The sequence below is a fragment of the Ursus arctos genome, unplaced genomic scaffold (assembly GCF_023065955.2).
Source record: "Ursus arctos isolate Adak ecotype North America unplaced genomic scaffold, UrsArc2.0 scaffold_33, whole genome shotgun sequence".
NCBI classification, from domain to species: domain Eukaryota; kingdom Metazoa; phylum Chordata; class Mammalia; order Carnivora; family Ursidae; genus Ursus; species Ursus arctos.
Genome location: NW_026623019.1, coordinates 15702839 through 15774927, shown reverse-complemented (window position 1 = coordinate 15774927; position 72089 = coordinate 15702839). Strand labels below are relative to the sequence as shown.

The 72089-nt window shown below is 41.9% G+C and overlaps 1 long non-coding RNA gene across 1 annotated transcript; it reads right to left on the bottom strand.

Annotated features, from left to right (window-relative positions):
• Positions 1–15207: 15207 nt before the first annotated feature.
• On the bottom strand, positions 15208–45603 carry LOC130542364 (uncharacterized). The gene is made up of 3 exons (XR_008956859.1): positions 45527–45603; positions 31982–32103; positions 15208–15293 (listed from the first exon to the last, which is right to left on the bottom strand). It is a non-coding gene; the product is annotated as an uncharacterized LOC130542364 (long non-coding RNA).
• Between the last annotated feature and the right edge of the window lie 26486 nt (positions 45604–72089).

Sequence of the window (72089 nt, the reverse complement as noted above, 5' to 3'; positions counted from 1 at the left end):
TCCAGCACCAAAGCCCTCACTCGGCTTGCCTCTTTTATTTCTGTGACCTGCTTGGCCCTTAGGACACATTATATTTTGCAATCCCTGCTTTAAATTTATGAGATTACTGTCTTTAGTTACCACTCCCCACAGATTATATTGGGCATCTCAATCTTCCCGGTGGTTTTGCAAGGCAACCATCAACACAAAATATCAACAAGGTGGGCCCCAAGCCAGGCCGTGATGATACCTCAAGGAAACTCAAGCAGCAACCAGAGACATCTCTGGCCACCCTCAAAGCTACAGGACATGAATGATTTTTTTTTTTAATTTTTTATTTTTTTATTTATTTGACAGAGAGAGAGACAGCCAGCGAGAGAGGGAACACAAGCAGGGGGAGTGGGAGAGGAAGAAGCAGGCTCCCAGCGGAGGAACCCGATGTGGGGCTCAATCCCAGGACTCCAGGATCACACCCCAAGCCAAAGGCAGACGCCTAACGACTGAGCCACCCAGGCGCCCCTGGACATGAATCATTTTATATAAATAAATGCTTAGGGCACTGCTCTTCTGTTTTGATTCATAAATTAATTTAAAAAATTTGGATTTTACTTGCATTTTCAATTCAAGGGCCTGTATAGCAAGAGGTGACTTCTATTTCCCCCTTTTGGCCACTTTTTTCTGGCTTTGTGTTAGAATTCAATCTGGTTCCATAAATCTGCATTACAAGGCAGCCATAAGCACTGAAAGGTGCCAGCAAGTCAATGTGACTCTCAGGAACCAGGCTCTTCCTTTAAATCATTGTCAAGCAAATCTGTCCAGGCTTTCTCATGTGTTTACAAAAGGATAAAGTGGATTGTGCTTTAGAGTCGATGTGCCCAGTCTGAATACCTGGATAATCTTAGTGAGCTTTAAACCCCATTACTGCAACTGAATCGAGTTGCTGCAGCCCCATACCAAAATATGGCCCCACAGCGCATGCGACGAATGCCTTTCTGGAAAAGGCACAGCTGAAAAGTCAGAGCAAGTTGAATGCCTAACACGGCATTTAATAGCAGCGACCCAGAGGGTCAGTGTGCAAATCCAACTTCTGTGTCCACTCCTGGCCACAGACTCAGTGGAGTTTTCAGTCTTGGGGGGGGGGGCTCTGGGTGAAGGGAAAGGATGTGCTTGTTGAATGGTATAAAACCGTGTAGTGTGTCTCTAAATCCGATTATTGTTGTCCTTATAAGAGCAGATACACAGGGGCGCCTGGGTAGCGCAGTCGTTAAGCGTCTGCCGTCGGCTCAGGGCGTGATCCTGGCGTTCCGTGATCGAGTCCCACATCAGGCTCCTGGGCTGGGAGCCTGCTTCTTCCTCTCCCTCTCCCCTGCTGTGTTCCCTCTCTCGCTGGCTGTCTGTCACATAAATAAATAAAATCTTTAAAAAAAAAAAAAAAAAAAGAGCAGATACACAGACGGGACGCAGGGGTGGCTCAGTCAGTTAAACATCCACGTCTTGATGTCAGCTCAGGTCATGATCTCAGGGTTCTAAGTTCAAGCCTTGGGTCGGGCTCTGTGTTCAGTGTGGAATCTGCTTGTCCCTCTCCCTCTGCGCCTCCCCCAGCTCATACTCTCCCTTTCTCTCAAATAAATAAATGAAATCTTAAAAAAAAAAAAAATAAGTGAAGAGCAGCTACACAGAGATTAAGGAGAGATGCACACAGAGGGAAGAAATTGGAGTGACAAGGAACACCAAGCATTGTAGCACTGACCAGAAGCTGGGAGGCGGTAGGAAGGATTCTTCCCCAAAGCCTTCAGAGGGAGCATGGCCCTGCTGACTCCTTGTTTGGACTGCTTGCCTCCAGAACTGTGAAAGAATAAATCTCTGTTGTTTTCATCCACCTGTTTTGTGGTGATTTTTAAGGCAGCTCTAGGAAATGAATACAAACTGTAACACAAGCATGCCGTCTAAAGGAGAAGGGCTGCCATTGCTGTCCAGTCCTGGGCTTGGGCTAGAAACAAGTTCAGGACGAGATAAGGCCCTTGGAGTATGTGGGTTCATAGAGGAGAGAACGAGGTAGAATCAGGACAAACTTAGCAAAATTCATCAGCACTGTGATACACAGCACACGGTAGATGGCAGATAATATTCAAAAGCCAAGAATTTAGGACCAGGTACCTGAGAGAATGCCTTTGTTTCATCACCATTGTCTAAATTTGTGGGTAGAATAATATCCCAGTGTCTAGAGTCTATAAATCCATAAAAACTGCTTAAAAAACAAAAACAAAAAACCCTTGATGAATTGGGTAGGAAGAAGGGGAGAAGTCAGAGGAGGAACGAAGTGAGGAGGCTATCTTTTCAAGAAGAGATAGGAATGCTTACGTGATGTGATTCATGTGGTTTAGTCTCAGAGTCAAGTTGCAGTTAAAAGAGCACCGTCCATATAATCAAAAGCAATTTAGAAATAACTCATAACCTTTATATGTTTCTCTTAACACCAAAAAAAGGCACAATTTCCAGCAATACTTATTTAAAGCTCCCATTTTTTTCCTGCTCTGAACACTGCCTTTACATGTCACGGCTGCTTTCCTCAACTTGGGATTCCTCCCAAATCCCTCCAAATCTTCCTTTTATGTGCCTCTTTCCAGTCTCTTCTTTTCTCCTTTTTCTCTAGATTCTCTGCTACTATAGTTTAAGGATCAGTCTGGCCAGGCAGGACCTTCCTGCGGGCAAGTATGTAGATTGAGCAGATGAAACCATCATCCTCTTGACTAACTAGGGGTTCAGGGTAAGACGAGGCACATCCAGAAATGAGTGATGAGTATATATAGTTATCATCGGGGAGAGATGCAGATTGTATTTAAACATTAGCCCATGCTTCTTCTGCTTCCATGTTCCGCTACTTCAGCCCTTCTTTCTCCATATCCCCCAGTTCAGGGTAGAGTTGTTATAACAGAAATACAAGATGAAATAAAGAGATAACTTTCAGCTTCTGAGTTTCAAAATATATGTTTTTTGTGCTGGAGACACTAGCTTGAAAGAAAAGGTTTTGATATTTGACACTAAACAAGTAGATCTCTAAATGCGTGAAATAACGGTGTATTTAATCCCATCTCCAAAGTGATACAAGTCTTCTGGATTTGTTGGGATGGGGGTGGGAGAGTCAAAGGGAAAGCAAAATGGTAAGCTTCTGGGGAATGTTGTCGGAGTGTTTCTCCACCTAGGGCTTGGCTTGGAAAGTGGGTAGTCTTGACCATGGGTAATGTCCCTTCAGCCCACCTCTGTTTTCAAAAGCAGGTCTTGAAAGAAAGTACAGAATCAGCTTATAACGGTGACATCCTATGACAAATGACAAGCTTCCTCTGTCAATCTTCTCACAGCCCGCTTCGCGTCTGTATCTAATGATGTAAAAGAACCAGAATTACAGGGAAATATGCTCTCTGTGGACTGAGCCAGTGGTTACCTGGGACAAGTAGACATAGCAGAGATATACCCAAGACAGAGCTCTAGAATAGAAGAAACCTAAATTCCAACTACAGTCTCTTGTTTTTGACTTAGGAGTATACAAATTGGAGGTTACAGAAAAAAAATAAACAGCTCCAGGGGCAATGGCAATCCAGTTAGTTGGAGCGGGGGGAGGGGGAGCAAGGGCCAGGAAAGGGACACTAAGAGTATCTCCCTAAATTTTGCACCTTAAGCTTCCCACTTGCCCCACCCTGATCCTACTTAGCTCGCTTTTTCTTCCCATTATTGGGTCCCCATCGTTTCACACCTAGCAGTGGTAAAGGTCCACTGTTACTAGCTTCAAGGTATTGTACTCTCTCCATTTCCCTGACATTTACTCCCAGCTATGTAAATACTTCCATTTTGGAGGAAGTCATCAAGAAGATGTGATCGCCAGTTGACCCAAAAGTTGGATCTGGGCAATCATCCCTTCCTCTGTCTTTGGAATGTGGGTTCCATTTGGCTTCCCCGCTTCCAGAAGTTTCTGCAAGGACATTGTCTTGAGATAGTAATTTGGTACCGACACCACCTGCATGGTACACTTGGCTGAACCTAGTTAAGACTGCTACAAAGACTTTAAAGATTTGGTGGGCAGATGTAGATATCTACTCATCTTATGGCCGCCCAAGACAAGCCTCATATTTAAGTTCTCTCTCTCTCTCTCTTTTTTTTTAACCCTGCCATTTACCAGTCTGGAGCACCCTTCCTCTTTCTTCAGTCTTTCCTGCCTTCTGCATATTGGAGCCAATTTCAAATTATATCTGGGAAGTTACCACAGAGGTTGTGAACCAACATCCTATTATTAAATTTTGTTTAAATTACTCAGTTGGAGTTTTTCTTCTTATATTCTGATTCATATACATATTTTAAATGCTCAGGGAGTAATCTTCAGTATTATTTGGGTGGGATACATAGAAAATCCAGGAGTTCCAGCCATTTTTAAATAGTGCTATTTAAATGGATGAACTTCCCCAGCATCTGCTTTGGTCAGGGGAGGTCCAAGACTACTGCTCACCCTCCTGATGGAAAGCTGATACTTTCCACTCCTTCTGAGTTGTAACTTGAAGGATTTGTATCCTACTATAGGACAAACAAACACAAAGGCGGCTGAGCCCAGCATCATTTCAACAAATTAAGGAATGTTACAGCTCCCCAAATCAATGTCTTCCCTCCACCACAGGGTGTCAACTTCTGTCCTAATCTTAGACAGATACTTTTAAGAGCAAGCTGTATTTGACTGGAATGAGAAAAGAAAGAAAAAAAAATTAACATTATCCACCATGGGATCCACGTTCCATACTTGCTCTGATTAGTAATCATTTTGAATAATGCCTTCCAAGGATGATTGATTTTAATTTTATTCGTAAAGTTTGGGCTTTTAGTCTGTGATTGCTTCTGAAGCTTTCCATATAAAGAAATAGCACTGTCAAGTTCATGGTCCCTGAATGAGACATCACTCCAAATATGAAACAAGATTAAACTTGACAAGCTTCTCCCTCAAAGTGGTTTGTTCTTGTTTTCATACATATGTAAAAATTGTATCATGGGACTTACACACAAACATCAATACAGCAAGCTCCATGATACGATGATTATAATAAAGTTACGGAAAACCATTTGCTTTCAATCTTAAATATATTGTAAACAACTTAGAGGGGCCCGATTAGCTTTATGTGTTTGACTCTGCTGCAAAAAGAAATCTAAATAATGAATGGATTATAAACTGAAGTAGCATAAAGATGATAACACTTTATTGGAAAAGAGACAGTTTCTCTGGGTGACCACTAATCACGTGCACAGGGCTGGGTGGGTTCTCCAGTCCTTGCAGGTGCATAAAGGACAAGGATGGAGTCCAGATCCATCAATCCTACCTCTTTCCCCTGTGTCTTTTCCTTAATGATCTCCTTAACAATTGGCTTTCTCAGCTTTCCACAGTTGGCTCTAGCAGTCATGGAATTAGTAGGTTAATTTTGATCAGACATATATTAGAACACCAGTCTCTCTAATAACAGGACCAGAAATTGTCTTGTATTATCAGACTGCAAGCTAGCCAGGGGCTGAAATTCTAAGTGTTGACAACCATCCTCAAAGGGAGATAGTAGAGCGGGTGTGAGAGGCGATGAGCAAGAGCCTGGTGACATGATGCCTTGGGTCTCTGTATCAACAATGACATAAACTCCAAACCTCGCCGTTATGAGAACCAACAATTCTCCTGTTGATCTAAACCTTTTTAGGGCCCTTTCTGTAACTTTCCACTTGTAGAATCCTGACTAATCCAAAGGTAGTTGGAGCTTAGGTTTATTCATTCAGTTATGAAGCTATGTCTCAGAGATGTCTCAAGTATGTTGTCCGCTTGTCTTCGGTATGCTACTGGGGCCATAGGATATAATTTCTTTCTTTTTTTTTTTTTTAAGATTTTATTTTATTTATTTGACAGAGACAGCCAGCGAGAGAGGGAACACAAGCAGGGGGGTGTGGGAGAGGAAGAAGCAGGCTCCCAGCGGAGGAGCCCGATGTGGGGCTCAATCCCAGAACGTGCTGGGATCACACCCTGAGCCGAAGGCAGACGCCTAATGACTGTGCCACCCAGGCGCCCCTATGGGATATAATTTCAAGCCCAGTTTTCAGAGAGCTTGTTTCTCTGGATGCAACAGTTGAAAAACCTCCAAAATCAGAAATGAAAATACTCTTTTGAGACCTAAGATATAAATTCAAAACATAATGGGCCAGTGTAGAGAAGAGATCGTACCTGAGATTAACTTCAATATTAAATTAAACCCAACTATAAAGGCAAAGGTAGAAAGAGAGATGGAAGGAGAGGTGGGGAGGGAGGGCAAGAAGTAGGAAGGGGCATCCTAAGCTTTCATGTGCACCCAAGTCCTGGAAGAGCTTATTAAAATGTACAATCTGATTCAGTAGGTCTGGGTGAAGCCCAAGATTCTGCATTTCCAACAAGCTTCCAAGTGCCACCAGTGCGGCCGGTCCCCAAACCACACTTTGAGCAGCGAGGTGCTTTAGGATTCTTCAAAGAAATGTAAATAGTCTGAAGAACAAACTAACAATGACAACAACAACAACAACAATACCTAACTGACCTTATTGTGATATCTAAAGAAAGAATACATCAAATAAAAAGACAGGGAAGGAAGTCATCAAAAATTATAAAAGAGAGTCAGAAAAGAAAAAAAAAAAAAAGAGATAAGTAATGTCCAAAAAGCGCAGTGTCTTAGCAAGGAGACACCCACGTTTGCAGGTAGTTACCCACTGGATACAGTAGGCTCTCAATCTCTAATGACAGTAAACGTCCATAGTCCATAATTAACTTTCCATGTTGAGGAAACAACCTGGTGAATTTTATTTGCCTCTTCATATGGTTTTTCACTAGGAAGAGCATGGGCCCTCCAGGTTAAAAGGAATAATCTGCCCCTTGTGGGAGTTACGCTAGTCCATGTAAATTATTCAACTGCCATTATGTTTCTAAGGAACAGTCTCTACGAGATTAGTGTGTGTGGCTCAGCACCCCTGGAGTTTCTGACACTCAAACTGAATAAAATAAAATACATAAAACTGAGAGTGGGTTTAAATCACCACATTTCAATGCTGTCAAGTGGGGTCTATTGGCAACAACCAGACAACCGCCTCCCCAGTCCAGCTGCATCTGACGCTGCCAGGAACTTTCTTAGAAATTGAACATGTCCTACACAGTTTTCAGGCCACTGATCTTCAATTTGTGAACTGGTGTCATTTTATAATTTTCTTTGTTTTTAAGATTTTTTTTTTTACACGGGTCAACTAGATCCAAGTAGACTAGAAATACCCTTCCCCATCTTCCCCGTTCTCTCTTGATGGACTTGGACGGGCTGTTGCCTTATTTTCAATGTGTTTTCCTTTACAGTTTCAGGACATTTTATCATTTGCTCTCCCATCAGGCCCATCCCCCCTTTTCTATTTCTAGTCCTTTTCTATTCTTGGTAAAAATGGGAGTATTGTTGAAATAGGCTTCTGTATAATTGATTGTGTGTGTGGTATTAGAAGGAGGTCAGTCAGATTCACCGTTTCCATTTATAAACCTCATATCGACATGTCACATACAATTCGGGACTGTTAGAAATGGATGCGTTTGCTGTGTGGGAGGCGGACACACTTGGGGCTAATAGTCATCACGGGGCTTCCTGCTTTCGTGTCCACACTAATACCAGTCTCTTAAACGGGACGCTTTGGGGGCATCTGGTCAAATAATTCACCGGGGAATACAGAAAGGGGGCGGGATGGCCTTCAAATCCCTCTTGTTGGTTGGCTATGTATCTTCTGTGCAACCGTAAGGTCAGATTAGTTTAGATGCCGCTGATATGGTCCTCTATTAATTTGTGAAAATAATGAGGAACAAAAATTGGGAAGACGGGATGAAGAAAAATCATGGCTTATTAGAGAGTCTCTGGGAGAAAATAAGAAAGGACAAACAATTTATTTTCACCTTTGCAGGTTTATTGTTTCTGACGTGGATGTGGTGTGGCGGTTTGATTTCAGACGTGTATACCCAACCGTCATGTGAAAACGTGCCTCCACTTTCATCGCATGTACACCATTGAGACGTTTGCTGTTGACTTCGTTCCTCTCTAAACACTGGGGAAGCTAAAGATAAGTGATCTGGGTTTTCTGCACCTCTCGTGAACCAAGCCAAATTTGTCTAAAAAGTTTCAGACATAGCTGACTTTTTGTCAGGGAACCAAACTTTTAGGCTGCATATTACATATGTCATTCTACCCTATTACAAATCTCTTTCTCATTTCCTTTTTTCTATATGCATACATAAGCCCTTTCAAGATAAGATTTATGTTCTGGTTTGTGGCAGTTTTAATTTAACAGGATATTAATTGGTAAGCCTGACTGTCTACTAACTGTATCTTTTAAAAGGACATTGAGAAATATTTTATCAAATGGCTAAATACATTCCTCATGCTTGTTAAGATCTCCTTAGATCAAACCTTTTTCGGGGCAGGTCTTTGGAGAACTATTTTGCTGGCTGAATTTCCAACACAACAGCATATATGATTGTCAAGTGCCCAAGACCAATGACTCCAAATGGAGGGTTCTGGAACACCAGTTCCTATTTCTCATAGGGGGCAAATACAGAAATCAAAACCGCCATGAAATTTCTTCCTATAAGCTTCCTGCTGATTCTTCCTACTTTAGGTAGGAAGTTAACCTGACTTTCGGGTCACAAACATGAACATGCATGGAGAATACCAGTAGAAGAGGAAAAAGACATGAGCCAGACTGTATTTCGATGGTGTGAGAAGGGGAACACTAACTGGGTGTGTGGGCCAGCACAGAGGGCAGAGAATTCATGGGATATGGGAGGAATTCTATGCTCCATACACATTGCACCATATGCAATCCCCAGCTGAATAAGGATGATGGAGTCACAGGGACATCCAACTCATTGGCTCATTGAAAAATAGTTCTGACGACCACGGGGCCAGATGGAGGGAGGTCTCTTTTGGGTAGACCAAAGAGTATTTCCCATTCAGTTGGGAATGACTTCTTAATTCTTTTTCCCCTTCCTTTAAAAAAGGTACTAGTTAGTATTGCATGGAGCACCGGGTGTTATATGCAAACAATGAATCATGGAACACTACATCAAAAACTAAGGATGTACTGTACGGCGACTAACATATCATAATAAAAATAATTAATTAATTAATTTTTAAAAAAGGTACTAGTTAGATCCAAAGGCAGGATACTTTAGTAGACAATGGAAAGCATGCATCATTTGAACAACAGAACAATATTTGTCACTATTAAAAGATGTCAATTTCTTTAAAAACCACATGTAGACATATGTACCATGATTGTTCCATATCAGGAAATAATCTACATTTCGAAGACTGATAATTGCTCCCCCAAATCCGTTCTGACCTTCTTCCTTGGTAATGAGAACCTTAACATTCAGCAGTCATTAGACCCAACCCGATAAAAAACCACATTCTCCACGTATCATGCGACTTAATTCAAGTCACTGACATGAAAAGCTCAGTGTTCTATGGATATGAGAGGAAATACACTGGGTATGCTCTGTTCACCCCTCCAAATCAATTTTACACACTTCTCCATCATGCTTTCTGCCCTGGAAAATGGAATTTTATAAAGCCCCCTTGATCTCTGACTTCTGTTTGGGCTTGGCCAAGGAGGCACCAAGAGGAGACTCTAAAGGGGAGAGAGTTTGGGATACTACAAACTCTAAGATTATCAAATGCATTGATGATGTATTTGCAGTTCTTTTTGTCCCCAGGATTTATCCAAAGAGGGATTTACATTCAAAGTAGTTTGATTTAAAGTCATTAAAAAAAAAATTCTGTGCCAGGCTGTAAGTTGGCATATTCCTTCACTAAGAGCCAAGCCTCCTTTATGATAGCCTATCATGACAGCTACAGCTCTCTCTGTACATTCAGATGACTACTCCTCCCTCTCCTTGTCCCTTCAAGCCTACTGGTGGTAATGACTCCCCCTGTTGATAGTCCTGGGTAGCTAGTTACTTTCCTCCTAGTTCTGCTCACTCTTGTCAACAATCCTTTTATAAAAACGGCTCACTTACCTCATTTGAGTATATCATTTGGGCTGCACAATTCCCCTCCTCAATTTGTCTTCCCACTGGCTGGAATGCAGACATGATGAGTAAGACTGGAGCGACCATCTTGGACCATGCGGAAGAAAGCAATGGATGGTCAAGCAGAAAGGTAAAAAGGACCCTTAGTCTTTGATGACCATTGACTGACACATCAGCTCTTGACTACTTACATCTCTAGTTGTTAATTTTACATGCCAGTCCTGTCCCTGAATGCCCTCTTAGTCACTAAAGCTCATGAACCTCAAGGTCTATTTCCTCCATACTAGACATCTCCACTTACTTAGTGGAAGCCTCTTTAGCCCAGGAGTGGTAGGTCCCCATTTGGTCTCTGATCCTGCAGGGCAAAGTGGCCTTGTGGTCTTTCGTGCTTCCATAGTCACAAATGGTAAGTGAAATAAAAGCCTCTCTGCTCTTAGATTTCCCCTTGATTTATCTAAAATACCTTCCTGCTCCAGGACCTGTTTCTCTATTTCCAATTTCTTCTTCCCATAATCCATTGACACTGGAAGGGACTGGTAGAGTTCCTTTACCTTTCATGGTACCTGGAATTCTCTCTACCCCTTAGCTTATAATAGGGTTCCATGATTACGCTAGCTAGCCTCATGTACCATTGGGAATGTAAAGGAATTTAGAAAATTGAACCAATCACCTTGCAATGCACTCTAAAAATATACAGCCACTTTGGAAAACAGTGTGGGGATCCTCAAACAGTTAAAAATAGAGCTACCTTATGACCCAGCAATTGCACTACTGGGTATTTACCCCGAAGATACAAATGTAGTAAAAAGAAAGGCCACATGGACCCCAATGTTCATAGCAGCAATGTCCACAACAGCCAAACTGTGGAAGGAGCCAAGATGCCCTTCAACAGACGAATGGATAAAAAAGATGTGGTCCATATATACAATGGAATATTACTCAGCCATCAGAAAGGATGATTACCCAACATTTGCAGCAACATGGATGCAACTGGAGGAGATTATGCTAAGTGAAATAAGTCAAGCAGAGAAAGACAATTATCATATGGTTTCACTTATTTGTGGAACATAAGGAATAGCAGGGAGGACATTAGGAGAACGAAGGGAAAAATGAAGGGGGAGGGACAGAGGGGGAGGTGAACCATGAGAGACTATGGACTCCGGGAAACAAAAAACTGAGGGTTTTAGAGGGGAGGGGGTGGGGGATGGGTTAGCCTGGTGATGGGTATTAAGGAGGGCACGTATTGAGCAGAGCACTGCGTGTTATACACAAACAATGAATCATGGAACACTACATCAAAAACTAATGATGTGCTGTATGGTGACATAACATAACATAACATAACAAACAAACAAACAAATAAATAAATAAATAAAATAGTCCAATCTTCCAGTCAAAGAGCAATCCCCTTTCTTTGAAAGCACCAAAGCTCGATCGGTGTAGAGACCCGAGGGCAACAGAATTTAGGTAGGAAGATGCATCTGAAAACATTTAAAAGAATGTGATCCAGTTGTGTTAATATCCCCGGAGGCAAACTCAGTGCCTAGCTGTACTTTATTGAGTGACTACGTGACCACCAACCATCAGACTGTGAGCATGGCACTGGGGAGACAAAGAGCTAGAACCAAGGGTCACTCTCTTCAGAAGCTTAGCATCTATTTGGGAAGACAGCTGCTAAATGCCAAATGAACTAGGCAGCACGTGCTTTAAAACAATGCCTCTCAAAGTCAATGTCCGTAGCAGTCATCTGGGTATCTTGTAAAACTGCGGTCTGATTCCGTAGAGCGAGGGTGGAGGCAGAGGGTTTGCAATTCCAGCTAGCTTTCACAGGACGCCGATGCCGTGAGAACGTGGACCTTGTTCCGGACCAAAGTTAAGGGGAGCCAGGGAAAGCAAGGCTTGGCACAGAAAGAGAGCATTGATGTGAGCTCTAAAAAAAATGAATAGACTAGAGAGAAGCCGAGGACATACAGAGAAAGAGAGAGAAACAAAGAGAATGAAAGAGGCAGTCCGGATGGGAGTGGTGGTGTGAGCAAATGTTTGGAGACAGGAGTTTCTCTGACATGCCTGAGGGTTGGTAAGCAGACCAGTGGGAAGAGAGCAGGTGCAGAGACCAGAGGGAAGGGGGAATGAGAGATGGAAACCAGATTTGGAATAAAATGTGAATTGAGTGAATCCCACACGTAGGCTCTGCCAGCAATGTCATCAGATTAAAGGCCATCAGTAGGTTTTGAAGTCTTAGCAACACCCAGACAAAGGACGTATTGACCTGGTATGTTCAGAATCCATACCACGAAGCCCAGTTAGTCGTGGACTTCCTCCTCAGCCACGCTAAGGGAGAGGGCTGCTAACGTCCCGTGGGAGAAAGGGAAATCAAGTCCTGCTGTGGCTCTTTTGCACCCGTCCTTTCCCCTCCCACGTGACCACAGGGCTTTAGTAAGTTACTTACATTTGAAGTCATAGTGACAGCCATCCCCATAAACCCACTCCGGGTGCTTCTATTCTGTTCACTTGAAACACCTAGAAGACAGCCAGGAGGAGAGGAGAGAGCTTAGAGTTCTCTGTAAGGAAGCACAATACTCAGCTTGAAAATCTAAATCCAGGCCATTTTGATCAAAAACACAGGAGGCCCTAGTCACTATTGCTACCCAGTCTTTCCCACTAATAGATGGCAGGCAGTTGGCCACCGGTGCTTGGAGGAAGTCAGGTAGTTTTATTTTTAGCTCAGTATAGAAGGGGGGAACGATCCAACCTGTTTACACAAGAGAGTCTGTCCTTGCAAAGCCCTAAGCACCGCTGCCCTGTATTGGAGGCATTTGCTACCTGTCACACACAGACAAGATGACAGAGGTTTTCACCTGCTCTCGGCTGGACCACTGATAAGGACTGGAGAGTATGTTGTTTCCATTTGCTACAGCTGAAAGTCAACGTTACTTACCAGCCTAAAATTCAGCTGCCAAGGTTTGCTCTCCAAAAGAATGCTGATTACTGGTCTGTTGAAAAATCTGAATGTCCAAGAGGTTCTTCTGTTTACGTCCCCTTCCTGCTTTTCCAAGAACCTCCCCAGTCTCATTCTCTTTGGGTATCGTCTCCCCTTACCCCTTTTCCTTTTTGTACAGAAAATAAACCAATAATATAGAAAAACAGATGTGCTGCTACTATGACGATTGTAGTTGGCAATCTACAGATTTAACCTTGAATCCGAGCTCTGCCCCTACCCGCCTGTTGGAGGTGGTCACTGTGAGGACATGACAGCTAGGTGACCCTTGAACTAGGCCCCGGCAATTGGAGGCTCCTTTTTCCCTCCCCTGTCCTTGGAATATATGTTCTGCCTGCCATTCCCCCAGCGGGAACCATTTCCAAGGATGCAGCCTTGAGAGAGTAATGTGGTAACGAGACCACCTGGACTGTGTAGGTGACTGAATCCTAGTAAGGCCTCCATAGAAACTCTGAAGATTCTGGTGGGTCATTGTGGAGATCTGCCCATCCCGCTGCCTCCCAAGAAAAGTCTCACATGTAAATTCCCTCGCTTATTAAAACCATCACCTTCCAGTCTGGAGTGGGCTCCCTCTTTTTTTTTTTTTTTTTTTTTGGTGATCTCTCCCTGTCCTTCTCCTAAGGGGCCAGTTTCAGATTTCACCCCCGGGAAATTCTCAAGTTTGCAAACCAACACCAGCTCTGTAACTTCAGACCTGCACTTTGCAGGGCTCGGGACTCCCACATGGTTCACGGATCGCTTCTGCCACAGCACCTGCTGTCAATCCCACTCTGAAGAGGGCACCCCTGGCATGTCACATCTTCCCCTTGCCCTTCCAGCTGCTGTACTGGGTGGTCATGTTACTTGGGAGAGGACAAAAGAAGCAGAGGTGGGAGGAGGAGCTGTCCTCACACTGACGCCTAAAAGTAGGCAGGATGGGCAACCGCTTCCCTGATATAATCAAGAGTCATGAGAGAGCTTCCAGATGAATCCTTCAATGGCCTGCCCTCCTGGAAGACCCCTTCTTGGGTGCAACACACCACCTGAAGAAGGATGACACATTTACCATACACAATCTTTGCGAGGATTAGTTTGTCATGGTAGCTAACACCAGAAGTAAGGCTTCCAAGCGAGCAGGACATAAGAGACCTAAGTTTCCATGGTGAATGAAACTCACACCAGGAAGCAGCGCAAGAACTCTAAGTGTCAGTAAAACGGAGAAAAGATCGAAGCGTGGAAGAAAACCTTGCAGGAGACAGACTGCTAGCACGCAAGAGATAGATTCCTCCGTTCCACTGCTTACTGGCGTGTGGGTACAAGGTCCTGGTGTCCCCTTTACAGCCTTTCTGCTACCACTTTCCTTACTCAATATATTTCAAAGGTAAAAGAGGCCACTTTTATTTACTGCTTACTGCTTCCGTCCCTTGCTTCCTGCTGCTTCTGCTAATCGTGTCTGGATTCGCCTGCCTACCACAGGGCCAGCGCAGGAACACAAAAGCACTAGGGAGGAGTAAGGGACAGATGACCAAATGTCCCTGGGACAGAGCCCACCAGACATGAAGAGCAGAAGCGTTTGGAGAGGAGAACATGGAAGGCGATGGGGAAATACTCATTCATACTGTGAAAGCGAAAACCCCACATTAGAGTCAGAGAAACTTGGAATTAACGATCATCTCACTTGAGAATGTGAACGCACCCCCAGAGTCACTGAGATCTCAAATCCTACCACCTGTTCTCATACCCTTGGCAGCTGATGGATCGTAACAGGGTCCACATTCGGATATCTCTCCTCCTAAAGATATGCTTCCTGATGCTGCCTCCGTCTAATATAGCACCACGCACCTGCCGTTTCAACTTTACATCTAATATCAAATGTAAAATCCAAAAATAAACTACAGTATATCAAAAAGTCACTTGCTCAAACCCAAACGGTGGGGCTTTAGTTACTAAATAAAGACACTCACTCTGTCTTGCTCATGCTGATGTCCAAGAGGGTTGTTCAGGCGTATATTTAGAACCTTTTAAATCTAGGATGTAAAGACAGGAAAGCTCTGCTTTGCCCCAAACGACTTTATCAGCTCAAAATATTAGCTATTTATCCAACTCTATTCCCCTCAAGTAAAACTAAAAATGTATGGGTAACAAAGAAATACCTTTAGTCCCACGTTTCAATCAATTCGGCTGGAGAGGAAGCTTTACCAGAAAACCGTGCTTAATAAATATACTCGGTAGATTCTGGACAAACATCTAAAATAAAACAAAATTAAATGAACTTATTGAAGGATCTCACCCAAATTATTAATAAACAAGTATTCTTTGGTTTCCAAGGCATTTGATATTGCGCTCCATTTTTAGGAAATTTTAACACATATTTTTCCTTTGAAACCAATAGCTGGTTATGAGAAAGAAGGAAGCTGCAAGAAACGTGGGATGAGACTCTTGCCAACTGAAACAACACGGGCAGACCTTGATGGCACTGATAAATGGGATTACTTGAATTATTTTAAAAATCCATTTTAACTTATTGGCATTGTAACTCTACACTTTTTTGGTGGTTTTTCTGGGCATACTAGTATACGTCCCTCAATTGCACAGTCTACAGAAAGTTAGCATTAAACTACTTCGCATAAAACATAGAAACCTTGAAATCACATAGGCTTTTTTTTTAAGCCCTGCAAACTTCGTGCTACAGTGGTTATACATATAATATTAAATACATTTTAAAACCACAAGCAATGTTATGTTTTATTTTAAATAGTCCTATTTATTTAAAAATTAAATAAAAAAAATAATATTTTATGTTTACTAAGACGTGGCCATCTGATATTCTTTATTCCTTCCCAAAGACCAATGTTTTCTTCTTATATCCTTTCCCTTCAGACTAAAGAAATTCTGTTAGCATTTCTTGCATTGAAGTTCTGTCAGCAATGAACTCTCTTAGCGGTCTCTAATCTGAAAGTGTTTTTATTTTACCTTCCTTATTGACAGATCACTTTCTGTTGGATACTGAGCTCTGGATTGCCATGTTTTGTGTGTTTTGTTTTGTTTTGTTTCCTTTTAGCCCTTTGATGATGTCATTCCACTGTCTTCTAGGCCTTATATATTCTGATGAGTAGTCTGAGCTCATTAGAATTGCTGTTCTGCCATATATGTCATTTTTACTCCGCCTGTTTTCAAGATTTTCTCTTTATGTTTTTAAAATCCACTTACTGGGGCGCCTCGGCACCTCGGTGGCTCAGTTGGTTAAGCATCTGCCTTCGGCTCAGGTCATGATCTCAGGGTCCTGGGATCGAGCCCCACGTTGGGCTCCCTGCTCAGCGGGGAGTCAGCTTCTCCCTCTGACCCTCCCCTGCCTTGTGCCTTCTCTCTCTCTTTCTCTCAAATAAGTAAAATCTTTTTAAAAACTCCATTTATTATGATGTGACTAGACGTCGTTGAACTTCTTGAATGTATAAATTTTGTCTTTCACCAAATTTGGGGATTTTGGCTAGTTTCTATTTATATTGTTCAAGTTCTCCATTCTGCCAATTAAGTCCATTATTTTAAAAAATCTCTATTATTTCAGTTCTTGTATTTTTATTTGGTTCTTTTTATATTTTCTATTTCTATGCTGAGAATTTTTGTCTTTTTACTTATTATGAAAATATTTTCCATTGCTTCATTGGACATAATTGTAAGAGCTCACTTAAAGTCTTCCCTGACAAATCCAACATCTGGGGTATCTTGTGGTTTGTCAAATTACCTTTTACGAGTAAATTACGTTTTACGGGTAACATATCCTTGGTTTGGTCGTTTGTTTGTTGAATCATTTTGATTCATATCCTGGACGTGCTGGATGTGATATCGCGGAGTCTCTGGATTTGGTCATGTTTTTCTGAATAATGTTAATTATTTTGTTTCAGTGGGCAGACTTGGTTATAGTCCAACTAAAAGCAGTCTCACCTCAGCTCCCCTGCACCAAGTCACAGCTGCAGCCTGCCTGCAGGCTAAGACTCTAAAATCAGAAAATTCAGCCGTGCCTTTTTCCAAGTCTTAACTCCTCTTCAAGGTCTGCCTGCTTTTTTTCATTTTCCAGAGCCTTTGTTGTTGTTGTTGTTGTTGCTGTATTTTGCCCACGTTTGTAGTCTGTGGGTCTGTTCTCTTAGGACCTCCCTTCATCATACTGGACGTAGAAACCCTTGGGGGCTTGCTCTTCAAGTTCCAAAAATCCCTAGAAATAGGGTAGAAATGTGCGGTAGGGAAGGGAGTAAGATGTTATGTCATAACCGTATCAATAATGTGTGAGTCTTCCCAGAGAGTGGTAAAAAAAATGTTAAGATCAGGGAGGAAATAAGAATGCTTTTCAAGGATGTGTAATAAATATTAGCCTTGCAGATCCATTTCACTTCCATGCACGAGCCATGTGATCCCTTCTAGAATAATTCACTAATTGCTTTCAGTAGAAAGAAAAAAAAAAAGTAGCAGTTGTTGGTGCCCTATTCAACTTGCAAAAGCCAACACCTACATTTCTTTGCCTACTGTGCCCACACACACAGCAGACTGGAAAAGGTGAGTCATTAAAGCTGTCAGGAGCATCACTAAAAGACTGGCTTCCCTGGGTGTACAAACTCCACAGCTCACTTGTCCTGGGGTGCTAACTCTGCGGCATCTGCTCTATACCGATGCCCCGCAACCCAGAAGTTGTGCAGTACCAGTTTTTTGTTTGTTTCTGACCAATGTTTTTTGTAAAATGCAATAAAAACTAATGTGTACATCATGGCGATGTAAACTTGCTATAAGAGTTTATAAACATTGGGGTGGTTAGGGTCCAACTCTTGGTTTTGGCTCAGGTCACGATCTCAAGGTCGTGGGCTCCATGCTCAGCGCGGAATCTGCTTGAGATTCTCTCTCCCTCTGCCCCCCCCCCGCTCTCTCTCTCTAAAATAAATAAATTAATTAAATCTTTTTTAAAACATTTATAAATATTGTATCTTAACTTCTGGACTTAAACAAATGGTTTATAAAATAGCACCAGCTAGAGTTGCTCACTGTAGTAACTGGCTTCATAAACACAGGCTTTCTTGGCTTTATTTCCTTCCCTGTCTCACTTGTCCACTTCCCTATTGGTGTTTTTTGGGATCATCTCCCAAATAAACTACTACTTCTCAAATGCTTGCCTCCGGTCTGCTTCTAGAAGAATCTGACCTAAGTCATGAGAAAAATCCAGCTATACTATTAAATATAATACTAATTGGAGTGGTTAGTACTGAGTCAATAAACAAAATGTTCTCTTTCACTCAATGAAAAAGAAACTCATAAACTTTAGATGTTAAGCCACTGACGAGAAGAATCTTTGAAGTTTGAAAGAAGAAAGAAACTAAAAACAAACGTGACTCAGACCCGTAATTTCATTCCAAAGTGGGGTAAAATCTGATCTCAGAATTCTGATTATATGCTGCTACCATCCATCTGGTGAAAGGATGCCATTTTCTTTGTGAGTCAAGTGATTTGATGATTTCTTTCATAATGTCACTGTAGGGCCATCAAAACAATAACTTTTTTTTCCCCTTTGGCTTAAATAGTGACTTGTAATTGAACATGAAATGTTTCTGCATCAGTTAAAATAAACACAGTCCCTTCCTTTTTGTCCTAAAATGACCTCCTTTATCCTGATGCTTGGCTATAATCCTTCAGTTGGGAAAAGAATGAGCTTCAAGGCCAAAGAGAAAAAAAAAATCTAATTTAGGTTTGAGTTTTTAGAGCAAGAGCGACCAGGATGAGTTATTGGCATGGAAGCTATCTTCTTTTTGGTAATGATGTGTATTATATAAGAAAACTCAGCAAGAATTCAGCATCATGTAATGGAAATTATATGGCTTTTGAGTTTTAATCCGGAACGCTCTGGCTGGAATTCTGATCTTGCCAGTTACTAAGTATGTGATGTGCGCAAGTTTCTGTAATGAATTTAGTGATTAAATCTATCTCTTAGGGATATTGGAATTTAAATGATACAATGATGTATTTGAAAATATCTGGCTCAGTTGAAGATATAAAGAAGTCAAAAGTTATTTCAATGCCTAGTTCAAGTCTGGTTTTTAGAGTTGGGAAAAGGCACGTGAAAGAGAAAATATCCCACGATATTGGGGGCTGAGGAATAGTACTTCAGTAAAGGTGAGGACAGTCTCATGTTGTTTATCATTGTTCCACTGGATAAAATTTACCAATCCAAATTCCCTTTTCTCTTACAACCAGAAGGGACCTAGCTTAAATGGAATACAGTGCATTGAATGGGAATCTCTCTGGCTTTCTTTGATTGTGCTCTGTGGAATGAAATGAAGCTCGAAAAAAAAAGAAAATCAAAGTAATGTCGGCTGCATATGAGGCCACAAGGACACTCAATGTAACCATATCATAAATCATCAAAGAGAAATGCCAGGGAAGATCTATGCTTGCAAGACAGCTTGCCTCATTTAAAATATCTAATGCTGCCGTAATAGTGACTCTGTCGTCCCCCCTTTTCCTTTGTTCAGTAGTAATTGTCCTTCTGCTGGACCATTCATCTCTCACCGAGTTGTCTCCTGACTAGGAGATGTGTACTACTGGCCCTGAGTTATGGGTCCTCAGCCTGGAAAATCCTGTTTCGGTTGGGTGGTGTTCAAAGTTAAAGTGAAGAGCGACCAAAAGCACAGAAGGAGGAAAAAATGACCCTTGGCAAAGTTGGTTGAAGAAAAGAATGGATGTTGATAAAAATACCTTCACTTCCGGCTGTGCTTCTTTTAGTAAAGAGTAAATAACGGAAGAACCAGTTTTGGGGAATAATTAAAAGATGCTAGTGATGTAAAAGTCATGAGGAGGCCAAATAAGCACCCAAATGTGCTATGTTCCCATCCGTCCACAATCAACGCTGGCTCACAATGAAATCTTCATTGTGGAGTTTGAAGGCAGTGAATTAAAATGTCAAGTATATTTTCACCTGAAGTCAGTGTCCTAAAAGCAATATACAACCTTCGAAATTCCTCAGGATTTTTGCCAAATCCACTAGGACTACTCACAGCCATGAAGTGATACTGCAACTTTAAAAGCGTTAGTCCTTCTCAAGTTGGTAACTAAATCTCCCACCGGAGATCTGTTCCCCGCACAAAAGAGATTAACAGATTTAGCTGAGAATTTGAGAGCGAAAAAAATGAGCAAAATACAAAGGCTCAGCCCAAAAGAAAACGATGTGTGAGTAAAAACAGAATAAGTAGCGTTAGTATGCTGACTTGACTCCACGCGCTACTCACGAATGAATCCTTCAGAAATACACACACAAGGAAACATTCCAAGAACACAAGGGATCCAGTGTAAAGCCTACAAAAGGAAAAAAAAATTAAAATCTAAGAACAGAAAGAATTACAAGAGGTGTAGGTAGGCACCCAGGGTAACTGGCTAGAAGCAGCAGGTGTAATAAATATCTTTCTTGATGAGGGGCGCGGTCAAAGTTTTACCTTGATTCGTACCTACGACAGCAAGATAGATTTCTTTATTCTCATGCGTGGCTGTGTGCGATACAAAGATAAAACCCAACTTTTCAGACTAGAACACACGTCTACCCAGAGCATTCACTTTATCTTCCAAAGGGCCCGGGCAACAGCAGCAGAAAGCCAAGCAGTACGAAGAGGAGCAGAAGCGGTTCGAGCTCCTTCAAAATTCATAGGACTCCTGAATGTTCTGACTATTTAAGTGGTTCCATCCAAATTCTCTTGTCCGGTTGAGTCCGTTTAAATGGAGAGTGGAGTTAATCTCCGCAAGTCAGAACCTGCACTCGGCAAGGGGCGCGACCTAGGGTTTCATGCTTGCTCTTGGTCTCCTCTCGTCTTTGAAAAGACACAGCTGCCCCCTGGTTGGAAAGCCGGGGGGGGGGGGGGAGGGAATTCCTTCCGTTCCCTGTGCATGGAAGCAGAGATGGAGCCTTGTTACTGGTAGCTTGCGGTACGTCTCTCCCAGCCTGCTGTAGGAGATGGAGGGGCCAAACTCAACAGACCCCGAACTAGACAGCCCCACTTGGATGGCACTTGGGTACGAACGTCAGCCCTTCAGCCTCGCCTGCCACTGAAATCTTTGTGATACATTCAGTCCCATGCGTGACCTTCAGGCCACACGTTTGCACTGGCTTTCTCATTCTGATGATGGGGCAATCTTCATGGAGAAAGTTCTGTCACACGGGCTATGCTTTCCGGCACCTTCCAGCTATAGTGACATTTACATAGAGTTAAGACTCTACAGATGCTTTCTTCGGGCAAGTAGGAGACAAAGCCCTTGCCTAAGTGGTTTGCTTTTTAGTTCACAGCCCATAGTTATTTCTAAAGCCTCTGTTCCCTCCTCAGCCGAGATCAGCACAAGAGAGGATATCGCTGCTCACTAGATAGGGCCTTTCGCTCTCAACAGGAATCCCATGTAACAGTGGCAGGAGCACAAGCCAGCATCCTGGAGACCTTTTCTCCAGTTTCTTTGGCCACGTGCTGCTCTCTCATTCAGGGAAGCCGGCCGTGTGCAGCACACTGAGCTGGGACAGGTCATTCGGGCCAGACTGCCCAGGGGTAAGGTCTTAGAAGATTTAGTTCAGCCCTGTAGCATTTCTCTCCTCAGATACAGCCACTGAATGTAGCAGGAACCTCCTTGCCAAGTCTTCAGGAAAAAAGACACAGCTGAAAGCCTGGTGCTGCCAGTACTAATCATTTGTTCATGTCCCTCTTATAGACTTCTCCACCCAAAGCGCGAATGCAGACAGCTCTGAGGAGTAGAAGAGAGATACATCAGCCTCCACCATAGGGATTGAGGCAGGTGATGATAAGGATAACAACAGCCAACAGGAAAAAAAAAGAAAGATGAAGACAGCGTAAGTCTCTGGCTTTGGAGGGTTAACAGAGAGAAAGACTAATGCCTCTGAGACTAGTCCAGAAAAGTTGGGGAGGTCCATAGAGGGTACAGGTTGAAGTGAGGGTGTTTCAGTATGGGGAATGAGAAAAAGACAACGAGGAGGAGAAGAGAATGGAGTCCTGTGGACCATCATGGGCTTTAAGGTTGCATAGATCTGGGTCCAAGTGCTGGCTGAGCCATGTCCTGGCCATGTCATTTTTGGGGCATGGAGCCTAATGCAGGGCTTGAACTCAAGACCCAGAGATCAAGACCTGAGCTGACACCAAGAGTCAGACACTTAGCTGACTGAACCATCCAGGTGACCCTTGGACATGTCATTTTAAATAAATTACTTAACGTCTCTAAGTTTCTTAATCTTGTAAAATGGGGCTGCTGATACCGACTGCGTAGTGCAGGTGTGAGGAATAACAAGGATGACGCATACAATTTAGTTAGGATTCTATAAAGGGTGCCAGGGCAGGGACGACGGACATCTAAGCAGAAACCACGCATTAGCCTAATGGGGTCAGAGGCTACAACACCGAGAGAAAACCTTCAGAATTTTTTAAAGATTTTATGTATTTACTTGAGAGAGAGTGCACGCTCGCGAGAGAGCACGAGTGGGGTGGGGGGTAGAGGGAGAGAGAGAAGCAGACTCCCCGCTGAGCAGGGAGCCTGACCTCAAGGGGCTGGATCCCCCCTCGGATCATGAGCTGAGCCAAAGGCAGACACTTAACCGACTGAGCCACCCAGGTGCCCCAAACCTTTAAAATTGATGATGAGGCCAATTGAAAGTGAGCCCCAGATACCCAACCAAAGAATTTGAGTGTGGGGTAGGGAATCCCCAGGATTCAGAGTTATGTGGATAATACCATAAAAGAAATGTTTTTGAACATTCGGCTGGAGGAATGAATAATGGTAACTTTTATGAGCACTTACTATGTACCACGTACTATTTTAAGTGCTTTAAGCATTATCTCATTTAATGGTATCATAGAGGAAAAGCAGAGACTGACTCAGGGAAAGCTAAAAGGCCAGGGGAGGAATACAGGGGTGGGGGATGAGGAGCTCGGGTGGCATGGTGGGAGAGAGAGAGAGAGAGGGCCTGAGAGAGGGAGGAAGGGAGAGATGGAGAAATACAGTAGACACTTGGAATGGGGACAAAAGAGAGGGGAGGGTCACATGTGATTGTCACCATAGGCTAGACAGCATAATTCCTCCATTAAGACAAAAACCAGGAACGCAGAAGCTATGCCTAAGAGAACTTCCCACTGACAAAGCCAAGAAAGGCAAGCAAGAGTGCCCACTGAGTCAGAGGCGCCCCGTCCCATGGATGCCCTGAGGCAGAACGCAGGAAGGAAGCCCCTCTTCTCATCCACCTTGATTTAGTTCTTCAGCCCCCTCTACTCTCTAGCTTTTTACACCCCGATCTGCACGGCTATTGGAAGGAATCAGTGGGACCTCTTGCATTTTCTTGACATGCTTCAAGGCCTTTGCTATTTTTTCAAAGCTCTTGTGTTCCTCTATTCACCCCCCAAACTGAAATAGTTGCTTTTTTGATTTTTTAATTTGCACCATACCTTCAGGTACCAGTTCTACAAAGTAACATGTGAAAAGTCCAAAGAGGAAAAAATGCTATGGAATTCACGTGGGATTTACTGGGGAAACCACTGAACTAAGATCATCCCCAGCTTTCCAGAATGAGAAATAATTAAAAATCGATACTGCAGTTTAAGAAGAGAGTGAGGGGGGAAAAATATGTTTCTGAGCTGAGAGACATTCTGGGCTTCTCATTCCACATAATTCTCTTATAGACAAGGCACATAGGGTCGAAAATAGAGGCTTGTTCCCAGATATGTGACAGACCCTCCCAAGTGACAAGACGGGTCATAATTTTAATGAACATTGTGACACACCCATCAATTATCCTCGGATGTGACTGTGATCCTGTGAGTGTGCAAAAGCAGGCAAGGGGGTAATTTTGGTCCGCGGATTCCTGCACACCTGTCTGCCATTGTCAAGAATCGAAATGACCCATACTAGGTAAAATTAATTTAATGTTGAAAAAGAATGTCACCTGCATATTCAAAACACCTTTCGTTTGGAACTGCACAGAGAAAATTACAGAGCAACCCACAGTAAAATATGGCATTGAAGTAGAGTAATGGAGAAAGTGAGGGGAAACACACGTTGGCATTCAGAGCTGCAGAAGTTAAAACTGTTGAGGGAAACTTGTGTTGTCATGGAAACTTGATGTAATTGATGGACTAGGAATGCTATCGCTTAGCCTTATTCATAGAGAGGCTCAGATGCTGTTCAGAACAATTAGAATCATCTGGACAGATGACTCTGAGAAACGAGTAACGGAGTTAGTGATGAGTCTAAAAATTACGACGATGACAACAACCACTACAACAACAGCAAGATCTGAATAATGAAGGTAAGGAAATGAGTACCGGGCCCAGGTAGAGTGGAATGGGAAAAGAACAGACAAGAAAAGAGTAATTAGGATCAGTAGGGTGTTCTGATAAAATTAAGGATAACAGTAAAATTGTATAGAAAAGGAGGAAAATTGTAGAACAAGAACATTCTTTCATTACGGTATTAATCACACTATAATGTATTAATTGCTAATATATTTATCTCCCTACAGACCAGGAGCTTCTTTAGAAAGAGTCTGCGGCTGTGTCTATCATTCCCTTCCCCCCACCCAACCATGGTGTTCAATCAATGTTTGGTGAATGGTAATAATTGCTACTATTTATTTAAAAGGGACTGTGGTACAGTTGCTGTCGCAAGTTGTATTAATTTGCTAGGGTGGCCGTCATAAACTAGCCGAGGCTGGGTGGCTTCAACAGCAGAGATTTATCTTCTCACAGTTTAATTTCTCATGAGGGCTTTCTCCCTGGGTTACGGAGGCCTTCTTGCCATGTCCTCCCTTGATCTTTCGTGTGTGCACACGTCCTTAGGGTCTCTTCCTCTTTTTATAAGCACGTTCGTCAGATTGGATTGAAGCCCTGCCCTAAGGCGCCTCGGTTAACTTAGTCATCCCTTTAAAGATCTTATCTCCCAGCATGATCACATTGTGAGGTTATGGGGGTGTGACATCAACATATGGCTTTTAGTGGGGACACAATTCAGTCCATGATACCAGCTTCTAGCTTATTCTGTTGGAGTCCTCACCACAACATTCACGTAGCTTTTTGTAGGAGAGGCCATTTGAATCTTGGAAAAGTTAGGTTGGTGGTTGGTGGTCCCACAGCTCGGAAGGGGCCCAATGGCGATTTAAACCCAATTTACTGACCTCAAAGCCCAGTTCTTTACAACATGCTCCAAAGAATGGATGAAATGGAAGTTAGTAGAGCTGACCTGGAAAAATGAAGCTAATAGTATAGTAGTATCATCATCATTGTCATCAGGCTAAAGACTTGGTTTGGTCAAGCAGTTCGGTCCCGCAGGGCTCATTTTGCTGTCTTAAATGACCCAGCTCTATCTGCTCGCTCAGTCAGGATCAGGTAAATTCTTCCAGTGTCTCGGTCAAAGACCACAGACCAAGGGGTCCTAAGAAGAGAAACAAGGACACATGGAAGCCAGCCTCATTCAGTGCAAAGCACGATGCGGAAATCTGTGCAAACACTAGACTATCTTTTGCCCCTCGGAACCTGTGCTCTTACGGCGATAAAAACATGCTTTGTTGCTGTTTTCGCTTGCTTTGATGCGCTTTTAAAACCAAAGTGGTCTTTGTCCACTATGAACACTGCTGATCCCTTCCTGTTCATTCAAATAGAATATCTCTAGAATTAAGTGGCGAAATTGCAGCGTGTTTTCCTGAATTAAAAAAGAGAGAGAGGAAAAGACCTTAAAATTCCAATGCAATCCACGTGATTGTTCTACTAAGGAAGTGCTGGTGTTTTTTCCCATTGCTAGAGATGTAAGCCCCCCCCCCCCCCCCCCCCAGGAAATCAGCCACTCACTAGGCCTCTCCCAACTGAATAGGACTCACAAGGGTCACATTTATAAACTGACGTAGAGAGAAGAGGTGGCAGCTGACAGATCCAAGCTCGGCCCCTGACCATAACCTGCTCTGCTTTTCATTGCCTTTTGTGTATTTCTCAAACAGAACAAACGCATTTGTGGAATTCCTCCTCATGGTGAACAAAAGGTCTTTAAGTAGAAAGTTTCTCCTGCAGCCTTACAGGCATCTAACGTTCCTGGATTGATGGGGAGTCCATAATGCTGGGCTCCACGGAGCCCCACAGCCCCCCGCATTGCTCTCGGCTCCATCGGCTGACCCGACCAATGAACAGGGCATGTTCTTGGCATTTTCGTGCTGATGGCTGGGGTTCCTTCCTTTCTGTGGCTTCACTATTACTTGCCTTCTCTGTCCACTAGACTCTCGCATGGGCTCCAGAGCCAGCTTCCTGCAGCAGAACAGGGAAGGACTTGAGAATTTTCCCCAAATTAATGGCACTGCAGCTCAGTGGAAGTGACCAAACAGAACTCTTTGGGGGATGGTCTACCCCTCGTCCAGCAAGCCAGTTTGAAAAATCAGTAAATTCTAGCCGCTCCTAAAAAATGATCCTGCTACCTTGCAACTCATGGCCCACAGCGCTCAATGAAATGTAGTGAGGCTGTTAGAAAGCATCTGGCCATGGAGCGGGTTATGCTACCGACAAGGCCACACAAAGCAGTACTCAAAGTCACTTGGAGAAGAGTGATTTGGGATGGATGGAAGCAAAGAGAGAGGTGCCAAAGGAGAAATAGGGAGGCCCCCAAGGAAATTCTGTTAAACTCCAACACTTACGGAGCACAAGCCAGGCTCCAGGCAATATGCCACAGTCTGGCTTAGCGCTAGCATAAATATCGCTCGGTCCCTCCCTAGCTGGTGCTCAGGGTCACCTTGGATGCTTAAAAAGGAATCTTTGAAGTTCCAAAATTATTCCATTCTCCATTTATGAGTTATATGAGAAATATATACATATGCACACGCAGGCATATATTCAAGTGTGTCTATACATTGTAGAGAAGTCAAAAAAATTTTTTAGAAGTCAAACTTTTTTTAAAGATCATACTTTTTTTTTTTTTTTTTTTTAACAATTCAGCTCTTATGGGTAAAAAAGAGAGAGTGGAAACACAGTGATAGTTTCGTAAGGGACAGGGAAGATCTTGGGAGCAGAGGGCCTCTTGTTCTTCTCTCTACAGGTTCAACTTCAGCCCCCCCAGGGCTCGAACCCTGCCCGGGACAAATAGAACAGGAGCAAGTCAATAATTACTGTGTCTGCAAGTTGCGCAGAAAAAAGGCGAAATGCTAGGCATCAAAGCCACGGACTCGGAATGAAAACTGCTTTCAGAGAAATTATAAGGTACATCCTGGTTTTTGTCATCCTGTCCCAGCTACGAGAAGAGACGCGAACTAACCTCAGAAAGAAAAACAAGATGAACGACAGCCTCGGCGGCCAGGCCTAGACAGGGCCTCTTAAGAACGAGCAAAAAAAGCCACTTCATGGAGAAATTAAAGTTCCTCTTTACAGCCTGTGAAGAGGAACTATTAATGCTTTTCTGTTTCTGACACACTTGTTGTCTTCTCAAGAGTGCATTTCCATCCTTACTGCCTGTGGTCCTTATGTCCCTTCCCCGTCAGGAAAGCCGGATGTTTTAGAAGTCATTTCGGAGTGGAGTTAAAGATCTGTCTTATCCCAAGTTTCTCCTCACTTGTCTCGTGTTGTAGTTTTTCTTCAGAGAGGTGGGAGCAGGAAACATGAGACAATTCATCAGGACTCTTACAGGTGAGCTTTTTGTAATTTTCAATGAATATCACCTTTAAAAGGGGCACTTCTCAAGGGTAAAAATTGAGCTGACGGCATTAGAATGATCTGGGGATTATTATGTAGCAGCTTTATTGAGATGTAATCCACATACCATATGTTTTAGCTTTTTTTTTTTTTTTAAGATTCTATTTATTTGACAGAGAGAGAGAGCGAGAGCTCAAGTAGGGGGAGCAGCAGGCAGAGGGAGAGGGAGAAGCAGGCTCCTTGCTGAGCAGGGAGCCCGACTCTGGGGCTCCATCGCAGGACCTTGGGATCATGACCTGAGCCGAAGGCAGATGCTTCACCGAGAGACCCAGGCGCCCCCTCGTTTTAGCTCTTTAAGGAGCACAACTCAGTAATTCTTAGCATCTTCAGAGTTACACGCCATCATACAATCAATTCTACAACTTTTTCATCATTCGTAATAGAAACTCCCTCCCCACTCGAATCACTCTCCAATCTCCTCAGCTCCAAGCAACAACTACTACTAACCTACTTTCTCTCTGTATGATTTTGCTGATTTGGGGCATTTAAATAACCAGAGTCATAAAATACATGGTCTTTTGTGACCGAGTTCTTTCACTTAGTGCATCGTTTTCAAGGTTGATCTATGTTGCAACATGTATCAGTAATGCCTGCCTTCCTCTCTCTTTCCTTTCCTTTCCTTTCTTTTTCTTTTCTTTTCTTTTTTTCTTTTCTTTTCCTTTCTTCCTTTCTTCCTTTCCCTTCCTTTCCCTTCCTTTCCTTGTAAACTGTACCCCGAGGGTGGGGGTCGAACTCACAACCCTGTGATCAAGAGTCTCGTGCTCTACCAACTGAGCCAGCCAAGCACCCCTGCATTTCTCTAATTGCCAAATAATATTCCATTGTTTAGATCTATCAAATCTTTTATCCATCCATCAGTTGATAGACATTTGGGTTGCTTTCACTTGGGGGCTTTTCTGAATAATAACGCTGCCATGAACATTTATGTACAAGATTTTTTGTGGACATTATTGTCAATTCTCTTAGGTACATATCTAAGAGGGGACTCGGCTCCTCTGGTAACTCTCCGTGTAACCCTTTGATGAATTTCCAGAGTGTTTCCAAAGTGGCTGCACCATTTTCTTCCCACTGGCGGTATATGAAGATTCTAATTCCTCCACGTGTTCGCCAACACTTGTTATTAGCGTCTTTTTCAATATCGCCAGCCTAGTGGGTGTGAAGTGGTATCTCACTGTGGTTTTGATTTGCTCTTTCCTGCTGGTTGGGATTATGGTTAAAATTGCATACCTCGGGCTAGGGCTTGACCTTGAATTAGAATCTACGGGTCTGCATTTTACTAGACTTCTAAATCAGTTATTTGCTCCTGCATAATAAATATTGATTATCTCTCACAGTCCCTGTGGGTCAGATGTTTGGGAGAGGCGTGGTTGAGTATTTCTGGTTTGGTATCCCATAGGGTTCTGTCAGATCTCAGCAAGGGCTGTGGAAATCTGAGGGATTGGCTTGGACTGAAAGATCCCCTTCCAAGGTCTGCTTTGTGGGCCTGCAATTTGTGCAGTCATATAGGACAGCTCGCTCAGAAGGGCTGCACATACTTAGTCGATGTGCTGCTAAAGGCATCTTGAACGGCATCTCGGCTCCTTCCATGATTTAGCTATTGTGAACAATGCTGCTATGAACATTGGGGTGCATATGAACCATGAGAAACTGTGGATTCTGGGAAACAAACTGAGGGCTTCAGAGGGGAGGGGGATGGGATAAGCCAGTGATGGGTATTAAGGAGGGCACATATTGCATGGCGCACTGGGTGTTATAAGCAAATAATGAATCATGGAACATTACATCAAAAACTAAGGATATATTGTATGGTGACTAACATAACATAATAAAAAATTATTATAAAAAAATAAAGCCATCTTGAAACTCTTAATAACTAAATGTCTTTGAACTTGTGCTTTGTCAGTAAGGTCCAGGAAGACAAGAGAACACATATTTGTGTAATGTGTATATCTGTGCTCTCTTGGACCCTATTTGCATGTGATGATGGCAATACCCATGAACACAAAATCCCGGTGAACCATGGGCATATGAGAGTTCACTGCGACTCAAAGAAAGTACAAGGTAAGCATGTTACATGCTGTGTAAGTGGAGGTACTGACAGTCCTGATAGGCCACGCTTTCTGTGAGAACCCAACCTTGCTACGACCACAGTAAAGATGGAGTATGGCCTGCGAGGTGAAGGAGGGAAAGAGAGGAGAGATAAAGCTGGTAAGATGACCAAAACTGTGTAGTGCACCATGGGTCCCTCTCTGTTCCCTTTGAATTCTCTAGGAAAGCTACCAAGTACACCAGATGCTTTGTGGGAGTGAGTCCTTTTTGGTGAAAACCAAAAGGTTTTCAGCTGGGGAGTATGAGTAGATATAGGGGAAAAGAGAGACTGCATCAGAGGGTTCAGGTATAAGAGCTAGAGGGAACCAGGAGGAATTGAAGATTTCATGAAATCATGGGGGAGGACTTGGGACTGCCACTGGCGACCATGGAATGGCGGGGGGGACTGAATTTGAGTTGACTTTGAGATTTTCATTTTTGAGTTTACACGGGTTTTACTTATAAATTCTGCATGTGGGACATAGGTATAGCTTCTCAATTCCAAATGAGTCATGTCTACTTATCATTTATCTCCTCTACGTACACATTCTTGTGATGACAATTTTGTGAGATATATATCCCTGGATCTTTACGAGACGTGTGCAAATGATGTTTGTTTTCTAAATAGGAAGAATTAGAATATTCCATACTCTGAATTCAGTGTGCCATGTTGCTTGGGTGCCCACAAAATCACAAGTTTGGGGGGCTGTTAGAAGCAGATTTGAGCCAGGTTTCGCAATGCTGAACCTAACCGAAATTCGTTGATCCCCCAACCTCAGTGTGAGCTAAACCCAGGGACAGAGAGAAGGGGGAAGGCCTTGCTGGGGCTGGGGGGAGCTGCTAGAAATGGAGGTCAACATGAAACACTGGTATTTGAGGACTACAAGGCAAAGGGAAGAGCGGATAGAATGTTCAGGTCTGCAGGTGAAACTGCTCCTGGGTCCTGGCATGACTTGCCCTGCAGCCCACCATCATTCACTAATTGGCAGAATTTCCTTGTTGGTATGCTGGCTCCATTGAAAGTTCACTGCTTGTCAAAGCCTGGCTCCCATGGGGCAGGGACTCTTCAGCCTGAAGAGCCTTTCTGCCTGGAAACCGGTGAAGGCACCGGGACACTGTGCAAAGCCAGATCATCAAGGACAGCATTCAGCGAGGCCGAGGATCTTACCTCCATTCAGTGGGGCCTCATCGACAAGCCCCTGCTTTGCTGTTCCAGATGATGGGCAGAAAAACAAGCACACCACAGCTCTGAACAAGAAGCTTTTCTTCTTGTAAGTACAAATTGAAAGAGTCTATCTCTTAGAAAGAAAACTGCTCTGGCAATTTGTGTTCTATTTCAAAATCAGCGGGTAATATATAAGGGAGCAACGTTCACTGGTATTTTAATCTATGTTGCATTAAGGTGACTATTATATTGGACTTTGTACTATTTTTAATTTAATTCTGCATGTGCTTTGACCTTCAGTTCCATAGAACTCAACATGAACGTTGGCTCCCAGCCTCATCCACCCAATCGATGACTCACCCCTTCCATTTGGATGGCCAGAGGGCATCTCAAACTGAACACACCTAAAACCAAACTCTTCACCCTCCATACCCCCCTGTCCCACCAGTCCAGCCAAACCCGTCTTCAGCTCGCTGAGTGGCATCTCCATTCATTCTGTTGCTCAGGCCAGCACCTGTGATCAAGCCTAAAACTCTGCACTTGACCAACCTTCGTCTGGAAGGCTTCTCACCAAGACATCTGCGTGCCTTACTCCTCTAAGTCACTCACGCCGCTGGTCAAATGACACCGTATCAGAGAGGCCTTCTGGGACCACCCTAAATCCCCTACCTTGTCATTTTTCTCCTCTTGCCTATACTATTTTTTTCATAGCATTATCACCATAGGAGAAGTTGTTTCTGTCGATTCACTTCTTGTCTGTCTTCTCTTATTAAAACATAAGCTCTTTGAGGATAAAGCCATGCTTTTACTCATTGCTATATGCATAACACAGGGAGGTACTTACACAGAGTACGTTCTCAGTGAGTATTTGCTGAATCAATTAATGAACAAATAAATGAAATAATTGTTTGCACGTAGATCGAAAAGATGACTGTCCATGGTGTAGTAATTACCTGTGGACAAACCGAAGCCGTGCTTTGAGGGGACACAACAAATGAAATTCGAAGACAATCTTCTCAGAAGAGTGCTTACATGATGATTTCTTGGCGTGTTTTCTCTCCGGCTATTCTCAAATCTAAAGGAAAAACAGAAAAAAATACAGCATTGTGTTTAAGACACATTTATTGAGCATTTGCTCTGTACATGGTGTTATGAGGGATATAAATGTAACGCAGACACGGTTTTTTCTTTCAAGGGTACTGCAATTTTACACATTACTACAACCCTAAATTATTCCACTATAGTGAGAAATCCTCCAATGTCTCACTGTGCCATTTAGCAAAAACAAATTATAATCAAGTAATTACTTCAGTGTCATATTAAAAAATGAAACCTATACCATCAATAATTCAAACAATACAGAAAGGGTATAAAAAAGAAAGCAACAGATCACTTGGAATACCAACACCACAAATAACCAGTGTTCCTGGGTGAACATCTACAGACAGAAGAAATCACAGATGTATCAGAAGAGAGAGGAAAAGAAATTGGTTGATAAGAATGGGCTAAGGCTCTACATGGAATTTGGAAAATGAGAAGTGATTCATTTTCCCTGATTCAAAAGAGGTACAGCAGAAAGAATTGTTAATTTTTACCAAATAAAACCTTTCTTCGCTACTTCTAGGCACTGATTTATTTATTTATTTATTTATTTGACAGAGAGAGACAGCCAGCGAGAGAGGGAACACAAGCAGGGGGAGTGGGAGAGGAAGAAGCAGGCTCCCAGTGGAGGAGCCTGATGCGGGGCTCGATCCCAGAACGCTGGGATCACGCCCTGAGCCAAAGGCAGATGCTTAACGACTGCGCCACCCAGGTGCCCCTAGGCATTGATTTCTAAAAAAATTTCTAGTTCATTGCTGACAATGCTCTGCTACGAAATAGGGGGAGCGTGGTGCTGCTACCCTCCCCCATCACACCTGCTATTTGTTGTGTTTTTCCATTTTCAGTTGGTTGTTGGGGGTGGTGGGGAGAGTGGTCAGAGCTTATAACAGTAGCTTCCTGTTTTGTGACCACAGTCTTCCCACTTATTACTATTCTTAGTTCCATATTAAATGGATTCAGTGCTCTTTACAATGACTTCCCAATAACTGCATTCTTTTTTTTTTTTTTTTTTTACGTTTTATTTACTTAGGTGATCTCTACATCCCATGTGGGGCTCGAACTCATGACCCTGAGATCAAGAGCCGCGTGCTCTTCTGACTGAGCCAGCCAGGCGCCCCCTCCTCCTGCCCCCATACCTAATTCTTTACTCCATCTCCAGTTGGCTGGATTTGGACATCCAGACTTTTTTTTCCTACTCATGAGTGCTGTTTCTAGACTTCTTTCAGATTTGAGAATTCCTTTTGTCTTTGAACTTGAGCGGCAATATGATGGAGCCAAACTTTTCTTTCTCAAAGAACTATGTGGCTACGGCCGCACTGTCTCTGATAATGAATTCTGCTATGAGATGTCTAAGGACCACTTGATATTTTCTTCCTTTCTTTCCTTCAGGAATCTTTCTTCATTTTTTTTTATTTTTAATAAACTTTATGGTTCAGAGGAGTTTGAGGTTTCCAGCAAAATTGAGGGGAAAGCACAGAGGGTTCCTGTAAACCCTCTGCCCTCACAGACCCACAGCCTCCCCGTTATCAACACACCTCACCTGATGGTACATTTGTCACAACTCATGAACCTGCAGGGACACACCATTATGACCCAGAGTCCATAGTTTGCATCAGGGTTCACTCTTAGTGTTGTGCGTTCTATGGGCTTAGACAAATGTACAATGACAGGTATCTACCACTATAGTTTCAAATATATAGTTTCAAAAACACAGGTATTTCATATATAATATATTATGGGCTTATAATATTATATGGGCTATAATATTTGGGCTATAATGTTATAAACCCATAATATATTGTATATATATTTATATATATATTTATATATATTTATTTATATATAGTATACGTATATATAGTTACAGAGTATTTTCCCTACCCTAAAAAGCCTCTGTTCTCTGCCTAGTCTTTCCTCCCTTCCCTCTAGCCCCTGGCAAACACTGACCTTTTTTACTGGCCCCATAGTTTTGCGTTTTCTGGAATGTCATATAGTTGGATTCATACCGTACGCAGCCTTTTCTGATTGGCTTTTTTCTTTTAGTAGTTACATTTAAGGCTCTTCTAGTCTTGTCATATCTTTTTATTGCAGACTAATGTCTTTCTTCATTTTTAAAATTCGAGAAATATAATCAGGAGTATCTGAATGTTACTATTCTATATGTCTTTTTTTCTTGCTATAAAGTGTGACCTCTAAATTTTACAATTGTAATATTTGGCACATGGAAACACAGTAATAAATTCCTCTGAACTTTCCACCTCACCAGAGACCAGAAATTTTCCAGAATCACTGCTTCTATCAATATTCTTCTCACCTATCTCAGCCCATTGTCTATCTTACAGAGACAAACACTGCTTGAATTTTGCTTTTATCATTCCCTTGCTTTGTATAAAGAAGTTTTACCATATAACCATAAATACATCCCTCTAAACTATATATTGTTTAGTTTGGTGGGTAGGTTTTTGTTTGTTTTATAGAAATGAATTTATGAATTTATAATATACAGTCCTCTAGAACTCGTTTTTTCACTATTAGATTTTTAAGATTCATCTATCTTGTTACGTAATATTCCATCGTGTGAATATGACCTAATCCTCTTCTCCTGTACAGAGGCACTTACGACGTTTCTAATCTGTTCTTTTACAGACAGCGCTGCCATAATCACTCTTTCTTCTGTCGTGATGCACACAGCAGGCTTCTCTGGGGACACGTACCTAGGAGTGCAATTGCTGGAAACATTTATTTTTACAAGATAATGCCAAATTGTTTTGCGAGAGTGTCAACTAATTTGCATTCCCACCAGCAGTAAACAAAATACATGTTTATCCACATTCCTGCTGACACTTGGTATTTCAGACTTCTTACTTTCTGCAAATTTAGTAGATGGAAAATCGCACCTCGTGGTGGTCTTAGTTTGCATTTTTCTGGGTTACTAATGAGGGTGGGCTCCTTCTCAAATGTTTGTTGGCTGTTCAGGTTTCTTCTGGGAAATACCTGTCATTTACCTATTTTTCGATTTAATTGCTTTTCTTTTTCCTTTTCCTTTTTAAAAAATGTGATCTTTTTATATATTTGTTATATTCATTGAAATATGTTTTCACTTTTTTTTGTTAGTCTTTTCGCTTTTTTATTGTACTATTTGAAAGAAGTTCTTAATTTTTTAAAAGATTTATTTGTGAGAGAGGGCGTGCTCGAGTGAGTGCAGAGGCAGGGGGGTGGAGGGGCAGAGGGAGAGAGAGAATCTTAGGCAGACTCCATCCTGAGTGTGGAGCCAGAGGAGGGGCTCCATCTCGTGATTCATGAGATCATGACCTGAGCTGAAATCATGAGTCTGACGCTTAACCGACTGAGCCACCCAGGCGCCCAAAGCTCTTAGTTTTATTATAAAGCAAAAATCAATCTTTTCTTTGATGTTAATGCTTTTTGGTTTAAGAAATTTTTCCCTTATTCCAAAGTCAAACAGATATTCTCCTATATTTCCTTTGAAACACTTTCAAGTTTTGCCTTTTACATATAAGCCTTTAATTCATCTGAACCTTGTATATGCATGATCTTGTATATGGTATGAGGTAGGGACATGCTTTTATTCTTTTCTGTATAGATAACTGTCTCAGCAACATTATCAAATAATATCACTATAATATATCAAGTATTGATAAATGTGTGTGTGTGTGTGTGTGTGTGTGTGTGTGTCTTCTCTAGGCTTTCTCTTCTGTTTGTAACAGAAGTGACACCAATACCACATGTCGTAATTAGTAAAGCTTTATAATAAGTATTGATATGGGGTAGGGCAAATCCCCCTGCCTTATTGTCTGTTCTTGGCTTTTTGTCCTTTGATATACATTTTAGAAACTACTTTTTAAGTGTCACTAAAAATTCTGTTGAGGTTCTTTTTGTTTCTGTTTTTGTTTACACTGGAAGGCATTGAATCCATAGATCAGATAGGAAGAATTAAAATCTTCTGATATTGGAACTTTCTACCTGTATACCTGGTAAATTTCACAAGTTAAGTCTTCCTTAATGTCTTTCCATAAAGTTTTATAATTTCTTCAAACAGGTTCTGCACAATTTTGGTTAGATTTCCAACGATCTTATGTTTTCATTGCTATTTTAAATGTCGTGTAGTTTTTAAAATAACAACGTTTAGCTGGTATTTTACAAATGCAATTAATGTTTGTTATCTTGATCTTACATATTTCCATTTTGCCTTATTCTCTTCTTTACTCTAATAAATAATGTAAATCATTAATCTTTAAATAATGAGTGTCTTGGTCCTTATTTTTTTCTTGTCTTATAGAAATGATTGGCCTCCAACAAATGTGGCATGTATGTGGTGATAGTGAGCATCCTTGCTTTGGTCTCAATTTTAAAGGGAGTCCTTCCAATATTTTTCTATTAAGTATGAAGGTTTCTCTAGGTATTTGTAAATAATATTTATTAGGTTGAGAATATTTTCTTCTATTCCTGGATTGCTAAGGTATTTTTAACCTGAATAGCTTTTGACTCTTATCAAATGATTTTTCTGCTCTCGTTGGGTTGGTATATGGCCTTTCTTCTGTAATTCATTAATGTGGTGAATTACATGTATAATTTCTCTAATGTGAAACCCCTTTTGTCATTGCCGGGATCAACTCATTGGTATCTGTGATGTAATAGCTACTTCAGATGCTGCTGCTGTTTGCTTGATATTATTTTGGTTAGGTTTTTACATCTATTTTCTCTCTCTCTCACACACAGACACACACACTAATACGGTCATAAACAACCTAGCAGGCTGTGTTTGACAGAGTATGTATTGTTGGTTAACTACAGGATTTGAATGATGACAAAAAGTTAATAGCCCCTCGGCAGATACTTTTGATACTGATGATGAAAGTAATAGAGTTGACAGAGTGTCTTTCTATGTTAGAGAAATGCCACTTTCAGACTCTGGTTTGGAAGATAAGGGAAAATCTCTGATTACAGAGTCCGTCATGGGCCCCGACTTACAGCCAGTCCACATGTGTCCAAGTAATATCTATATAGCCAAGAGAGAGTAAAAATATTTTCCAAAACAGGATAATATTTCTAAGTTTCTGAAATATAACAGTGAGCATTATTTGGGGGAAATGGGATGTCCATGCTCACGGCATAGAATTTTCTGACTTTAAATAGAATATCCTGTCTCTCCAAGAATACATTTCACCGAGAGTCCCTAAAGCTGCAGTGGAAATTCAAAGAGACAAGATAATTGATGGCTCCCTCAATTCGGTATGTCGTCTGTTACGACAGTAATTACGTTCACTGTCCTCCTTAGATTCCTCGCCTTCTACCTTGCCTTAAACATCAGAATTTATATTTGTTTTTTAAAATTGATTTTAGACATGAACTACAATAAGAATCATCTCATTTTAAGGTCTTAGTTATAACGCTTAGCAGTACACCAGTCTTTCTTCATTTTTTCTTTGATTTGATCATTTCAGGACTTGATATCATTGTTCTCTCTGTCAACACTTTTTGTGCTATGTTATGACATTCCTTCATGACTCGCTTTCATACACCAAAATATACGCAGTGAATCCAAACTCAATACTATAAAATGATAAAGCAACTCCAAAACAGATAAATAAGTAAAAAGCAAAGGAAATATGTAAAGCAGAAAAATAAATACACTTGCTGCCTGCATGGTACATACAGTCTGAGGATTCAGATTTTTTTTTTACAAGTAACAATGACCCTGAAATTAGGAAATGGCAAGAAAAATCAAAAGAGCAAATGGACCATGAAATTTTATCCCTTACGAAAGGAGAGAACTTCTCACATTAATGTCCCCTCAATGTATTATTTTTATCCTTCAGCTCGTATGAGAATGATGGAGGCTAACGAGTGAATTGCTTGCTCCGTGATAAAAATAGAAGCAGAGCTGCATGGCAGGAGCGTGTCTGAGGCTGTTACTCTGATGAAATGACCAAATCCCGGAGACATCAGTGAACACGGAACATGATGAAAGCCATTTACATTCCAGCGCCGAAACAAAGGCTAAGAGATAGAGAGAAAGCCTTCAAATGAGCGGTGATGTCAGGGTCGATTTTGTTCATTTCTGAGGTATAGCATGCGAAGGGACATGCCACACGGCAGGATTTGTCCTGATCACCTGTCATAAGTAACTTATTTTTAAGAGTCTTGCACTGTATCTATCCAAGTATATGACTCCCTGTATGGCAACTCCAGTCCTGGGTGCTGATCACCCATGTTTCTGTCACTGGTATGTTTTATCACTTATTTATCCAACACACTCACTCCCATCTGCCTGAAGGGGAGAACAACGAAGACTGTTCCAGGGAGTTGCAAGTAAGCAAGCAAACAAACAAACATTGTTTTAAAATGCCGAAGGCAGCTTGAAGCATCCAACAGAGAGCTCCCTGAAAGATGATTCGCTTTAAAGAACCAGCTAATGTGGAACTAGCTGCTTTTGCTTTCTGCCCTTCCAGAATAGCGTTGGGGTATTACTAGAACTTCATGGAGAGCCCATGACACTCAACAAAGGAAAACGCTTTCGAAAGAGTCTGCACATTTAAATTAACTTTGGCCTTCTAACTCCACGAGAAGCCATAGAATTTTAAGTGAGACTTTATTGGTTTGTTCTGTGCCCTGTACAATTCCCCTGGATTTTAATGAAATATTAGAACTAATAAAACAGTGAAGAACATTTGACCTAGAAAGAATACTGGAAAGTCCACTTTTCTATTTCGTATTGGTAATACACCTTTAGTCACCTCTGTTTTTCATTAATATTTTAGTGAATGTCCCCGAGGATATATTACAAAGACCAGGGAGAAGATATCCCTACACACTCCTGATACCACGACACGAGGGAAGTCACCATCCCCCAGGCACAGGTGCCACTCTTAGGCAGATGGGAGAGTGAGGAAAAATCCTGAATTAACTGAGTTAAAATCTGAAGTTAGTGAATTATCCCAGAATGGATTAATTTTATTTTTTCTCCATAACCAGACATAATGAAATATAAGATAGAGATTAAGTTGGGTTATGGAAAAATATGGAACATTCTTTCCTTTCCCACACCCAAGTAAGTGACCACTAAACTAATACCCACCACATTTTTCTTTGACTTGTATATTGGTTATCAATGGCTGCATGACAAGTTATCTCCCCTCCCCAAGATGGCACCTGAAAAACAACTGTAAACATTTACTTCACACAGTGTCTGTGGCTCAGGAATTCCAGAGTGGATCAGCTGCGTGGTTCAGGGTCTCTCATAACTGCTGTAAATATGATGATAGGGAGAGCAGTCACCTGAAAGACCAACTGTTGTTGAAGGGTGTGCTTCCAAGATGGCTCATCCAATCACCAGCCAGTTGGTGCCAGCTGTTGGCAGGACTCAATTCCACACCATGTATATTTTTCATAAAGCTGCCAAAGTGTTTGCCTGACCCAGTGGCTGATTTCCTCCCTAGTGAATAATTCCAGAGAGCGTAAGGTGGAAGCCACAAGTCTTCTACTATCTACCCTCAGAAATCACACACCATTATTTCTACAGTTTCCTGTTGGTTACAACTGGTCAAGCCTGCTTAATGGGGGACCCCTTAGAAGATGGCCACCACAATGTGCAAACTAGACCCACATGTTTGGGAGGGATTTCATCAGTATTATAGACATGGAAATGGTATTTCAAAGAATGGACGTTCAGATCGGCAAACCCAGCCAAACAGCGGGAGAACTCAGTTTCGTATTGTTTTCTTGTCGGCACAACATCATCTGATAAAAATAACAGGATTTTCCGTGGTACACAGCTCCTTTTTTTCCTCTCCATAGTGTAGTGCAAATACCATTTTACCAGCCCTTATGTCATGCCTAATTACAGGTTCCTTGTTAAAAGTCACACCATATGTTAGATAGCAGTAAGGCTCCGGCTAAAGTTATTTCATACACAGGAAGCATTTCGTCTACACTTTGTTGTTCCTATAAACAAGAGCCAATAAAATAAGAGGGATGGAAATAAATGTCCAAATAGAAAGAAAACATACACTAGTTCCAACTGGTCGGCAGTATTATAACATACAGACTTCTTTTCCCAAGTAAGGTAAGTGGAAAAAGAAGGTAAAGAAAGACAAATAAGCCAAGATGAACCTCCCACTGGGCCGTCTAGCTTACCCCCTTCAATTTACAGATGAGGAAACAAAGGCCTAGCAAATTTAATTGACTTACCCAAAACCGCACAGTAGATTGACCAGTTATAGATTCAGAGGTGATTTCACAGGCCTGACCTTTTTCCTCTTAATTAGTTTTGTATTTATACAACATCAAACAAGTCAAAAGTCCAAAGTGGAGTTAAATCGTCAGTTATTTATTATCACCCAGAGAAATAAGAAAAGTGATTGCTTGGTAGATTTCAACCATTTGCAGTTTTTTAGAAACATCAGTTTGGTCTAACAGCTTTGTAATGTGTAGATGACTCAGGCCAATGGAATCTTTGACTCCCAAACTTTAACTCGAGGTATTTTTTTTTAATGAAAGGAAACTTTTGGCACTCTTGGGAAGACACTGTCACAGAAAAAAATACATCTCTTTCTTCTTCCTTTTAAAAATAATCTCGTTTTTTATATAATTTTGACTATAAAAGATACTTCTGTCATGTAGGAAGGGCACTAATCATAGAAGATAATGTTACATTGTGCCAAAATTCTGATCAGATGGAACTGGTATGCTTTAGCTGAATGTCCGTTTTGTTGGTCTATTACAAGTATGTTTCAGGAATTGTTTTCCAAACAGCAGGTGACTCATTGCTTCCTTCCAACTCTGCACTCTGTGCTCCTCCTTAGTGTGTAAAACTTTTGGATTGTAATTTTATTTTCATGCCACATTAGCCTAGAAAACGTTCTTCTAAACAAACAATTGCTGTCAAAAGGCAGAAGATGCACTTTGTATCTTGGACTCTAGTGAATGAAAGTAACTCCTAATAGTCTGTGGCTTGATCTAGAAACATGGCCGCTGCACACGGAAACTGAATTAGCATATGCCAAAAGGCAACTCTTAGTTGCTAGGACAAGGTGGAAGAGGTCCTTAGCTTAACTGAGGAGAAAATGTGAATGTTAATGGGCTCTGTAGATGAAGAAATGCAGTGATGATACACAGACACCTACATTTCCTTATAAAATCACACATTTCTTGAGTACCCATCCCTGATCATGGATGATGCTGGTATTAGGGTTTCAAGGTTGAGTTTGTGTTTGGGGGCTCAAATTCAGTTTCTCACCTCTTCGAACTTCCAGGTTGGATGCAAAAATGTATTAAACAGAAGGAAAGATGGACAGATAGCTTAGAAAATTCTTGCTGGAAATAGAATCGTGAGCAAGGGTCCTGCCCTGCGAAAACCACCACCAGAAGCAGAAGAAAACATCACTCGTTCATCGGTGTTCAGCCGTTCTCAACGCAACGACCCCACCCACTAGTGAACTATGACCTGATGAAGGTCAGACTCAGACCAAAACAAACAAACAAAAGAGAGAGAGAGAGAGAGAGAGAGAGAAACTTTCTGGGAAGGAAGTTGAGTTGTAGCCACTGATGTTTCTTCTGTAAGCCTCTGACTAAGGAAAAGAAGCTGGGGCAGAAATTCTATTTTCTTTTGAGGTTAAGTCTATGGGAGGATGAGTCTCCCTTCCCATCAGGTACCAACCAGATTCTTGAGGACTCCATCACCACCATCACTACCACCATCACCACCATCTAGCCGGACAAATGTCAACAGTGATTCATCATCCAGGAATCTAAAGTCCCTTCTGCAAAATGTGTCTCCCCACTAGCTGGGAGTGATAAACACATACTCCCTGTAGGTTTACCCAAGGAATTCCCTTGGTCAAGCCACAGTAGGCCTGGGAGTCTCTTAGAAGTCTCTTACCCCCTAAGAGGTGAGATGCAGAGGAAAGGTCTAGAATTACTCATGCAGTGTGAAGACAGTGTGCCTGGGGCAAGCTATTGACTTCAGTGGGACCACTGAACATTTTTAAGTCCTCCTAGGATTTCCCTAGGACTGGTTTCTCCCCAATCCTTTAAGTATGTACCAGTTTTCTCACTTGGGAACCTCTGTCATGTGGTGTGACCCCTCTCGTGGCTCAAAGGAGGAACTGAGTCTCCTTGCGGTTGCTGACTGGGCCTCACTGCAAAGACAATGCTGGCACTGGCGAGGCAGAGCAGCATGTCTGCCAGGAAGTATTACCATCACTCCTTCAGTGTCGGCCCCAAGTTCACCACACCCTGGTTCAGTGGCACGTGCACTGTGGGTTAGTTTCTTTTGGGGCCAGCTGCACATTGCCCCGTTGGCCCACATGCTTCCAGCTTCCTCTCTGATTTCCACTGGTCAGCTGTTGAAGTTATAGCATGCCTCCCATTTCCACAAAACTGAAGAGGTCCATAGAGGTGATGGGCCCTCACATTGTAAGCAACCCAACAGCACCAGTCAGAGAGGGCCAGCAGTGCTTTAATTTAGGCTGTGCTCTCTGCTTGAGTGCAGTGTGGCTAAGCCATGTGAGGCCCACTCTTAAAAAGAATGCAAGGTTCCTCAAAAAAAGTTAAAAATAGAGCTACCCTATAACCCAGCAGTTGCTCTACTAGGTATTTATCCAAAGGATACAAACAATGATTCAAAGGGGCACCTGCCCCCCAATGTTTATAGCAGCAATGTCCACAATGGCCAAACTATGGAAAGAGCCCCAGATGCCCATCAACAGATGAATGGATAAAGATGTGGTGTATATACACAATGGAATATTACTCAGCCATCAAAAAAATGAAATCTTGCTGTTTACAACAATGTGGATGGAACTAGAGGTTTATTACGCTAAGAAAAATAAGTCTGAGAAAGACAAATACCATATGATTTCACTTATATGTGGAACTTAAGAAATAGATGAACATAGGAGAAGGGAAGAAAAATAAAGTAAGATAAAAACAAAGAGGGAGGCAAACCATAAGAGACTCTTAACTCTAGGAAACAAACTGAGGGTTGCTGGAGGGGAAGTGGGTGGGGGGATGGGGTAACTGGGTGATGGGCATTAAGGAGGGCAGGTGATGTGATGAGCATTGGCTGTTATATGCAACTGATGAATCCCTAAGTTCTACCCCTGAAACTAATAATACACTATATGTTAACTAAATTGAATTTAAATTAAAAATTAAAAAATAGGGGCGCCTGGGTGGCACAGCGGTTGAGCGTCTGCCTTCGGCTCAGGGCGTGATCCCGGCGTTATGGGATCGAGCCCCACATCAGGCTCTTCCGCTATGAGCCTGCTTCTTCCTCTCCCACTCCCCCTGCTTGTGTTCCCTCTCTCGCTGGCTGTCTCTATCTCTGTCGAATAAATAAATAAAATCTTTAAAAAAAATTTAAAAATAAAGAACATAAGATATTTCCTCTACCAGGAAAGTCTTTGACCCATCCCAAGAGCAGGTGTATATCTCCTTTGCATTCAGCCCTCCCAAACAAAGATCTTTGTTACTTTCTTTGTAACAAATACAAAGTACGTATCTCTATTGTTTCACTGATCATACCATATTGTAACTACTGCATTTAAGCCTTTCTCCATTTTTTTTTGTAAGATTCATAAAGGCCAGGACCCTCTATTAGCCACCTTTGTATCATCATGGCATATAAATGTGAAAGATCGTTACATGTCCATCCCAATGTATCATAGCACTTGAGAGACCTTTGACACATCTAAACTACTGGGCAAGGTGTTAGTTCTCAGATTTCTTCCCCCCATGTTTTACGTCTTTGAAATGGGTAGGCATCTCCTAATTTCTGTGGGCCAGGAGGCAGTCGGGAAAAAGCAGCCACGGTATATGCTGCTGCATCGGAAGTAGTAGGGTGGGAATCGGGTTGGGAAGGGATTCATGGAGACGATGCAGGATGGTTTCGAAGAAATGCAACATTTCTGATACCACAGATTACAACAGTACATGGAAAATCACAGAATCTGCGGCTTTGGGTAGAAAAGTTTTCAAAAAAGAGCATCTGAATGTAAAGAAGTTTAAGGAATACCTTAACCAATTTAATTTGCTTCTATTCTTCTTTTTACGGAAGCACACGAGTGCTATATCATAATAAGCTATGTCTAAGTAGCTCTAAAATAGATTTCACTAAGAAGAAAATAAAAACTCTAAAGGAGAGAAAAATGGTATGTAAATCTAATTGATAGCATCTTTTTCTTTTCTTAGCCATCTATAAAATAATGGTGGTTCCTATAGTCACTGGCATTATATTCCATGAAATATGGGGTACTTGCTGTAAAACTAGTGATTTTTTTCCCCTCTTTTGAGAAACAAATGGGACTAGTAAATTGCAACTGTTACCTCTTTACTGAAGTAAAGGGACAGGGAGCTCTGCATGTACTTTTCTTAGGTAAGTTTCACACTGTTGCAATAAACAGAACACCCGGACACTTGCAAATTCTCAGGGAGCTGAGAGGTTTGCTCAGATTGAGGTTTTGTTATTTTTTAATGTTGCTGCTGAAGAAAAGAGAGACCCACCCAGGTAAACCACATTAAAAAGAGTCAACAGCACCCCAGATTATTTTTGATAGCACTACGGATTACTGCCATTCTCCACCATTTCCACCCCAAAAGGAATGCAAGCAAAAGGGAACAACAGGCCCCTAGTCTCACTCACCCTAACTTTGAGGCAGATAGGAATTTGTTGCCAAAACCCACTCTTCCTTCGAAAGAAGATGGTCAGTCCACATCATAAGTGATGAAAAATAAAAGGAAAATGACAGGAGCAGAGGCAAGAGTCTTGTAAACAGAGAGCTAAACAATCAAAGAGAAGTAGGAAACCCTTTGGATAATCACACAGTCTCTGCTGAGTCTCTTGGTATCCTGAACATTCCACTTCGCTGCTTATTTTAAGAACCAAAATCAGGCCTCACCCAAGCGGACTCCAACCCTGATATTGTGGCAAGGGTCACAACCACACTCAAAGGTGCCCACGCGAGGTGCATCGTCCCTGGAATTTCTTCACGGCTCCCCACCCAGGAGGGCCTACACACTCTGTGGCTTTCAAATTCTTCCTACCCTCCACTTGCCCTCCAAACACTGGGAAGCAGTACGTGGAGGGACATAATGATAGCTCTGAGTCTCCCCCACGGATGGTACATTTGACAACATCGGTCCTGGATATAATGCAGGCAGCACACAGCCCAGTCACGGCCCACCCAAACAGAGGAAAGATACAACCAGAAGAAGAAACGAGACTCCCTCCCATGCAGATGTGCTTCGGTGGGCAGTTCAAGCAAAGCCTGTAATTCCTGGCAGTATCATTTAAACCCTTGCCTTTCAAGCTCTCACAGTAGATTGCAAAAATGCTGAGTTACCACCTTTCCTGATGAGTTGTCTTTGGAAATGCTCACCTCCTCCACCCAACACTTCTTCAAAACACATGGCCAAAACGGTTATAGGTTCATCTCCAACTTCTGTATTGGTTCCTAGAACAAAAACAAAACAAAACAAAAAACTAGTATTTGTTGTTTGGGGTCCAAAAAAGGGGGGGGGGAGGGAAAAGAAAATATTTGATATTCCAGGCATGCCAAGTCCCAAAGCTTCAAAATTCCCTCCAGCAGTATTCCTCAACATCTGGGATCCCTCTAGCCATGGGGGGACCCCGGAGCAGGTCCCTGGCTACTGTCCGTAATTGCATAAACATGCAACTTGGTGATTTTAGGGAGAAGCAGCTATCCATGCCCCTTTTTAGAAGTTGAATGGCTGTATCTCTTCTCTAAAACCATGCCAGGTTCCATGGGGGGAGGCCGGCCACCAGCCCGGGCAGGTTACCCACGGCAGGCAGCCGCTCCGAGCCAAGGGGAAGGCGTGCGGAAGCCGTGAGGTAGCGTCTCGTCTGGAGGAAATGAGATCCTGCATGCAGAGGTCTTATTAAACGCTTAATGCTTGAAAAATCCATAGTCAAGGCGAGTCTTGGGAAACAGACGGTTTCCCCTTTTGCCGGCCGCGTTAACTTTATAGCCGGAATTTTGAATACAATTTTGACATTTGTGTGGACTTGCAAAAAAAAAAAAAAAAAAAAAAAAAGGAAAAAAAAAAAAAGAGAAAGGAAAAATGATAGTGAAGCATGAAGCCGTTTCTTTATTGAAAAAACATGACGGAGAACAAAACTTGGCAAGTCAGCACTTTGCCAGGGAGCAGGGGCAGTCCGCTCTTCGGGGCTCTGCACGCCGCACGGTCAAGGCTGCCAGCAATAAAAGAGCGAAGCAGCACAGTGACCGCGGGGGGCTGGGGCTGTCCTTCTGAACTGCTCTGACCAAAGGGCTCTAGAAATGTCACCACGATACTTGAGGACATTATACTCCCGGCAGTAGCAACATGGCCTCCTGTGCTCCCCTAATTCTACTTTAAAAAAACTCAACTCGGTTTATTTTTTAATTTTAAAAATACATTTTATGCATAACGTTTTGGGGGTAAGTAATTTGTGCACGTGGTACAAAATTCAGAGGGGCAGGTACCATATGCTGACATGTAGGCTTCCCAGCCTTCTATCCAGCAATTCCACTCCCCTGTCCTAGGGGCAGCCCTGGTGACCTGCAGAGCCGTCCAGATTTCTGTGGCATACACAACCCTACCCTGCGGATAACCTTACCTTTTGTTTCTTCTATGGGCTTTTTTTCCTTGTTCACTCAAAGAGGTTTAATAAAAAAGATACGAAATTTGGTGAAATGAATAATTTTTTGGAACAACCCGATCACATGGATTATTTTACTGGATTCAACCAGGTATTTTTAAAGTAGTAGAGTGGTGCCTTGCCTGGGTGGCTCCGTTGGTTAAGCGGCTGACTTTGGCTCAGGTCATGATCTCAGGGTCCTGGGGTTGAGCCCTGTGGGGGGGCCCCCCCCACCCCCCTCCCCCCAGCTCAGCAGGGAGTCTGATTGAGGTTTTCTCCCTCTCCCTCTGCCCCACCCCCTGCGCTCTCTCTCTCAAATAATCTTTTAAAAAAAATAGAGTGTTATTAAATGACTCTCCACCTTAAAAATAAATTTTTTAAAAATATAGATGTGTCCCAAATAACCATACTTGATGAATTACAATGTGAGAATATCTCCTGTTCCTCATTTTTCATGAGATTGAGCCTTCCATCAATGTAGTTTTCTCTCTTACCCTGCTTCATTATGATCTTGACACATTCTCACTGATGTTCATCAGCTTGGCTTTCTTTAAAATTCTTAGAATAATTTTTTTAGGGCTTTCTAGATAGAAGTGGCAAAAATCATGATTCTACTTTAAATTGGCCAATGGAAATCAGATCACTTTACCTCCGGCCACCCAAGGCTGATCACTGGCAACATGAGGGAAATGGCATTACACTGGAAAGACTGCTTGGCCGGGATTCAAGTAGGTTCTGATCTATTCGTTCTAACTTTATTAGCATCCAGAATGCAACCAAGTCTGCAAATCTCTCCAGCCTCCTATTTCTTTTAATTTTAATTTTTTGGTAAATGACGGGAAATCACAATTCCTTCTTAAACATTCTATTTCTTGTCTGACATTTTCCAGTGTTTTGCTGATATATATCTAGTCCTCAAGTCTCAAATTGATCTAGGCAACAAGCTTGTCTCAAGGGTAAAAGAAAAGGCTTGGCGCGATCACACTGAAATTTGCTAGCTGTTATGGAGTGAATATTTGGGTTCTCCCACAAGTCATATGTTGAAGTCCTGACCTCCAACATGATGGTATTTGGAGGTGGGGTCTTTGGGAAATAATTCAGTATAGATGAGGTCATAAGGGTGGATTTCAAGGTGGGATTAGTAGTCTTATAAGAAGAGAAGAAGACCAGAGCTCTCTCTCTGTATACCGCGTGGTGACAAAGGGAGAAGGTGGAAATCTGCAAAGCAGCAGTCAGAACCCAATCATGCTGGCAACCTGATCTTAAACTTCCTAGCCTCCGCAATAGTGAGAAATGTGTATGTGTTCTTTCAGCCACCTGATCTATAGTGGTTCATTATGGCAGCCCAGGCGAAGACTTGAGCTAATTTCCTCATTTCTCGACAGCAAATAGTTTAGCAGCTCAAAGGTATGGTTTCAACTGATGCCAATTCCTCTTTGTTCCAATTACATAGACCCTTTCAACATTAGTGCCTCAGAGGTGCATACTTCATCCTGAATACATGGCACGCCCTATTTTTGGTACAAGAGTTGGCTATGGGGCACATTACCAGCCCCCGGGTCCTGCCACTATCTTATTGAAAACTAAGAACTTGAGTAGGGCAGTGACATCTACCCAAACTCCCCTCATTGATCAGCCGGAGTTCTGGGCGACTGAATGGAGCTGGGCTGTGTGTGAGGACCCAAGCCAAGATAGGCCAGTGAGCTACCGAGATTGGAACTGAGAGACATGGGAAAAATTCTTTCGAGGGGATAGGCCAAGGTCAGGACCCACAAACCTGAGCTTCTTAAGGAGTGGAATAAGGTGGAAATCAAGTATGATGGAGCATCTATTTTTGTTTTTCTAATTGTTACATTTGTAATTTTGAATATGTGTTTCACTCAACAGATTTGTACTAAGGACAAATTATGTGCTAAGCATCATTCTAGGTGCCAGTCATAGAACAGTGAAGAGAACACCCCCCCCCCCAAAGGTATAAAAAGAAGAAAGAAAAAAAGATAAGAAAAGAAAGATCCCTGCCCTCACAGAGCTCACATTCTAACACGGTCTCCTACTTCCACTTCATCACCTTGTGTCTCTAACTCCTTTATTTAACACAAGAATATTGCTCTTCTATTCTTCTTTTATAGTTGTACTTCTATTTTGTACATCATCAGGATTTTTAATGTTTCCAATGATTTTCAAATATAAATAGGCCTTCCATTCTTTGTCTAAGTAGGTTGATTCTAAAAGTAAAAAATAAAATCTTTAAATGCATTTATGGTATCATAACTATGTAAATGCCAATGACTACAGAGCCAAGTGATATGCTAGAATTATATTTTTTTCTCTCCAAAGTCTAATGGCATAACTCCTGAGCCAATTAAAAGAGAATATTTTTTTAAGTTGTACTTAAATTCCACCTAGTTAACATATGGTATAATATTAGCTGCAGGTGTACAATGTAGTGATTCAACACTTCCATACAACACCCGGTGGCTATCACAAGTGCCCTCCTTAATCCCCATCACCTACTTCAACCATCCTCCCACCTCCTCTCCTCTGGTAAATATCAGTTTGTTCTCTATAGTTAAGAGTCTGTTTCTTGATTTGTCTCTCTCACTCTCTTTTTCTCCCCCTTTGCTCATTAAATTTCATATATGAGTGAAATCATATGGTATCTGTCTTTCTCTGACTGACTTATTTCATAGCATAATACTCTCTAGCTCCATCCATGTCATTGCAAATTGCAAGATTTTTTTCTTTTTATGGCTAAGTAATATTCCGTTTGTATATATACCACATCTTCTTTATCCATTCATCAATCAACGGACACTTGGGCTCTTTCCATACTTTAGCTACTGCAGACGCTGCTTCTCTGAGCATGGGGGTCCTTTGAATTAATGTTTTGGTATCCTTTGGGTAAATACCTAGTAGTGCAATTGCTGGATCGTAGGGTAGTTATATTTTTAACTTTTTGAAGAACCTCCATTCTATCTTCCAATGCAGCACCACTTTGCATTCCCACCAACACCAACAGTGCACGTGTTCCTTTTTCTCCACATCCTCACCAATGCCTGCTATTTCTTGTGTTTTGATTTCAGCCATTTCAACATGTGTGAGGTGATAGCTCTTTGTAGTTTTGATTTGCATTTTCCGGATGATAAGTGATGTTGGGCATCTTTTCATGTGTCTGTTGGCATCTGTATGTGTTCTTTGGAGAAATATCTGTTCATGTCTTCTGCCCATTTTTAATTGGATTATTCATTTTTTGGGTGTTGAACTTAAAAAGTTCTTTATATATTTTGGATACCAACCCTTTATAGGATATGTCATTTGCAAATATCTTCTAAAGGAGAATATTTATATTCTAATTGTTTGAATCAAATGAATTCTCTGTTTTTACACCAAATCAATTAAATGCTTAAAATCCTGACATGCCACATACGCAAAAAAAAAAAAAAATCATTACACATTTTACTTTATGTTACAATAGCTGTACAGTAATTTCTTGCATATGTTTTTGTTTTTCCTGAACTTTCTAATTGCCGTCTTTTTTTCTTGTTGATAGAAGAATGATGCACCTTCACTTTATCCCCAGGTTTACCTAGATTATGAATCATGCCCTGAACTCTGCATTTTCCTCCTCTAGTCAGGAGTAGTTTTGACATAAGCCCACTATATAGATTGTATCCTCATCTCTTCACTGCCTTCCTGGGGCCTACTGTTTTATTACCTCCTCCTCTTTCTTGATTTTTCACCCTTGTCTTCTTAGAGGTTATCCTTAAATAATAGTATAAGCAAGAATCTTAGGAGATCCTGAGATATGTACATCTAGAAAATGTCTTTTTTTTCTTCTATACTCATTGGACAGTTTGACCAAATGTAGAAATCTAGGTTAAATAAAGAAGTGAAAAAGTAAAGCTTCACACTAGGGGGAAATAATTGCAATACACATATCTGGAAAAAAAAAAAACAGTATCCAGAATTTATAAAGAACTTCTAAAAAACCAATAAGAAAAAGACAAACAACCCACCTTAAAAAAATGGGCCAATATTACACAGGAACTTCACAAAAGAAGATAACCAAATGGCTAAGAAGTATGAGAGAAGTTGCTCAATATTGAAGCTCATCAGAGAAAATCAAACTCACAGTGAGATATCACTGTTCGTTGACCAAAATGGCTTAAATTTAAAAAATTGGTAATACCAAGTATTGGCAACAATGTAGAGCATCTGGAACTTCAGGATGTATTGCTGATGAAAGGGTAGAATTTTTTGAAATACTGTATAGCAGTTTCCAATAAACTTAAAGACACACCTACCTATGACCAACCTAGCAATTCCAATCCTGGGTATAAACCCAAAAGAAATGGTCAAAGAGTTCACAAGAGCTTGTGTAAGAATGTTTGTAGTAGCTGTATTTATAATAATTTCAAACTAAAACAATGCAATGCCCACCAAAAGGAGAAGGGATAAGTAACCTGTATTATAATAATACAATGGAATATCCTCCTCAGAGAGAAAAGAATGAACTTCTGTTATACCCAACAACTTGGATGAATATTAAAACAGTTCTATTGATTAAAAGAAGCTAGACATACAAAGTATGTACCATAGGATTAAATTTATATAACTTTCAGGAACAGGGAAAATAAATCTATGGTGATAGAAATCAAATACTGATTATTCGAGGGAGGAGGTGATGTGTATTGACTGGGAGGGGCATGAGAGAACTTTCTGCAGGGCTAGAAATCATCTATTACATTGATCTGTGTGATGGCAACACATAATCACCAGGCTCTATACTTCGGATGCATTTCATCATGGGAATTATATCAGTTTAAAAAACACACACACAAGAAAGATACCTAGGTTGAAAATCATCTTCCTTCAGTATATTGAAAGCTTTTCCTCATTGTCTTCTAACATCCACAGGTGATGGTAGGAAGTCTTGTGCCAGTCTGATTCTCATTCCTTTGACGTCCAAGTTTATTCTCTCTGGAAGCTTAAGAACTTTTCTTCAAACCTCTTGTTCTGAAATTCCATGAGGTTGTCTCCAGGTACGAATCTTCTTTTCCATTCATCCCACTGGCCCTTCAGTATGCCTTGTCAATTTAAATACGTGTGTCTATCTTTACCTCTGGGACAGTCTTTCTATTAATTTTTAAAAGAATTTTCACTCTTTCTTGTGATTAAGATCTATGTCCTTGAACCTCCATGAATCAGAAGACAGACTTCTTAAATGAAGCCTCTCTGTCACTTTCCTTCATTTTTATCTTGTTTTTGTCTTTTTCTACATGTTTTGTAGATTTCCTCTGCAGATCTTCCAGCAATTATACTGAATTTCTGAGCACTCTTACTTATTCTATGTTCCTGTTGCACAGCCATTTAACTGTTTTTTAGGACACAGCGTCTTCTCAGATCTCTCTGAGGGTACTTGAAGTTTTTGTAAAAGTCCCCTCTTTTCTGAGTTATGTCTATTTTCTCTGATAGTTGCGGTCTTTGTCTTTCATGCTACTGTTTTCCTCACGTGCTTGATCCTTCTTAGAGGATACAAGTTAATGATGAAGTTGTGTGTTTCCTCCTCCTCTCACATTTGTTTCCTGAATAGACCTCTTCTTGCCCAGGCATCTTTCTGAATGATCTGTCTAAGGGCAGGGCAAGCTGAGAGACCAGCTATATGGTAAGTGGGCATGGAGCTCCCCGACAGCTCAGGGAATGAGAAACATCTCCTGCTGAGATGTCAACACTCCTGAGAGCTCCTTGCTTTCCCTGGTTTATTTAGTATCTCCAGAGAAGGATCCTAGAGGCAATGGCCATGCTGCATGTATTGACCTTCATGCAGTCTTCTCCTTCTGCTCACCCCTTCATGTGACCCAAGCCATTATTATTCCTGTGACCAAGCCATTATCCCCTCCAGGCAGGGGGATGCCCTCCTTCACTGCAGACCCTCATAGCACATTCTGGGCTATGGTTTTTCTCCTCTGTTTCATTGGTCTACAGGCTTCCAACCACTTTCCATCTTCTAGAAATTTCACAAACTATGTCACCTATTAGCGTCCTCCTCCCCCTACTCTTTCCACTCTTAAAAGCTCTTATTATCATTTAAGTATAGCTTCTAGAGAGAGAAAGGTGAATGTGTATGTTCAATCTATCTTGAATTAGAATGCACATTCTCTCTCTCTCTCTTCTCTCTCTCTGGAATGCACACCCTTTTCCTTTTTTTCCCCAAAATAAATTAATTTAGAAAAACCTGGTAAGATCAAGGATATTACCAAACAAAATCGATTTATTAAGGTATCAGCTGACCCTTTAGCGCTGGTGGTTCCCTCATCTCTACTCCCACCATCTGTCCTTGTTTCCAGGCGCCTGCCCATTGTTTCCACTTCCCTGTGCTGCTGTCCCCTCATTTACACGAATCCACGCTCATCTCTACTGACTCCCTCTGTGAAGATCCTCTTCCCCATGACTGGCCCCCTTGGTCCTTCCACAGGTTCTACCCACACCCTCTCGGATCGAATGCTTCACCCAAGTCTGACTTTGTTTTTTTCTTTTTTTAAGTCTTTGACTTTTCTTTGCTCTGGGCTTTATAGTCAATGAGTTCTCAAAGCCTCTCAGTTCTTCTTGTCTATTTTATTCTATGTTTGGAGTGAATTTTCTCCTTTCACTCATCTCTGCCCAGAAAATAAAAGGGACTAAAACCGGTAGTAGGAAACATTGGCTGCATTCCTGCCAGGGGAAGGGCAAAGGAATCACCACCACTCCATACCCAGTGATACCTTTTTCCCTCTACATAGACGGACACAATTCATACCTTAGCTGAACCGGAAATGTGTGCTGATTAAACATTAATAGAAAATAAATGGTGGGGGCACCTGGGTGGCTCAGTCGGTTAAACGTCTGACTCTGGTTTCGGCTCAGGTCATAATCTCAGGGTCATGAGATTGAGCCCTGCATTGGACTCCACATGGGCATGAAGTTTGCTTGGGATTCTCTCTTCCTCTCCCTCTGCCCCTCCCCTGCTCACACATGCGCTCTCTCTCAAAAAAGAAGGAAGGAAGGAAGGGAGGGAGGGAGGGAGGGAGGGAGGGAGGGAGGGAGGGAGGGAGGGAGAGGGAAGGAAAGGAAAAGGAAAAGAAAGGAAAGGAAAGAAAAGAAGTTTATCACAGAGAAGAATTTGTCAACATCTTTTAAGGGTTGACTGCCAAATACATATATTCTTAGACCTAAAATTAATTTCGAGTTCAGTAGACCGATTCCAATCCCTCCGACTCTGCAGCCATTCTGATCAAGTCCCAACCCCATCTCCTTTGTTTCCTTTCTTTATGTAAATAAGACACCACACACTCATACAGTATCTGAATCACATATTAGCCGATAGGACCTTCCGAGAACTGAAATGTATGTGGTTAGAAATCACCCTCAGACTTTCTCAAATGCACTGGACTCGTATGGTTTTAGTGCTGGCCTGATGTTTGTATCATCGGCTGCAATTAGAAACATTTAAAACTGTTACTGGATTGAGCTGTTGATAAACCTAGTTTAGGAGTTTAAGATTTGTCTGCTTGAGCTCCTACTCATATCGCTACTGATATATGATTGTAAGGTTTACGCTTAGACACCTGAAAAATTCAACTTGCCATTAAGTTGTTACCTGCATGCCTCTTTTGTAGAAATGAATTGATTAGAGAGCAACCCTGAGGTCTGCTGGGAGAGCTTGGTGGGGCGAGGGGAGGAATGGTGATGGGAGAAAGGGGGTATTTATATTCAGTAAGGTTTTGATGTCAAACAGAAAGGCAATCACAGATGGTGTCTGATTACTGTTGGATTACTGCCAACCACTCGCAGGTAGCTGCTGCAGAAAAAAACCAACGTGGCACCCGTGGGAACTTCATTCTCAAGCCCCAGTGCCCTTCAAGGGCTCAGGCTTATGCCCTGCGTCACTGCTGTTGTTATAGATATAGATATAGAGATATAGATATAGATATAGATATATAGATATCTATCTGTGTGTGTGTGTATATGATGAATTTTTACATATGCATGTGTGTGGGTGCATGTGTATATCCTTTATAATTCATTTTAAGAACCCCCATCATGCCAAAACTTGAATGTATTGAATAGGTACATTAACCAGAACATCTTGCCATCCCATAAGAAGGCTTCATTACACAAAATCACTTTCCAAAGAAGGAAATTCCTCTATGAATCTAAAATGTGATTTTGATTTCTTTACAAAATTAATTTCCCATGCAGTTTTCAGTTAATTCCCTCAATCACTCATAAATATTTACTGATGACTGTCCTGTTCGCATTTACAAAAACACATCAGTTAATGTAGAATAAGACTAATATGTAAATCAGGACAGGCCAAGGACTTGATTTAACATGGTGTCCCTTTGTTGTCACCTACAAAAGTGACAGTGACTCATTTTCGGTAAGTAAGAGGTGTGATTGGCAACTGATGTCTAAGTTCATTGGCAGCCTCATAACTCTGGGTTTGCATCTTGATGATCTGTGATTCTCCAGCTTGACAACGTCTCCACAATTTCCCTGACAACCTGATGAAAATTGAAAGTACTTAAACAGCCAGTTGTTCGTCCATCACTGTAACTAAATCAGTAAGTCTCTGTTGGAACACAGTGGACTGAAATTAAACAGTGTCAACCTTAAGTGTGTTGGATTTCTTAGACCGTGAAAAGAAAGGGCATTCACTGCAAAAAAGAAATCCAGAGTCCATAGATGCTCTCTTGAATTCATGGGAGCCATGTCTAAACAAACATAACGATAACAAAACTCCCTTTCATTTCTGTGGGAAGGAAAACTCCAACTGTTACTACAGGTAGGGGAAATGAACAAGAAACCGTGTAAGATTCTTCTAAAGTGAAGGGCACCAGTCTGGAAATGGAGAGCCAGGACCAGACTGCCTGGGTTTGAATCGCGACTCTGGGTCTTACAAGCAGATGTGTGTTTAGGGGCAAGTTACTTAACTTTACTGTGCCTCAGTTTCTTTATCTGTCAAGCGGTGATAAAAATAGTACCTGTGTCCTATGACCACCTTAGGATTACATTCATGAGTTAATACCTAAAGCGACTGGGAGAAAAACTGGCCCAGCAAAAGTGCTTCTCAGTGTTTGCTACTGGGATGACGACAGGCCAGGCACTTTACTTCATGATTGCAGTCAGTCCCTCCGGGTGGATAGTGGATATTATTATCCACATTTTCCTGATGAGAAAATGGATCTCAGAGGACACGAGTCATTTTTCCAAGTCCACACAGTGGGTAAGTGGTTGAGCTGCCATTCATACTCAAGTCTTTGCAGTACCAAGCCATCTGTTCCCAGCTGGCTTTCTCCCTTTTCAACGAGTTCTCTATAAGAGGGTCCTGGCCAGACTTGGACGGCCGCCTCAAAGATGCCCCATGGGCTCCAGTCCCCTTTATAGCCAGGGAAGAGCCAGGGCAGTCACCCAGCTTCCGGGCTGGGGGTGGGGGGCGTGGCGGGGGTGGGGTGGGGGGAGCAGCCAGTGCTGCAGGGAGTGGGGAGCAGATGCCATGATCACAGAGCCCCCAGTCCCAGACCACTTTCTCTTCCCTAGTATCAGACAGGCTCCCTGCCGTGGTTGCCAGTCAGGGTGTGGGACTGGCTTGCTCTTTCCCTTTCAAAATGTTTTCACTTTTTCATATCATAGTTAATATTTTATTGTTTCTTGTAGATGAAAGGAGAAAAGCTTGTCCTGAAAAATATATAACTCCTCCTTCCCCAGAAGAGATCCATCCTGGAGCAATGTTCACAGCCAGCGCTGCCAACTTCAAAAATAAATGGTTCTGATATCTTCAGAAACCAGATTTTCATATTTGTTCTCTGAAGAGCGGAGCGTCCATTTTTAATAAATTTCAAGTCGTGCTAAATCACGGGCTCACAAACAGCAGGAAGAGGCTGAGGGAGTGTTGTGGCCCAGGAGCCTCTTGGCTGAGTAATTTGCCTCTATGAACAGGAGCACTGAGGGGGTCTTTTGTAAGGGGCTCAGCTCATTTTCGCTGGGTGACTGCCTTTCCCATGATCAGCTCCGATCTCACAGAAGGGCATTTGCTTGCAATCTGGATCCAGCAGACTCTGGCACAAACCTACCCAATCTAACCTCCAATCTAAATCAAAAAGGGAGATACTCATCTTCTCAATCATATCACAGCATGTGAAGTACGACATTAACGTGGCCTGGACATATTTATTTGTGACAAGGCACAGACCTGGGAAGTCCTTCTGGTTTAATATCTTACGTACAGTGACTGAAGACAGATCCCTTCTTATGACTAATAGAAGCGTATACACGTAACGTCAAAAGCAATCTCTTGCTGCAATCGTTAGGGCTGCTTCAATGTGATCCGGAGCAAGGAAGTGCTAGCGGAGTTCAGTTAGCTCTCAGAGGAAGAAGTAGCAACGTCATCATCTTACTTCTCTGAACTCACCCATTATGCATTTAGTCCAACTGCCCACTGTAGCTGATGGGAGCAGGCAGTCTCAAGAAGAACCCCTTAAGTAAACAATTTTTTTACTGAACTGCTTCTTGAACCTTCTGAACCCCGGTGAGATCCTCTGGGGTCCTCCTTCATGTGGAGGAATGCAAGTGTCTTCATATCCCGAGAATGGGTTAAGGAAAAGGGACGTGTGACACAACCACAGAATGTCCCTCACAAGGGCTCTGGGCAGGCAGAGAAGGGGAAGGGTGTGAGGGTGCTGTCCTCCCTTTTGGGGGTACTATTACGGAAAGTCAGAACTCTTTTCCAGCCAGAGAACCTGACGTACAAAAGAATGTGGAACAAGGGTCCTAGTTCAATCCTCTCTGCTCTCCTGCCCCCCACACACTGACTGGTTGGAACTCTGGGCGTGCCCTGGGGATCACATCTCACTGAAGTGTAAAATGCTAGAAGGTCCTTCTCAGTTCCCAGCCCTGAGAAAGGAGGATGGGCTGGAGATTTTCTTTTGACCTTCTGGATCTACTCTCCAGCTTCTCTCCTCTGCCCTCTCTCCTGGGAGATTAACATCAAATGGATTGCTTGGATGGGCTTCCTGGCCCTCTAGCTTCCAGCTGGGTTCAGTCAATGGGAAGCATCAACAAGAGAAAAGGAAGAAAGTAAGTGAGATTAGGGCATTTATTTCCTGAATTCTTCCCGGCCGGATCACTGCAGTTTGGCTACATCCTTCAACCCTAGACACAGCTCCTGTTTGCCCCATCTTGTAGGCAGAGAGATTAACCTCAGAAAGAACACCTTCTGAATCTTCTACCATGACCAGAGAAGAGAAAGCAGAGATACAAATGAATTCAATTGTGGGTAGGAGTGGCAGGAAATGGAGAGTTCTCACATGATGGCATCCTCTTACTGCACGTGTACAAAGGAAGGACCTAAACGCACTCCTGAGGCACTGGAGGAAAAGGTGGTGGTGGAGAGGGCTGGAGAGGGTCACCAGCCTTCATGTGTAGCACTTAGAACTCTGGAAGTGGGAACAGAAAAGGCAAATCATTGGAAATCTGTAAAATTAGGAGTTTCCTGGGCACGTAGGAGATGAAAGGAGACACTGAGAATCAAAGACTTTGGCAAGAGAGTGACTGAAGAAATTTGCCTCGTGGTCATGATGGGACCAAAGATGATGTGGAGGAGGACAGTTGAAGGAACAGGGAGAAGAAATGGCAAAGAAACTGAAGAACAGATACAGGGAGACTAAGAGACTAAGGGAACAAGAAGAATGTGTGACTGACCAGGGGCGTGAGATTTGGTTAGAGGGAAGTCATTTCTGGTGATGACAAGTTTGGGGATACAATCATGGAAGTGCGGTGGAGGTCTTTAAACTTGAAAAGTTCTCAAAACAGGAAGGGGTTTTCATCCAAAAGGATAACAAATTAGATCAGAAGACTCACCCCATGCTCAAGTCTCCAGTAACTTTGAACAAATGAGGGGTAGGGAGTTAATGGCACGGAGAAGAGAGGGTGGATGATATTAACTTCAAATAAACCTGTTTTGTGCGTGAAAGGGTGGATTAATGGTCTCTGTGCAACCGGGGGGAGTAGGAGGGCGCCCACGCTGCCTCCTGACTCTAACATACCTGGAGAATGATCAGTTACCACCGAATAAAGCTGCCAACTTTCAGGAGAGGTCAAGTTTCAGCATAGACAGGATGTGAAACAAATATTTAATGATGAGGTCAAGAAAAGGGAACAATCCATTTGCTATGAATCTGGGAGACATTACAAAGGATTAGGATAGAAGGGGTTAGGGAAAAGTTGGATTGAAAGATGACCAGAGTAATATATATTTTGCCAACAAACTTTGTAGATGTGCAAGGCAGGATGGGTTTAGTTAACTTAAGTGGCCCAAATGACCTACTTACAGCAATAGCAAGGTACTGTTAGAGGGATAGGGAAGAGGGAAGATGCCCAGTTCTCTCTGGAAGAAGTTAGACCCAGATTTAGGATTGGTTCATCTTTGAGGAATTCCTAATACCAGTAAGCATGCAGACATGGGGGTTAAATAATTTCTCAAGTCCCTACCACAGTGGGTCTCAAATTTTTTGGTAATAGAACCCCTTTGTAATCTTAACAATTATTGAGGTTCCCCCAGAGAGTTTTTGTCTGTATGGGATATAGCTATCTACATTCTATCTATTTACATTAGAAATGAAAAATTATTAAATATTGATTTATTGTGTTATTTAAAAATAATAACAAACTCATTTCTTAATACACTAACATTTTTAATGAAAATTAATTTACTGAGAAAAGTATATTTCTTTTTTTTTTTTTTTTTTAAAGATTTTATTTATTTATTTGACAGAGATAGAGACAGCCAGCGAGAGAGGGAACACAAGCAGGGGGAGTGGGAGAGGAAGAAGCAGGCTCATAGCAGAGGAGCCTGATGTGGGGCTCGATCCCATAATGCCGGGATCACGCCCTGAGCCGAAGGCAGACGCTTAACCGCTGTGCCACCCAGGCGCCCCGAGAAAAGCATATTTCAATATGAACCTATGCATTGTCTAGAGGACATCCCTTCTGGATTATCAAACTCTAAACATTTTTCTTTAAGCTATTTAATAACTCTATAAATTATAAATGTAGACATGCAAATTCTGACCTGTCTGATAAGGACTAAATTGGAAAAAGCTGTTTTGCCTCCATTTACAACTCATCTCAACATACCTTTACTCCAAATAAATTTGAGTTTAACTTAGTTTTTGAACTGTTTGTCTTATCTGTCTGGCTCTTTTGTGGATTAACAAGCCGAATAAAATCTTTAACCTGTGTTCATTTCCACACCTGTATGAAAGTCATGATTTTACTTCATTTTTTTGAAAATTATTTTTTAACAAAGTATATTTTCTAAAACAAAAAGAAATGAGTGAGAAGAGTAGAGTTGTTTTATACTTTCACAAATCTTTTTACTATCTGGCACAATGGAAGGCAGCTGGTTTCCCAAATCTGCTTCTCTATTCAATCTGCCGTAGATATGTTGTTTTAGTGGAAGTATGAAGAAAATCTGGCCTCACACGGATATGTAGTTGGAAGAGGAAGAAGTATTTTAATACCTTCTTCAGATAATTGTGGGTATTCTTGTTAATACTCTGTCAAGACTCGCCAAGTTGTAGTTTTTTAAAGGTTAGCTCCAATGTGGAATCTAAAACCATTTCAGTGAACTTTTCTACTGTGTGAAATTAAAAATTCACTTGTCTGTCTTTCACTTTGAAAGGATACCTTACCCATGAATGATTTTCTAACATCATGCCTTGGTCATTGGGAAAACACTGGTTTCCTGAGTTATTCAGATCTCCCAACTGTTGACACATCTCATATAATATTTTTAAAAATCACATTGTTAATATCACCACCATTCTAAAAGAAAAATCCTTGAATATTAGGAATCTGTCAAACTTAAAGGTAAATATGTTTTCCAAAATTCTTATTTTCACTTGCAAGCTTGAATCTTATCATTAGCAAGAAATACAGTCGGCTGTTTTCCATAAGAGACAAGCTCACTCACTCATTTTAAAAAAAATATTTGCCAAATACCCACATCAGTTTAAATAACCACAGCTTGCTCATCAGTCAGGCTTTCAAGTAAAAATGGCATTTCACAGAAAGGGGCTACTCCAGCTTACAACTCAAACAGCTGCACATGTGCTTTTCCTCAAGATAACCATGGCACTTCAGTATGCAGCAGAAGTACCTTATGTGTACTTCTCATTTTCTCATACAGACTATTAAAAATACTTATACTTGGGGCGCCTGGGTAGCGCAGTCATTAAGCATCCGCCTTGGGCTCGGGGCGTGATCCCCGCATTCTGGGATCGAGTCCCACATCAGGCTCCTCCGCTGGGAGCCTGCTTCTTCCTCTCCCACTCCCCTGCTGTGTTCCCTCTCTCTCTGGCTGTCTCTCTGTCACATAAATTTAAAAAATCTTAAAAAAAAAAAAAACTTATACTCAAGGGTTGAGATTTAAAATTAATAATTTTTACTGATTCAAAAAACATCTTCTCAAATGAAATTGGCATTTTATTCTACAATGAAGGGGGTGGAAGTGAAGAATCCAACAGCTACTAGTTTATTGCTACTCTCTTGGTTCATTGTAAGGCAGCATGAAATTTATCCACGATTGCTTTTATATCATTAGTACAAATATCAATATGGTAGATAAGAAAATAATGTCTTAATATTATTAGAAAAGTAGTTTTTCTCCTGTGGGACCCCCTGAGAGAGTATCAGGGACCCCCCCCCCCCCCAGGAGTTCACAAATCTCACTTTGAAAAGCACAGCCTTACAAGATGCTCTTGTGTGTCTCCTTTACCAGAGGAACTTGAACTTCTCTGCTGGTGTGTGAGCTGCTTTCATTTCTCTTTCTCTGCGGCTTGACATAAAGTAAATTAGCAATAAACGTTTGTTGGAAGAAATTCACCAGAGTGGAGCCAAAAGACAGAGTGATCAACCGTACCTGAAGGAACTGGGCAGGGTTTGAAGACGACGACGTTAAAGTGGGTTTTGAAGGGTGAAAAGGATTTTGACAGGTGGATCTTGCAGGGAACAGCACTACGGGTAAAAGGAACACAACACGTGTATGAGGATCTTGCCATGTTGAGTTGATTTGACAGATGAAGACAAAGACGATGCTGTTGGAAATGTGGTCCCGGTATTCGACACACACATTTGGGTTAGAAGAGAATTGAGAATCATCAAAATACTGGTACCAGTTAGAATCATGGTAGTGAATGTGACTCCATAGGCAAAGTCTGTAGCATGAAGGGCAAAGGAGGATGGCGGGATTTTGGGGGGATGATGAAATCTTTCACAAATCTGCTTTAAAGGTGGTCAGAGAAAAGATGCCAAAAAAGGTATCTGAGAAAGAACAGCCAGAGACCAGTTTGGGGATTTAGGGACGCAGTGCTCTGGAATTAAAGGGGAGAAGAGTTCAAGGAATAAAAGACTGCCTCAAACTTTTTTTCTAGATAGGTCCCCTGAGGCAAGGGAGACAAACCAAAAATAAACTATTGGGACTACCTCAAAATAAAAATCTTCTGCGCAGCAAAGGAAACGATCAACAAAGCTAAAAGGCGACCTACAGAATGGGAGAAGATATTTGCAAATGACATATGCAATAAAGGGCTAGTATCCAAACTATATAAAGAACTTATACAACTTGCACCCCAAAAAACAAATAATCTCATTAAAAAATGGGCAGAAGACATGAACAGACATTTCTCCAAAGAACACAAACAGATGGCCAACAGACACATGAAAAGACGTTCAACATCAATCATCAGGGAAATTCAAATCAAGACTACAATGCAATATCACTTCACACCTGTCAGAGCGACAAAATCAACAACACAAGAAACAACAAATGTTGGCAAGGAGTTGGAGAAGAAGGAACACTCCTGCACTGTTGGTGGGAATGCAAACTGGTGCAGCCACTGTGGAAAACAGTATGGAGGTTCTTCAAAATGTTACAAATAGAACTATCCTAGATTGAGCAATTGCACTACTAGGTATTTACCCAAAGAATGCAAAAATGCTAATTCAAAGGGATACATGCACCCCTATGTTTATAGCAGCAGTATTTACAACGGCCAGACTGCGGAAGTGGCCCAAGTGTCCACTGAATGATGAATGGATGAAGAAGTGATCTATCTATCTATCTATCTATCTATACATATATAGGAATATATATATATACACACACATATATAGGAAAAATATATATATATATATATATAATGGAGTATTATTCAGCCATAAAAAGAATAAAATCTTGCCATTTGCAATGACATGGATGGAGCTAGAGAGTATTACGTTAAGCAAAATCAGTTGGTAAGAGAAAGACAAATACCATATGATTTCACTCATGTGGGATTTAAGAAACAAAACAAATGAGCAAAGGGTAAAAAAAAAAAAAAAGAGAGAGAGAGAGAGAGAGAGAGACAAACCAAAAAATGGATTGTAACTCTAGAGAACAAACTTAGGTTAGCAGAGGGGAGATAGGTTGGGGGATGGGGGAAGATGGGCATTAAGGAGAGCACTTGTGATGAGCACCGGTGATATTTGGAGACATTAAATCAACCATGTTATACACCTGAAACTAATATTACATTGTATGTTCACTAACTTGAAAATACAATAAAAACCTAAGAATAAAATAAATTAAATAAATAAATGCAAAAGACTCTGAGGGAAATTAGTATTGAAAGCTGTCCATTAGAGTTGTAATGATGAAGGGTTTGGTGGTCTTTGCTTGGACAGTTTCATGAAGTGGTAATGACAGAACATACAGAGAAGGATCTCTAGAAAAGGAGATGGTGACATTAAAGAAAGGAGGACATTCTAATCACATCTCAATCTTGCAGGAAGGGGGAGGATAGGCTCCAGAGCACAGTGAAAGAAATTAGACTTCTATTAGAGAAATGATACCTTTTCTCTGAGACTGGAGACAAACATGGGCACAGATCGTTAAGTTTACATGTGTAAAGAAAGTTAAAAAATTTCACACCTACTCTCCTCTAGTCTCTATAAATAGAAAGCAAGTTGTCTTTCGAGAATGAAAGTCATAGGGCCTAGAAAGTATTCTAGCCAGTTTATCTAGCGCACAGAGCCTAGAGCAAAAGCTTCTTTTCTAATACTTTCCTGGGGGCCGTGGTGGCACAATTCCAAGGAAGTGGGAGGGAGGGGAAAGGGAAGCAAGACGGGGATGGAGTAAGAACAAGTAGGAGAAGGCACATTACTGAGATGATTGCTGCTTGCTATCAAGTGCCATTGATTATGTGACACCAGAAGTCCATCCTTAGAGGGTCACGTGCAATATTACAGGACAGCCCAGGGAAGGAATGAGAATAAAGAGAGAAGAATTTTTTCCAGTAGCTCCTATCTCCATTGGTCAGAGTTTCGTCCCAGAGGGTATCACCTCCCCTGCACTACTGGTTCGAGAATATCTGGGTGTCTAGCAGGTCTCCAGAGAAGCCCCAGGGCAGGATGTGAGTTACTGTGCCCATGCAAAGATGGCAGGTGAGGCATTACTTGGAAAGAGTCCATAACAAAGCAGATCTTTGCATGGCATCTGGGGACAAACTAATAAAGGTAAGGTCTGGAAGTTCTGACATTTTGTGTAAATGGTGTCTGAAACAGGAAGTTAACATAATGCTGAGACTTTAAAAGTCAACAGCTCCTCAAGAACAAGAATTTTTTTTAGTAGCACTGAGGGCATATTGCATACCAACATTCATACAAGCAATAATTTTGCAAGGCTGTTACTTTCTCCAACAACATTCAATGGTTCCACTATAAGAGGAATATAATTACATTGTAAAGTTTAGACTGAGGATTTCTGGGATAGGATTAGCAGAAGGTGAAAAGAGGTAAGATTGTGGATGAGTAATGAACTGAAATGACTGATCATAAATTTGGACGTGGTGAAGAAAGAATCATATTTAAGGATAGGCCAAAAAGGTCGGAGAAAGGGACTGGAATTCCTAACATATTTGGAATCTGGTGTAGTGGGAATGAATGAATAAACATGGAAGGATGTGAAATTGAGATCCTAGAACAGCGTATTGGAATTTGCTGTTTTGGAAGGGGGATATTTTGGTGAAATGAAGAACCATTCTTGAGTCATGGGAATGAATTCAAGTAGAATTAGAATGAAAATTCCATTTGACTTCATGTCAAGGGTCTTGGTTGTATCAATCCCATGGAAGTATCTCAAGATGATAATAAGAGAAGAGGAAGTGAGATGACAAGATACAAGATGCCGCAGCTATTAGGGAATGTAGGAAAGCGAACTAGAGGTTGGTAGACCCAGTGACAGGAAGGACTAGGAGGCAGCCCTCATTCATTCTACGGCCTAGCAGCTGAGTAGCAACAGCTTGCGGGGTGCTGTCCTACGTTCTAAGACCACAAAGATAGTCCACAACCAAATAGAGACAAACAGGAAAACCAACACTGCAACACAATAAGGTATGAGTTTTAATGAAGTTGCATACACCATGCCCAGCAAGTCATAGTAGCTGCTACTGAAATTAAATTTTGAAAACTGATTTAGAGTTTTGTAAATGAAAAGGGAAGGAAAGGAATTCAAAATAGAGGGAAGAACGTGGTCATAGCCATTCACTGAGAAATTCAGCAGAAGGAGACTAAGAACTGTGGATGAACTGGATCATTTTGAGGACTTTTAAAATACATTGAGTATGTGTTGTATCTAGTGTAGAAATTCTTCCTAGTTTTTATTTTTTATTGCAATGTACAAATTAATACATGAATATGTAACTTAATTATAAAGATAATTCACAGCTTCGGGTTGTTTATTTTCTCAGCATTCACATTTTTTAGCTCCCAGGAGATTACAGAAGATTTCACAGGAGCAAGTCATTACAAGATCATCCGTCTTGCCTCCAACCTGGGGGTGTGATAGGAGATCACAGGTCTCTGCAAGACAAAGACTGAGCACTTTGGGCCAAGATCAATAAATTATAAATGCCCACTCTAGAGTACTGAAGACTAGCAAAAGAAAGCCGTAGATGAAAATCAAGAGTATTATCTTTAGAATTGTCTGCTTACTTTAAAGGATATATTCTGGTTGCTTCCCCCTTTCTCTTACTGCTTTTGAAGGAAGATTAACTCATTTTATTTTTACAGCACTGGTTGCACTTCCAATTTTTAGAGAAGCAACAAAGAAGGGAAATAGCCTCGTAAACTATCATTAGCCCTTTAAAATGGTCCTGTGGATAAATGATCAAATGATAAGGGCTCTGAAGACTTTTCTTCTGCCTACAAACAATCACTAGCTGATGTGCTACTCAACGTCACTCTTCTACATTCAGCTCTAGAGAAAACAGCGAAGGCAGCCCAGGATGGGTGATAGAGTACAACTGAGTTAAACTCATGAGCTAGATACTGGCCGCATGGCTAGCTAGGGACTGGGGGTGTGACTAAGCTAGGGACTGGCTCTAGGCAGATTTCTGTCTTGGTTTCCTCTTCTGTAAAATCAGGCCTATGCGTAGTTCTGATGGGGTAGATCTGGAATCCCCAAGATACTCTTAGAGTATCCCCCGGGGCTATACCTAGTCCTACAAGGACCTTCCCAGCTTGCTCCTCGACTGTGTTGTGCCTGGTCCTGGATCCTCTTGTGAGCTGTTATATCACCTGCCTGTGTGTCCCTCTACCCTCTTCCCCCAGGAGGCTCCATGGTTTTCATCATATCCTCAAAGGGGGCTGGGAGCCAGAAAACTAGCCCTCGACATCAACACAACAGGTTGCCAATCTAGAAGCATGGGAATAGGTGGATGAGAAATGTCTATTTAGTCAGACAATTCTTTCGGAGGACCTTGAGGATACTTGAGGTCAAGGTAAAAACCAAGAGCTCTCGATTATGAGAAATTAGGAATCTTGTTCATTGCATTTCACTATGTATGAAAGCAGATGTACTATTCTCAAGAATGCTGAAGAGTTATTTTGTGACTAAATCATAATCTCTCAGTAAACATTTCTTAATTCAGGGAAAGACTTGGAAGAAATTTCCTGTAATGCAGAAGAAAATTGAAAGGCTATTCATGCATTGGACCGCATATCATTGGTCAAGTGAATCCAAAATAAGGAGAGTATTTTAAGATGTGATTGTTAATGTGCTTTCTCAGGGATGCAATCTCTCATCCTAGGAAAGTAGAGGAAAACTAAATGATTCAAGGAAGGCTCTCCAAGGACATAAGTTCTAACAATTTCTCAGTAATATTTCACTTCAGACAAGCCACTGACATTCACACCTCTGTTTCCCCATCTATGAAACAAGAAGTTTGGACTAGATGAGTGCTTCTCAAAGTATGGCCATGAACACCTGCACAGAATCTTCTAGAATTTTTATTTTAAATCACCATCTCAAAAACATTATACTAAAGGAGAAAAGTTAAACCCAAAGGCTACATGCGGCATGACTGCATTTATATGGAGTTCCAGAAAAGGCAAAATTGCAGGAAAGAAAGCAGACTGCAGGTTGGTGGTGGTGAAGGGGGGGGGGTTACAGGTCAGGTAAGGGAGGGAAAAGGAGACGGATTGCAAAGGGGCATGGAGAAACTTGTGGGGTAACACAGCAGTTGTATGTTGTGATTGCGGTGGATGTTATGTGTCTGTATATAATGACCAAATTCATCACACTGTACATGTCAGTGAATGTTACTATATGGAAGTGATAACCCAATCCCCCAAATTTTCAAATTCCTGGGCCTCATCAGAATCTGAATTTTTAACAAGCTCCCCCCATGGATGTTTTATTCATACTGCCGAGTTCAATCATTTATTCGTTCCTTACAAATTTAGGATTTCATAAAATTCCAAACTGGGTGACAGTGGCAAAGTGTTCCGTAATGTCAAAGATATATGGCAAAGGATAATTTTAGCTGTTGACTACGAAAAAGATGAAAGACTAAGAACTCTAGAACTTAAAAAAATTGAGGTGGGGGCGCCTGGGTGGCTAGTCGGTTAAGCAGCTGCCTTCAGCTCAGGTCATGATCTTGGGGTCTTGGGATCGAGCCCCACATCGGGTTCTCTGCTCAGAAGGGAGTCTGCTTCTCCCTCTCCCTCTCCTGCTCCTTGCCCCCCCCCATGCTTTTTTATTTCCTCTATCTCTCTCTAAAATAAATAAGTAAAGTCTTTTTTAAAAAATTTTAAGCTTAGCAAAAATCTCCGTCTGAGGAACAGATTTAGAAGATTTAGTGAAAGGATTTCACGTGTGGGTTAAATGGCTGTTGACACCTGGCCCAAGCCTGCGCAGAGAGTCCCTTTGCCATGGCTACGTCTGCTCACTCTTGCAATTCACAAGGATGCAGGCTTTGAGGGCAAGGCACTGGGATAATTTTGCTATGCCTACCAGCATTGTTCGCATTCCTGCTAGTCTGAGTTTTTAAATAATCTTAATAAATAAATGAATCTCTTTCCAAATCTCCAAGGCCTATCTTACTGTGAGAAATATCTAACAAAGGCCCACTGAAGTCCTTGGAATACTGGTGATCACCCTCAGAAGAGCTGAGCAAGGAAGGGGCTGGAACTCTAGCTCTCCTGCTGCTCCTGAGGATGATGGTGATGACGTCATCGACGTTCGTAGATTGCATTGCTATCTACCTTTCCATTTGGGACTCTGTGCTATTCGGAAGATGTATATTTTTTTCTGTTAACCCAATACAAAAAGTACTCACCCTCTGGAGGAATGCCCTGGCGTGTGAGATCACGTTGTTGGTGGCTAACTGCTGTCAACTACAGGGGAGGGACCACAGGCCGCCAGCTGTTGCCTGGAAACGGCCTCCGTGTGGGCAGAGGAGGCCAAGAGAAGATCCAAAAACACAGGGGATTCAACACTCAGACTCCAAGAAATGAATGGGTTCCTCAACAAACAAATAAGAGAGAAGTAAAGAGCGCAGGAATGCTAAGATGGGAAGCGATAAGCTGGGAAGGACCAGGCTCACAGGCACAAACATATCGCAAGCCTCTAAGGTCAGCAGAGAAAAGAGGGAGCCTGGAGTCCCTCTCTCCTGCCCCCTTTGCTGCCTGACTGCTTGCTTTTGTCCTCCTTCCCTCTCCAGTCCTCGCTCCTTGCCTCCTTCCCTCTCTTCCCTGATGCAACACTTAAATGAGAACCTTTCACACAGATCCAAAAGGGGGCTGGAGAAATACAGTGGATAGGAAAGATACAGTTCCTTTGGAAAACCTGTAAACTAGTGGGAGCCTGATGGCTAAACAGTGACGATGAGGCATAAAAAGGGCTTGAATGAAACAAAGTGCCACAGGAGCCCAGACGAGCAAGCTCCTTGTTCTCCACAGGCAAACTTTTTTACCCTACACCTGTGGCCCTCATCCACGGGAGATGTGGCCTCTCAGTGGACATTTGGCCATGTCTAGAGACATGTCTGGTAAAGGAGAAGGCAGCGCGAGTGGAAAGAGAGAGCCTTCAGAGGGGGATGTAGGTGTGACAGTGGTGAAAGGAGAGAGGGAAGGAAGGTGGATCGAGCAGGATAAGCCACAGACCACAGCGTGGCCCCGTAAAAGCCGTGGTCAGGCTGAGGAGTCACGGAGCACCTGCTGCCCGTCAGAGCAGGCCTGTATCAGGCCCTCAGCAAGTGTGCCCACCACACTCACTGGTGAGGAGCTGCCTGGGAAGACCATGGCCTTGGCACGAAGGCCGTGGTGGATGCATGGGTAGGGCAGCAGAAACTGTCAGCTAACAATGCTCCTCCCAGGACGTTCTCCCCAGGACGGACTGAAGGCCTACCTCCACGGCCACCACAGACTGTGATGCTGTGTCTGTTGCTAACCGAGGGTCATTAGAGATCGCCATCTTCCTTCCAGAAAGCGAGGCTGCACGTCTGCACTGAAGGAGGAGAAAGCACAACGCCTGCCAATGCTCTCCCTAAAGCCCTTCTGTCCTGAAAGCTGTGGCCCTGAGCTTTTGTTAGGCATATCTGTACAATACCAGAAATGAGACTTGCCCTTTTGTGTCACAAATCAAGTGAAGAAACTCTGTGATTTTGTGCTGCAATGGACCACAAATGAGCCCCTAGGATGTTAATAAGAGGGGTCAGAATGTGCGCGCGCGCGCACACACACACACACACACACACACACACACACACACACTTTGTAATCCCTATTACGTCCACAGGGCATTGGCCCTTGGTTTCAGAAACGACTTTCTGGGCATGGCCCATCACCAAATGAGCAGCTTCGACTCCAGGATTCAGAATCTTTCAGCTGTTTGAAGAATCCTCTCTTGGCAAATAATGGGAAGCTGTACGGGATATGTCTGATATTTTGTGTCATTTTATTTGGAAGGATATGATGAGGCAGTGAAACTCCTTGACTAGTTTCAATGTCTCTTGGCATCTTGACTCTGGCAGGCCGAAAACAACATCACATGGGGAGCCATCTGCCTCCTGTGCTCGCCCTGCAAGAAGGACACGTGGTCCTCGAGTATGTTGATTGCACAGGAGCCGAATGGGCTCCTGAGCAAATGATGTGAACATAGGCAAAACCGAAATCTATGGTCTCTGCAACCAGTCAGAGCACGCTGTCTCTGGGATGAATGCAGTTCGCACTCAGTCACAAAGAAGAGCCCTATTGTCAATAGCTCTTCGCTGCTGGACCATCAGGAACCGCTCCAGTGCTGCAGATTTAAGAATCAGATGTGGACTAGGACGCAGTCCTGGGTGGAATTTCTTAAAACCCGGCTGCCGAGAGTAACTCCTCTGAAATAGGAGGGAGAAGGTAAAAGGAAGAAAAAAAGGTTGTGTTTATCGGAGCTGTTTTGTTCACGTCTCATCTTTTTTTGGTGACATTTTGAGGAAAGCAATCCTAGCATCAAACCTCACAGTGAGAATGTTCTAGCTCACACCCGGCTTCAGGAAATTGGAAGAGAACGGGATGTAGCTTTGTCAGCAAGCTCGTGGCAGTTAGAAAATCCCATCACATTAATTCAGGAGATTCTCAAAGGGAAATGACCCCATATCAGGTGCTTTCCTTTGGGGAACACCACACATGGGGTAGTTTATAGGGAAAGTGCTCTGTTTCCAGCTCTCATGTGCCAGACATAGCTAGAGAGCCGAGGAAGGGGGAGCTTCTCGTATTATTATTTTTCTGGATGATTCAGCATATTTATTTTATCTGGAGATGATTTCAGGGAAAAGACAAGTTAGCACACCCTGCCTCATCTATGTCAGAAGACCTGTCATATACAAACAGTCAATAATGACTTTAAGAAGTGATTACGAACTAGTTCATTTCTCGATGCAGCACACACTCTAGTAATAATCCAAATTGCCTGTGACTTATGGGGATATTTGGCAACAACCAGTGGTTCCCACCATAGTGTGAAATTAACACCACAGACTGTAGCTGTAGCATTTATTGAACACAAGGGAGCTGATTATAGCCTCATAAATTCAAAGGCAACCTCTGCTATTACTTAATTAGAATCAGTATCTATGCATAAATTACAGTAGCAGTAACTAGTACTGTTATGGTTAAAGATTTGTCAGCTTCCTTATTATACAACAACCCCTTATTTCTCCACATAAACCTATCATTTAGGGAGGTTGCAAGTTGTCTGTAAAAATGTTTCAGAAGGGAAAATTGGCACATGGGATCTTGGAGGCCACTGGTGTTTTGTTTCTAAGTAAATATTTAAAATATTAATCTTGTGCTATTGCTTAAAAAAAAGGAATAAAACCACTAGATCCCTAATACATCCCTAGTAATAAATTGTTATAGCTACATAGGCATATTTTTATAGTACAAAACTTTATTTTAAAATAAGTGTTATTTTGGCACGAATGGCTTTATTTTTAAAATTACTGTAAACCGAACTTTATACACATACATACACTCCTAATGAACATTAGATTATTACCCTCCAAATCCATTTTTGTTCTTTGCTAATGTGTATAATACTTTTATGTAGTTGTAATCAACGTGCACATTTTGGGGGGGAGTCTGGCTTTTTAAATTTTGGGCTTAACATTTTTTTCAAATGCCCATGAGCCTCATCAGTATAGTCCACACATGGCTCAGTATTCTATCAGATTCATCTTCTAGAATACTTCAGAAAGATAAAATCATCATAGTCGAAAAATACCTTTGCATCATGCAAATATATATTCCAGCCTAAGAGGTAATTTTTAGCCATAGGAAGAGCCAATTGTGATAAATCTAATAAACTATAAAACTATTTCGGGGAAATAGTTGATTGAGACTATGGAAGAAATCCATGAAATACAATGATGCTATCCTGTGTTTCTAAATATCATTTGGCT